The following is a 72,089-nucleotide window of genomic DNA, read 5'->3' as shown; positions in this document are numbered from 1 at the left end:
TTTGTTCTGTGTTCTCTACATTTAGATCATTTTTGTATTCTTAGAATTGCTCTTCCTGGTTTTCTTTTTTCTTAAACATTTTTTTGTATTATTTATTCCTTGGTTTAGTTTTAGGTATAGTTATTCTTTCTCTTATCTTTAGGTTAGATTTTCCATGGCTTCAGTTATCTCCAGTCCTTGCTATTAGTGGACTATACAGTACAGTAGACCGTAGTGTGGACAATTACAGAAAACTAATAGTTCTTCCATCAGTTGAGGATGATGTTAGATGTTTTATTACTAACTGGATCCATTGTAAGGAGCAAAATGTGACATGAGAAGTTCATAGTGGAAGGCATTCTGGCTGTTCAGTCTGAGGAATGGAGATGGTTGTTTTTTATTAGAAATACAAGAAAAAACAAGTTTAATTTCACATTTAATCTCTAGTTTTGCTCAACAGGTGTTACACCTCACATGATAGGAGTTTAAAGGAAAAGTCGCTCATATTCAGAATTCAAACTTCTGAAAGTAAATCTAATAATAAAATCTTTAAATCTAAAATTATTCCATCCTGTTCAGTAAATGATCAGTGTTTTTAATTCAGAGTAATTTTCATGTGAATGTGCTTTACTGGAGGCATCCATGTTTGTCAAAGAACGCTACTGCCACCTACTGGTTTGTGACGTCACGGTGCGGTATCGGCTGTTGATCAAGTCCCAGTGCTGTATCTGGTGTTTGTCACAACGCGCTATTATCCAAGTCATCTTCAACATTCTTCTTCCAAATGTTGGCTACAAATTACGTGTTTTTTCTCTGGCCAGAAGTTCGATGGCAAATCCTCTCTCTTCAAGTTGGCAATCCAACGACCAACCCGTCCGTGGAGGATCAGGAATCAGAAAGGTGGAATAACTCTTTTTTTCCACTTTTACCCGATGTATTCCAGCATCCAGCTGCCATGCACGTGGGCATTGTCAGTTTCACTATAGCTCTGGTGAATTTCAAAGGTGAAGTCCTCTGGAAATCTTCAATAATTGTTGTTGATTGCCAGACATTGGCAATGTGGAGTCAACAAGTCATCTACATGTCATGTATTTGTTCTACCCAGCCACTGAAGCAGGTGAGTCCAATCTTCACCGTAAATTAACCTGTGCAGATTGGACTCACCTGGTTAATTGGCTGGGTAGATTAAATACATGACATGGAGATGACTTGTTGACTCCACATTGCCCATGTCTGTTGATTGCAGATGTGTCTAGTAGTTCCCATTGATTTTGCTTGTAAAGCAGGGAAGAATGGCGCTAGGCTCTGTCATATATTCTAGTTTTATTCAACAGAAATCCATTTTTATAAAGAGAAAAAAACATTTTGTTACCAAATGATACATGCACCTGGAACTAAAACCATTGTGCTTCAGCTGATTCAGTCCATAAATTCTGCAGTCATAGTAAATACAGTCAAATAAGTACAGTAAAATCTTCCACATGTGGCGCTGTGCTGAACACACGTGTGTCGGAGCTCCCCTGAAAATACATAGAATAAATTAATCAAATAGCCAAATAGCCACCTGGCAATTGTTACATTTTTCTGTTTGTGTTTTGGGTTTTCAAAAGGATATTAGTTTTTTTTTTATGTTTATTTAGACAAACCTTTAAGGAAGGGTCAAAAACATTTTTTCATTTTAATTACTAATAAATTTAACACAATGGAAGATAAAAAAAATAAAAACCCTTCATGTCTTTTACACTGATGCCACATGTTTGCTTTCAACCAGGAAGTGTTTCTCTGTGGGCTCTACTGGCTAAATGACCGGTTTTAGCTATTATCAAGATTGACTAAAATATATATACAAGATATGCTTATCATATTGTTTATTCCAGTGGTTTCCATTTATTCCATCCTATTGATTACATCGGCTTATCTTCACTGGGAGGTGCTGCTGCTGGTGTACAGCAACCCTACAAAAACACAAATACATCACAGATTCAGGATACTAATGGTAACAATAATAATAACAACGATGATGTTTATATTCATAAGTGTCCCTAATAAGATAAAGAGCCACTAATATTGGAACACTTCTATATATAGTGTTGGTACGAACATGACCTGGGACAACCGACATCCCCAGAAAAGAAAAAACAAAAGTCCATTAAGCGTTTCCCATGCACCAGACAAACCATTTCCTGTTATCCCCCAAACGCTTGGTCTGTATCTCTGCCGTTCTCTCTTTCTCTGACACATGCATTCACTACTAACACACTTCCTGTTTTGACAAGGCTTAAATAAAAAAATCATGTTCGCAGCTAGAAGTGAGATTAGGGGCATTTTCTCACAGCCTTATGCAGATAAGCAAAGGCTGACTAAGACTTGGAGGATTTTTTTATGTTTGTGATTTCAATTTTGTGGTTAAAAAAGAAAAAAACGAAAGAAAGTTTAAGAAGAGATGATAATCTGCCTAATCTGATTTTCTGCTGGAAGTCCTTTTGAAAGATGTACCTACATCCACCAAGAAACATAATGCTCTATGGAATGGATCATAAGACATAAGACATCTCAGTAAGGCTTATCCTCGGTTATTGGAGAATGCATTCTGCATTCTGGCCCAGACATTCCTCTCCCCAGCCACTAGGGCCAACTCCTCTGGGGGAACCCCAAGGTGCTCCCGGGCCAGAAACATAGTCCCTCCAGCGTCTCCTGGGTCTCCCCCTGGGCCTCCTCCCGGTGGGACGTGCCTGGAACACCTTACTAGGGAGGCGTCCAGGAGGCATCCTAACCAGATGCCCGAGCCACCTCAACTGGCTCCTCTGGATGTGGACGAGCAGCGGCTCTTCTCTGAGTCCTCTCCGGATGGCTGAGCTCCTCACCCTATCTCTAATCGGTCTCCGCCAAGTGACGTCAATTGTTTACCTCGGGCGCGGTGCATCGTGGGAAAACCACCATATTAAGTGGAAAGTCGAGATAACCCACACGCGGCTGTTCTTTCGGCACAATTATTTACCAGAAATGACACGATCGTGTTGTGTGAGAGGCTGCCAGTCCCGGTGTCGTGCCAAGGTAGTTAATACTGCGAAAATTTGTATCCCCTCGTCGGGAGCGCGAACGGAGTAGGAAGAACAACCCAAGTTAACTCCGCTTCAATTCCAACGTGCAGAACTTGAAATTTGAAAGGTTTTACATGTATGAAAGTTGAGCTTCACTGTTTTATTCTTTACTTCACATGTTATAGCAAAATATCGCCAATGATATTGATTTAAAACTAATAAAAAAACACAAACGTTTGCTTGAAAGCTGGTCGCTGACAGCAGTGTCTACTCCTTCCTCTGAAAGCAAACAGATCCTTGTTCTTTTCTACACGTTCCTTAAAAAAATCTCTCATTGTTTCACAGTGTCCAAATGTTCTCATCCCCTTGAAAACTGTTGTAAACCATATACTTGTAATAAAAATGAAATAGAAAATGGAGTGCAATGTGTAATCATTAAAGACTATATGCAGAAGGAAATAATTTTTTCCTGGTTGAAATTTAGTACTTAAATCTATATCTGTGTTTATAGTAACGTACAATTTATCTATGTAGTACTATCCTTAATAAACAGTTTGTCTTCTAACATCAGCTGTTTTATTTCATCCCATATTGCCAGAACTGGCATAATCTGTTCCCCCTGTCTAAATCAGGCAAAAAAGGAGCCATTTGTGAACTGTCCGTGTGCTTCCTGTGACTTATATGCTTTGAATTTCTCGCAAGTGTAGGCACGTCGACGCCAAACACTAGGTAGTTTGTTATGTCCACTGATGAGGTCTGAGGAGTGAAGTGACGTCGGAGCTCCAGTCTTTGCTGCGGAGATCATAAGGATCTATGCCGTTAATATCCGACTGTTTCGACAAGTAACGGTCCCTGGCCTCGTTATTAAGTTTTTGCCGGTACGGTAATTTCGCATTCTGCTTACTTTTTTCCATATAGTCAGAGAAACAAACTCAATCCTTTAGTCCTTCTTTTAGCTATGCTGCGGTTGTTTACACTACGCCTTTTCCACCAAAAATGGCGTCTTAGCAACAAATGTCACGTGACTGGCGGAGACCGATGGAGAGCCCAGACACACTAAGGAAAAAGCTCATTTCAGCCGCTTGTGTCCGTGATCTCGTTCTTTCGCTCATGACCCAAAGCTCATGACCATAGATGATGGTAGGAACGTAGATTGACCGGTAAATCGAGAGCTTTGTGTTTTGGCTCAGCTCTCTCATCACCACAACAGACTGGTACAGCGCACGCTTCACAGCAGATGCCGCACCAATCCGCCTATCAATTTCCCACTCCATCTTCCAATCATTCATGAACAAGACCCCAAGATACTTAAGCTCCTTCACTAGTGGCAGTACATCCTCCCCAACCTGGAGAAGGCACTCTACCCTTTTCTGGTTCAAGACCATGGTCTCTGATTTGGAGGCACTGATCCTCATCCTGCCACTTCCCACTGGGCTGCTAACTGCTCCAGTGAGAGCTGTAGATCAGGCCCTGATGAAGCCAATAGAACCACATCATCTGTAAATAACAGATATGCAATCCTAAGGCCACCTAAACAGATCCCCTCAACATCTTGGCTGTGCCTAGAAATTCCGTCCATAAATGTTATGAACAGAATCGGTGGCAAAGGGCAACCTTGGTGGAGTCCAACCCTAACCGGAAAATGAGTCCGACTTACTGCCAGTAATGCAGACCAGGCTATGACACCGGTCATATAAAGACCTAACAGCCCCTATTAAAGGGCCGGGTACTCCTACTCCCGGAGTACCCCCCAAAGGACCCCCAGAGGGACAGAGTGGAATGCCTTCTCCAAATCCACAAGACACATGTAGGCTGGTTGAGCAAACTCCCATTCACCCTCCAGGATCCTGCTGAGGCTGTAGAGCTGATCCAGTGTTCCACGGCCAGGACGAAAACTCTCTTCCTGAATACGAGATTCGACTATCTGACGGACCCTCCTTTCCAGAACCTCAGAATCAAACTTACCAGGGAGGCTTAAGAGTGTGATTCCTCTATAGTTGGAACACACCCTCCGGTCCCCTTTTTTAAATAGAGGGACCAGCACCCCAGTCTGCCAATCCAGGTTAACTGCCCCTGATGTCCACGCAATGTTGCAGAGCCGCGTTAACCAACACAGCCCCACAACATCCAGAGCCTTAAGGTACTCAGGGTGAATCTCATCCGACCCTGGAGCTTTTAACCACCTTAGTGACTTCAGCACCACAGATGGGAGAACCCGAGCTGGAGCCCCCAGGCTCTGCTTCCTCAATGGAAGACGTGTTGGTGGGAGTAAGGAGGTCTTTGAAGTACTTCGCCCACCGACATACGACGTCCCGAGTCAAGGTCAGCAGCACACCACCCCCACTATAAATAGTATTGGTACTGAACTGCTTCCCGCTCCTGGGACGCCGGATCGTGGAACAGAATCGCTTCGAAGCCGTACGGAAGTCTTTCTCCATGGCCTCTTCGAACTCTTCCCACTCCCGAGTTTTTGCCTAAGCGACCAGCCGAGACACCTGCCACTTTGACTGCTGGTACACATCAGCTGCTTCTGGAGTCCCACAGGTCAAAAAAGCCCAATAGGACTGATTCTTCAGCTTGACAGCTTCCCTCACCGCTAGAGTCCACCAGCGTGTTTGAGGGTTGCTGCCGCGACATGCACAGACAACCTTGCAGCCACAGCTCAGACTAGCCGCCTCAACAATAGAGGCACGGAACATGGTCCACTCAGACTCAATGTCCCCCACCTCCCTCGGAACCTGTTCAAAGCTCTGCCGGAGATGGTAGTTAAAGTTTCTTCTCACGGGGGACTCTGCCAGACGTTCCCAGCAGATCCTCACAATACCTTTAGGCCTACCAGGTCTGACCGGCATTCTTCCCCACCATCGGAGCCAACTCACCACCAGGTAGTGGTCAGTGGAGAGCTCCGCCCCCTCTTCACCCAAGTGTCCAGAAAATGCAGCTGCAGGTCAGATGAAACAACAACAAAGGCGATCATTGAACTATGGCCTAGGGTGTCCTATGGACGCCCTTATGCTTGAACATGGTGTTCGTTATGGACTAGCACAGACTAGCACAGAAGTCCAACAACAGGGCACCACTCGAGTTCAGGTCAGGTGGGCCATTCCTTCCAACCACACCTCCCCAGGTCTCACTGTCATTGCCCACGGGAGCATTGAAGCCCCCCAGAAGAAGAAGGGAGTCCTCGGGAGGGGCACTCTCCAGCACCCCCTAAAGACTGCTGTTTGGTGCATAAGTACAAACAAAGGTCAGAACCCGTCCCCCCACCTGTATGCTGAGTGAGGCCATCCTCTCGTTCACCGGGATGAACCCCAATGTACAGGCACCAAGATGAGGGACAACAAGTATGCCCACTCCTGCTCGGAGCCTCTCACTAGGGACAACTCCAGAGTGTAAGAATGTCCAGCCCCTCTCAAGGAGACCGGTTCCAGAGCCATGGGTTGAGGTACGTCCAACTATACTGTACTGTACTATAGTCCAACTGTAGTCTGAACTTTTCAACCTCGTGTATTAACTCAGGCTCCTTCCCCACCAGAGAGGTGACATTCCATGTCCCAAGAGCCAGCTTCTTCAGCCGAGGATCAGAATGCCAAGGTCCCTGCTCTCGACTGCCACCCATTACACATTGTACCCGACCTCTTTGGCCCCCCCTACAGGTGATGAGCCCATTGGAAGTGGGACCCATGTTTCCTCTTCGGGCTGTGCCCAGCCGGGCTCCATGGGTAAAAGCCCAGCCACCAGGTGCACTGCAAAAAAGGAAAATCTATACAATAAACTCGAATTCAGCATTTTGGTCTTATTACACTTGTTTTTCAAAGTTTTTTCTTAGTAAGACTGAATATTGTTAAGATTATTTGACTTGTTTTAAGAAAATTCATTTTTTTAATCCTAACTAGATAATACAACTAATTCTGAGCAGCTTTTTTCTTAAAATAGCACACATTGCGGACTGAGTCGTGTTACATTTAGACTGTGAATAAATTTTTACTTGTTTCAACACAATAAGACAATCCATATAAACCTGTTTTAAGAACTGACCCCATCTCATTAAGATATTCCAGCTAATCAAATCTGATTGCATTCAAATTGATAAGGTCATTGAGATTGTCATTCATGATTTAGCTTTGAGATTCTGAACCTCACTAGTGGATCATTAAACTAAAATACATCATAACTACTGTACATCATACATATGCTTATTATAATAGAAGTTCTGCCTTAAAGGGGAACGCCGTTTTTTTTTTTTACATTTGGCCCTTGATTTTACGGTATTACATCATGTTCTATGAGTTTAGTGTCATTTGGAGCCGTTCTGAAGATATTCCGTTGAAGCACAAACTAAACTGTTCATCATTTATTCTTTATGGTACACCAGCATTCATAACGTAGGCGAATCACTGTCCCCCAGACATCCGCGGTTATATTTTTTATATTTTTATCTTTTGAAAATGAAGTGGCGCGTGTATGACGTCATCTGCGCTCGCCGGCTACCGTTCATTCAACCTGTCCGCTGAACTGCTGCTAGTTTTCCTCACACGCCTGGAAGATGTCTAGTGCTGCTACCACAGATGATCTCACTCTCCAAATGGTATTGAACGATTCAGATTAGCTAGAATGAATAGAAGGGGTAGAGCGTAGCAATACTGCTACATCACCATCTCTTAAAAGCTGTGCAGCCCTCAGCATTGGGGGGGGGGGGGTATTTCGCTTAATTCTGTGACATTTCTGCTACAATATTAATAAAATAAACAGTTTTGAAGTTTTTGTCAAGTGTATTTTTCCCATACATTCACTACACCTAAATAATGAAATTATTCTAGCTAAGAAAAACAGACTAGTTTTAAGCCTTTAAATCAACTGGTATCAAGTACATTTGCCTTGTTTCTAAGCTTGTTGTATGCTTGTTTTGAGCAATAATTGGTTAGAGGTAATTCAATTCTAAGCAATAATGAATAATAAATGAGAAAACATTGCTTAAAATAAGACAACAAATCAAAGAGTAAAAGAAAAAATAGATTTTTATACTTGATTTAATTTTTTTTGGATGCTTACTGCTTGGATAATATGTTCTTGTTTTAAGAAATCTTACCAAGTCTCATTTGCTTGCTGCACTGGCAGATTATTTTGCTAAAAATAAGCAATTAATTCACTTAAAACACTATATTTTTTTCTTATTCTTTAGAAGGCATTTTTTGTTGTGTGCTTTCCAGCATGCCCCATCTTTAGGCCTGGCTCCAGAGTGGGGCCCCAGTGTCCCACGCCTGGGAGAGGGAACACTACGTCCATTTATTTTGCTCATCATAAGGGGTCTTTGGGCTGCTCTTTGTCTCGTCCCTCACCTAGGACCTGTCGGCCTTGGGTAACCCTACTAGGGGGCATAAAGCCCCCAGACAGTATAGCTCCTAAGGTCATTGGGACACTCAAACCCCTCCGCCATGATAAGGTGGGAGCCCAGGGAGTCCTTTTTTCTTAAAATAAGTGCATTTGTTCTTAGATTAAGGAGGTACAAGAGACATTTCACCACATGAACAAGACAATTACACTTAAAATACAAAAAAAACAATTGCATTGTCTAATTTCAAATGCTTTTTATCTAACTATCTTAGTTTAAGAGTAAAAATATGAATTCCATTGACAAACTATGTCTAGCTACTTACTAAAATTAAAGATAAATACACTTAGTTTAAGAAATGTTTACTTATTTTTAGATTGTTTTTCCAGGGTAAACCTTCATAGTCTTAGAAAAGTAGTTGGGCAGGACCCCCCCCTTCTCTTCTGTGGAGGAGGGAGAGTCTGGGGACTAGAGGAGATCCTGTTCATTCCAAAGACACTGACAGCGTATTATATGCTAAGTAGTTTTCCTGGAATACACTGACCAATATGTATTGACTGACCCAAATGAAGTAGAAAAAAAAGAAATGTTAGATACACAGACAATTTTCCTCAAATAATATATTATATACAGGTGCTGGTCATAAAATTAGAATATCATGAAAAAGTAGATTGATTTCAGTAATTCCATTTAAAAAGTGAAACTTGTATATTATATTCATACATTACATACAAACTCATATATTTCAGATGTTTATTTTGTTTAATTTTGATGATTACAAATGACAACAAATGAAAATCTCAAATTCATCATATCAGAAAATTAGAATATTACTGAAGACCAATAAAAACAAAGGATTTATAGAAATGTTGGCCAACTGAAAAGTATGAACATGAAAAGTATGAGCATGTACAGCACTCAGTATTTAGTTGGGCCTCCTTTGGCCTGTATTACTGCAGCAATGCGGCGTGGCATGGAGTCGATCAGTCTGTGGCATTGCTCAGGTGTTATGATAGCCCAGGTTGCTCTAATAGTGGCTTTTAGCTCTTCTGAATTGTTGGGTCTGGTGTATTGCATCTTCTTCTTCACAATACCCCATAGATTTTCTATGGGGTTAAGGTCAGGAGAGTTTGCTGGCCAATTAAGAACAGGGATACCATGGTCCTTCAACCAGGTACTGGTAGCTTTGGCACTGTGTGCAGGTGCCAAGTCCTGTTGGAAAATGAAATCTGCATCTCCAAAAAGTTGGTCAGCTGCAGGAAGCATGAAGCGCTCTAAAACTTCCTGGTATGTGGCTGCGTTGACCCTGGACCTCAGAAAACACAATGGACCAACACCAGCAGATGACATGGCACCCCAAACCATCACTGACTGTGGAAACTTTACACTGGACTTCAAGCAACGTGGATGAAGTGCCTCTCTTCTTTTCCTCCAGACTCTGGGACCTTGATTTCCAAAGGAAATGCAAAATTTACTTTCATCAGAGAACATGACTTTGGACCACTCACCAGCAGTCCAGACCTGTTTCTCTTTAGACGCTTCTGACGCTGTCTGTGGTTCAAGAGTGGCTTGACACAAGGAATGCGACAGCAGAAACCCATGTCTTTCATACGTCTGTGTGTGGTGGTTCTTGAAGCACTCACTCCAGCTGCAGTCCACTCTTTGTGAATCTCCCCCACATTTTTGAAGGGGTTTTGTTTCACAATCCTCTCCAGGGTGCGGTTATCTCTCTTGCTTGTACACTTTTTTCGACCACATCTTTTCCTTCCCTTCGCCTCTCTATTAATGTGCTTGGACACTGAGCTCTGTGAACAGCCAGCCTCTTTAGCGATGACCTTTTGTGTCTTGCCCTCCTTGTGCAAGGTGTCGATGGTCGTCTTTTGGACAACTGTCAAGTCAGCAGTCTTCCCCATGATTGTGTAGCCTATAGAACTAGACTGAAAGACCATTTAAAGGCTTTTGCAGGTGGTTTGAGTTAATTAGCTGATTAGAGTGTGGCACCAGGGGCCATCAATTTTGAACCTTTTCACAATATTCTAATTTTCTGATATGATGAATTTGAGATTTTCATTTGTTGTCATTTGTAATCATCAAAATTAAACAAAATAAACATCTGAAATATATGAGTTTGTATGTAATGTATGAATATAATATACAAGTTTCACTTTTTAAATGGAATTACTGAAATCAATCTACTTTTTCATGATATTCTAATTTTGTGACCAGCACCTGTATATCTGCATATTAGAAGAGAATGAGAAATGAGAAAAAATAACAGTTTTTTTTTTTAATCCAGTTGCCAAACTCACCCAGAGCCATAGCTCTGTTGAACCGCCCATTCCACCTGCTCTTAGCAGTAATGATTTAATGGGATTCTTTACAAATAAGATTGATGCTATTAAAATACCCTACAGACAAATTTAAATCAAATAATATGTTTTTCTTTAAAAAAGTGCCTTTATTCTTGAATTGAAGAGGTAAGTGAAACACTTGGCCAATGGACCAAGACAATTTACATCTAAAATAAGAAAAAACAAACACACTTTTAAGTGTGTATTATGTATTTATCTTATTTCAAGAGGTAAGATATTCTCATTCCATTGGCAAATCATATTTACCTACTAAAAGTAAGAGTAAAAAAACTTAATGTAAGATATTTTTACTTATTTGTAGATTATGTTTGCAGAATAAGATCATTAGCACTCCTCTATCTATGATTGGTTTATCTCTGGTAGGTGAGGCAGCATCTGAGGTAGTCATGGAATGTGAACTGCTTTGATCTGTCATGATGGGATTAGATGTCTAACCCATATGCAGAAACACATGGAGGTTAGGAGAAAGTTCAAAAGGTTTATTGCTAAAAGGTGTAAATAAAATGTGAACAGGAACTTGGGTGGTCAGACTGGTCATGGCTGGATCTCCACTGAGGAGGACAGAGAGGTTAGAGGAGTTTCAGGTAAACTGATGTTTATCAGATGATGGGGGAATACCTGCTTAGAAGTGGAACTGATCAGCAGGGGGGGAAACTTGAGGGTCCAGAGGCTAGTAGGCAGGCAGAGGGCTGAGGGCTAGCAGAGACTGAACTGAGTGCAGGCAGGCGGAGAACTGAGAGCTTGGCAGAGGCAAACTGAGTGCAGGCAGGCAGATTCCAGGTTGAGGTCTCTCTCTTCAGTGTTTAAGGTTTCCAGGCAAGTCAGGTTCTGAGAGACAGGGAGAAAACCGACAGGTTAACAAGAATCAGGCAAGATCTGGTAGACTGGCTCAGGTTTTGCTGGTACCATTACTGGCAAACACTCTGGCGCTGGAGTGTCAGTCTCCTCCTCCTTAAGTAGGAGTCCTCTTGATGAGCAGATGGAAGACAGGTGTTGCAGGTGAGCACAAGCCCTCAGGAAGGGATCCTTGGCGCCCTCTGGTGGGCAAGCCTCTGGATCCCAACATTATCGAGTTGAACTTTCAGAGTTAGCAAAACTATTGCCTTCATCTAAGCCTTCAACTTGGATGTTAGATCTGCTGTATAAGAGGACCCTTTGTAAAGCAAGAGCAGCATACTTCTCCTCTTTAATAGAGGAGAATAAGAATAATCCTAGTTTCTTTTTAATACAGTTACCGAACTCACCCAGAGCCATAGCTCTGTTGAACCGTCCATTCCACCTGCTCTTAGCAGCAATGATTTATGGGATTCTTTATAAATAAGATTGATCTTATTAAACATAAGATCATTAGCACTCCTCTATCCGCGATTGTATCTGAGGTAGTCATGGAACCTGAACCGGGTTTAGACTGCTTTGATCCAGTTGAACTTTCAGAGTTACCAAAATTATTGTCTTCATCTAAGCCTTCAACTTGGATGTTAGATCCAGTTCCAACCAGGTTATTTAAGGAGGTATTCCCTTTGATCTCCTCCTCCATTTTAGATGTGATTAATCTATCTCTGTTACAGGGATATGTACCAAAGGCTTTTAAGGTTGCTGTAATTAAACCTCTGCTTAAGAAACCGTCTCTTGACCCAGATGACTTGGTCAATTATAGACCTATATCCAATCTTCCTTTCTGATCTAAAATTCTTGAGAAAGTAGTTGCCAAAAAAGTTTGCGATCACTTCCACCATAATGAACTTTTTGAAGAGTTTCAGTCTGGCTTTAGAACTCATCATAGCACTGAAACAGCTCTGGTGAAAGTCACTAAGGATATTCTCATGGCCTCAGATAATGGACTTGTATCTGTGCTCGTCCTGTTGGATCTCAGTGCTGCATTTGATCCAGTTGATCATAATATTCTTTTAGAAAGACTTGAATATTTTGTTGGAATCAAAGGAACAGCACTAGACTGGTTTAAATCTGATCTATCTGATCGATTTCAGTTTGTTCACATTAATGACAAATCTTCCTCATGCCTCAAAGGTTACCTGTGGAGTACCACAGGGATCAGTGCTAGGACCAATTCTCTTTACTTTATATATGCTCCCAATCGGTAGAGTTATAAGACAGCATGGGATTAATTTCCACTGTTATGCTGATGATACCCAGCTATATCTGTCTATAATCCAGATGAAGCTAACCCATTACATAGATTACAGGCATGTCTGAAGACATAAAAACCTGGATGACTCTTAACTTTCTCCTTCTGAATGCAGACAAAACAGAAGTTATAGTCTTTGGACCAGAGTCTTTGAAAAAGAAGCTGATTAGTCAGTCACTTCATTTGGATGGGATTAAACTGATTTCAGATAATAAAGTTAAAAATCTTGGTGTTGTTTTTGATCAGGACCTGTCATTTAAATCCCAGATCAAAGAAGTTTCTAGAATTTCCTTCTTTCATCTTAGGAATATTGCATGCAAATGAGAAATCTCCTGCCCAGGGGTGATGCTGAGAAACTAGTCCATGCATTTGTTACTTCAAGGCTGGACTATAGTAATTCTTTACTATCAGGAAGTCCACAAGCTGTAGTTAAAAGCCTTCAGCTGATCCAAAATGCTGCAGCCAGAGTTCTGATGAAAATGAAAAAGAGAGATCATATCTCCCCTATTCTGGCTTCTCTTCATTGGCTTCCTGTTAAATCCAGAATAGAATTTAAAATCCTCCATCTCACATATAAAGCCTTAAATGGCCAAGCTCCATCTGATATCAGAGATCTGATTGTTCCTTATGTTCCTAACGGAGCACTTCGCTCTCAATTTGCAGGTTTACTAGTGGTTCCTAGAATTTCTAAAAGTAGAATGGGAGGCAGATCTTTTAGTTATCAGGCTCCTCTCCTGTGGAACCAACTACCAGTTTTAGTCTGTGAGGCAGACACCCTGTCTACTTTTAAGGCTAGGCTTAAAACTTTCCTTTTTGATAAAGCTTATAGTTAGAGTGGCTCAGGTTATCCTGAGCTATCTCTATAGTTATGCTGCTATAGGCTTAGACTGCTGGAGGACATAGGGACCCCTTTTTCATCATTCTGCTTCATTCTACCTCTATTCTCCCACTCTGCAGAATCTGTTAGTTCAATCTAAGTTGTGCTGCTGCCATCAACACCTTTGTTTCTAGATGTTGGAGCTTGGCCTGTTTTCCAGTGTAGTCCTGTTTCTCTGACTGTGACTAACTGGATGTGCTCTCTTTATCCTCTGACATGGGAGCTGGCTTGGAGCTCGTCTGCCTGGCTGTGTGTTTCCTGGACGGGGCCGCCTGTGGAGCTGGTTGACAGTTGCCTTTTGTATCTCTGCTTCTTTTTCTATGTCTGCTTCTGTCTCCTTGAACCCCAGTGGGCCTCAGCAGATGGCCGCTCACACTGAGCCTGGTTCTGCTGGAGGTTTCTTCCTGTTCAAAGGGAGTTTTTCCTCTCCACTGTCGCTACAAGCCTGCTTAGTGTGAGGGATTGCTGAAGAGTCAATGAGTCGATGCAATCATCTGGTTTTACTTAGATAGAAAACTTTGAACAAATCAAACTGGATGATCTGGTTCAATTGTCTCCATAAAGCGCTTTGAGATTATATGTTTTGAATAGGCCCTATATAAATTAATTGAATTGAATCGATGGTAACTTAAAGCCATTTTCGGGTACTTCCTCGCTAAAGAAGTACTTGTTCCTATGTTTTCCGAGTTATTCCCTAATACCTGTCTCCTTGTTCCCCAGTGATTTGCTCCATACCTTCGTGTGGCATTCAATCCCCAGATCTCCTTCCTAGGCTCCCAGCTTCTGGACTGCTGTTTAACTCACATGTTCTCAACTCCATTTATGCTCTGGTCAAGTTCTCCAGGACTGTTAACCGCTCCTTCTGGCTTCTGCACTAATCTTCTGTTGTCACTCAGTATCTTCTGGGAGCAAACCAACTTCCTGGGAAACTGAGTACGCATACACAAGAGACAATTATTAGTACTATAATTATTAAAAGTACTTATTTAGAGGTAGTCTTGGAAGCTGGTTTGAAGTTGCCATTGATCAGGCTATGAGTGACTGGTGAGGCACTCCGTAAAAACAGGAGTTAATAAGTCGGATGTTCTGTCCGGCCACCCATATGTCCGTCCATCCATCCATCCCAGTCGACCATATAAGGCTCTTTGTAACACCGCCTGATGCCGTCAAAGTTTGATGAATTCTGTAGAGATCTCTAGGGAGAGATTATGGAAGAGCCGACTGGGTCTGGTTCCATATGTTTTTACAGGTCTGAGGATTGCCCTGAACAGAAAATGTTATCTGGGAATGCAGAAGGAAGGAGAGGTGAATAGGCTGCGGATCCTCCACTGGAAAATAATCAGTGGCCAAGAGGGTGTGTGGGTCCTCTCCTCAGGGTAAATGGAAACTCCAGAAAGCAGGGTTAAAGTTTAGGGAAATTGGCCATTACTTTGGGGAAGAAAAACTGTTGAGGCTTGGTGACCAGGGGTGTGTGTTACTAAGCAGGTTTACTGAAAACCCCAAGTTTTCTAAACTTGAAAAATGGGAAACTCTGAGTTTTCCGTTTCACAAAGAAAGTTTCATCACCCTCTGTTTCTATTGCCATAGTAACATCCTCCCAGAGCTAACCTGTTGGGCAGCAGGTTTTCTTCAGAACACTCAGTTTCCTCTGTCTCCTTACAGCCAATCAAGTTGTTTTGTGTCCTGATTTAGTCAGGTTTTTGTTGTAGTTTTGTGCATAAAAAAATCTTTCATCAGGTCCGTTAGAAACATTAGGTGTTAAAAACAAACAGGATCTTATTGAACAATGATCAGCACTGTTTCACATAGAATGAAATATTTATAGGGAGAGGATTTTACACCTCAGTAACAGGATAAGAGTTTACTTGTTTTTGGTTTGCTTAATATGTGCTACATGAGGTTTCTCTTATTTTTGTTGTTTTTTTGTTGTTTTTTTACAGTAAATGAAGAACTTATGTTCAGATTACACATATATAGATAAATTAATTCCCCGGGGGGAAAAGGAATTACTTTAGGGTTAGGATTAGGATTCACTCGATGATAATAACCTACTCAGTCTACTGGTGCAATCTGAAGCCATTCAATGGGACTGATAACTGCTATTAATGGCCCCATATTGGGATAAAGTTGATATTATAATTTTGTTTAGATTTTAATTTTCTGAAATTCAGTTTCTGCTGCAAATATGTAATATAGAAAATATTTTATCATAGTTCAGTCTAGAAGTGTGATTTTTATCAGCAAGAATCTTATTTCACTGATCTACAAATGGAATAACAGAGAGGAATGCTTTTAACAAATGTAAAAATGACCTGCCATAGCCTACTTCATATAAAGTTACATTAACTTGAGCAACAAGCTTCTCCTTCGCCACCTTCCTCTCCTTAGTAGCACCTTTCTCTGTCTTGTTAACACATTTTTATTTATTTCTGCATTAGAATCTCTAGTTCCAATTGGGTGAAATAGGCCCTTCCTGTTGCCTGTTGTCATGATAACTGGTCGAGTTGGTGCTCCGCTGATAATGGCTTTTCTTACTTGTTATGTGCATGCTTAACTCTGAGGGGTTCTACTTGAAGTTGCTTTAACTAATTTATAGCAGCCGATGTGAAACCGAAATCTCAGAGTTTATCAATCTGTATGTTATCTGTATGTTATTTCTGAATGCTAAACTTGCTTCGTAAAACGGACCCGAATTCTTTACAGACATCAGAGATGCATCGCAGGCCCTCATCAAACATGATATCAGAGGGGAAACATGGCAGAAACTGCTTTTGGCCGACGGGAAGCCTGGAGTGAGCTATAATGTCGCTGGCTTTGGAGAAACAATCAATGATGTTGAATATAACAATCCCGCTGTTGGAGGCAGGGAGGCCTGTAATGAAATCTTGTGCTGAGAAAGAGACAGAGATTGTAGGAGACTAGAAGGAGGGTGATGGAAGTTCTTATTGCGAGCACTTATGCCCCACTGGTGAAAAACCAGTTTAAACCCGGGAACAATGGGCTTTTAGTGGCAGTGGGAACAGCTCACTGACGCATGTCTACCCGGGTCAAACGAGTCGGAAAGCGACCCACGTATAAATCTACCCGGTTCTGATCGGCATGCTCTGGGAACACCAGAGATGGGTCAACCAGCTCAATTACATGATACCATTGAAAGCAATGTACGGATTTCAACACAGTCGTCTCTGATCTAACAAGCAGAATCAACTCTGTTTCCATTGGATAAACATGGAGCAGCTCTGGTAAGCGGGATTCAGACAGATAATACAGAGAGAAACAATAAAGAACACTGACTACGCCCTGAACTCCTTCCAAGTTGCTCTCCATAGTTTACTTTCCTAATTTTTGTCGCACTGGTGACCTCATCAATGCTAACCCAGCATGATGGCGTCACCAGACACGCAGCAGCGGTTGGTCAGAGGCAACGCAGCAGCCAGTGAGGGTTAGACCAGCTTTTTTTTGCCAATGAGAAGGGAACCAAATGCTGATTGTTTTTTAGGGTCGGCTTGTGTTTTAAAAACACCAGTTAAACCGCTATTTTCAGTGGGAAAGAGGTTATTCATGACAGGCCAAGAGGAAATCTGCCACATCTTTACTCATGGATGGCCACCAGAAATATCAAGGAGGGGGATTGATGGTACTGTAGGCGAAGTCCTGTGTGGGATCACATGAAACAGGGATGGGCGGCCCCATTGGATGGCCTCAGACTGGACAATAGATAGTACATACTGCGGCTCGGGGGGGTCCCCTGATCTTGTTCCATGGTGAGAGCTTGAATGGTTTCTTCAAGTAGCAATGTAGAAAAAACTAACTATTGAGGAAGGTAGAAGAATATCATTGGAAACATCTGGGGGTTCTTTTAAGAGTATTTTCTGGAAAATGCATCTGGTTTAATAATTTTGATGTTTGGATTATAAATTATGGTGTGGTTGAATCTTGAAAAGAAGAGTGACCAACAGAATTACCTGAAACAGAGATGTTTAGCTATTTGCAAGTGACAAGGTTTTACAATCTGTCCCGGTAATGAGGGGAAGGTATGTACCCTCAAACAAAGGTTTGCATTCTTCCATTGTTGTTTTAGTTTTTATGCCGTCGCCAACTCTGATATGCTGTTCAGTAGAGGTAAGCTTCTTCGAGAGAAAAAGGTAAACCAATGTTACTTTTTTTGAGTCTTGTACCTCTTTGCATGGCCACAGAAAGTGAGGATGCTCGGGTGCTGCAGCACCCCCTAGTGGCGAGATGGAGATTTTTACATTTTTTATTAAAAACACATGCAAAATGTATCGATTTCTTTAGAATATTTTGAGAAATGATTTTGACCATTTTGTGTATTTGGATTTTAATTCAATTATTTTAAGGCCTCATCCACACAAGTTCACGGAAGTTATGTTGTCATAGCAACGTCAAGCTAGCAAATTGTCGCCAAGTAAGGAAGTATCCCGCTCGCGGCAGAAGACTACTACATTGACATAGTCTAATGACAGAACAAAGAGGAAATATGGCACAGAAACGCATTCCGGATTTTTTCTGTAAAACCACCACCAGTGAAGAAGAACACTAGTACCATAACCATGACAAAGGAGTGAGGAGACCGCCCACCTCTGATGGCAGTTGCACCGGCAGGCTCAGCCCCAGTATCTAATCTATTTATTTATGATTTATTTATTTATTTATTTATTGTATTCTAAATAGGCCTATATGCTCATAGGTCTTTTCTACAAAAAAAAATAAAAACAATTTTCAGAGCACCTCTTGTTCAAAATTACTTCCAGCGGCCTTGCCTCTTAGAGAGAACAGCTCTTAGGAACAGAAAACAGCAGACCTAACATGTTTTTACTTGTAACACATCCATCCATCCATCCATCCATCCATCCATCCATCCATCCATCCATCCATCCATCCATCCATCCATCCATCCATCCATCCATCCATCCATCCATCCATCCATCCATCCTCTCCCGCTAAGTCCTGTCAGGCTCACGGTGAATCGGTGCCTATCTCCGGCACTCTACAGGCGAGGGGCATGGATCCACCCTGGACAGGTAAATACAAAAGATCAATTTTTGTAAGCCAAGTTGGAAACTGCAAAATCAGATCAAGATTTGATTCATGCCGTAAAGTGAAAGCATATGCAGACATAGTTAAAGATATTTTAGTTTATTTTCCAAGATTATCTGTTTTGGAGTAAACTATATGAAAGACCATTCACAACAGAAATGTTCAGCCATTGATGACTTGGAATCTAATATATTGATGCTGAATCCTTTTTAAAGGCGCGGGCTCTGATTTCAGCTAAAAGCACACACTGGAGACCCAGATGCTCTATATTAGTCTGAGGTCAGAACTCCTCTCAGCTGTTATTGAGGATTTCAAGAATTGGAAGAAATATGTCTTATATTACAAAACTTCCCTCCAAAATGCAATCCAGTTCCAGCTTCCATCTCTGGGCCTTGTTCCAGGAACAGGGTGGTAAAACAGTTGGCTGTTACTCTCTCCGCCTATCAAACTTATTATGTTGGAAACTAAATAGAAGAAGTTCCATTCTCTTCTACAGCAACCATGTTGGTGCTGTGCAGGTTACTGGGGATCATTTACACTTGCAGTAGCGGTTGGTGGAGTTTTCAGACATATAGACATATACAAAAAAACAATGAAAAGTATACAAAGTTATCACACCAGTATATTTATATGAATGCCAACAATAAAAAAACATTATAAAAACACTTTATAAAACTAAACATTTCATGTCCAGGTTTACTTTTTGTCCATAAATCTTTCCCTTCTGAGGCTTTATGAAGGTAAATCTGTGTTTTGCATGGTCCAATATTGAGTCACAGACCTAAAAAATTATATACCAGTTTAATAATAGAGAAGCTATTAGTCAGCTTTAAAAAATTTTAATATATAAAAACTATTTATTTTCTGAGAATGTGTTTGCATAGTTTAGCAACTATGCAAATGAGCCAACATCTAGAAAAAGTTGACTATATTCTGTTATTTTACATGCCAATCCCAGATTGTTCATTCTTCTTTGCCTTTTCTACAAAGTGCTTTAAATCAGTCCTAGCTGTTATTATCCATGCTGGCTCAGATCCTGACCTTTGAAAAAGGAGGCAAGGAAAGCAGGATAAAGCCTTAGCCTCGCTGCATGCAGTTAGCCTCGCTGCATGCAGTTAGCCTCGCATCATGCAGTTAGCCTAGCCTTGGAGCTAAACCAGGTCCTGGAAAAGGACCCAGTGAACCGGCTCCATCTGTCTTAGGACTGATGATTAATGTTGATGTTCAGATGATCAGGTCAAAACAGTTTCACCTTCAGCTTCTCTTGGAAAGATCTCTGCTCAGAAGGTGTTGCTTTAAGGGACTTCACTCAATTGATTTTCTTTTGTCATTTATCTCTCTCTCTCTTCCTCTGATGCTTCTCTTACTCCCGTGACTCGACCTGTCAATCACCCGCAAAACGTCTGCGCTGTGGTGGGAGGTGGTGAGCAAATACATTTCCTGTCACCTCAGGTCGCAGCTCAGCTGCTCCCTTGGCCGTCTTCTACGTTTGTATTGCAGAGGAGCTACCGTGCATGGACAGTTTTTAAAGAGAGTCAATGTGTAACCATTTTTGCACACAACGGCAGAAATACGTCACAAATCCGACGAAAAATGAAATGATGCTTTACTCGTCATTAAAGATTAAATATTTATCTTGCACATCTAAAAATATATATATTAGTGTATTTCAAAATGCTTTAAATTTTAAATTAAAAGTAAATTATAAAAAAATAATGAAATATTTTCTTTATGTCTTCATCAGGGTCATTTGGTGAGTGGGGCAGTACCATAGCGCCCTCTGTTGGTCAGCCACCACTGCTTGCATGGCTTATTTTATCTAGTTGTCTTTTACTACAAGTTAGCTAACACTTAACATAATAATCTTCATTCTTGCTAATAATACATAGAAACTGTTAACAAACATGTTGTAATCCCTGCCTTCCATGTCATGACTCAGAACAGAGGAACCAGTTTTCAGGTATGGCAGTCATATATCAGGCATGATATTTCAAAAAGTGTTTACTGAAATGACCGGCTGCAGATATGCAGTAGCAGCGGCTAAGGCTTCCGAGGCAGGAAACTCTGGAGAGAGGAAAACGCAGGTTAGTGACCATGTAAACATAACGGAGAAAGATTGTGAAAGTGAGTCATTAACCTGGTTTACAAGTTTAGTCCATAGCCATAGAACGCGGTAAGTTCCAGCCAGTAGGCTGCCAACAAGATGTGGCGGGGTCCACCCAGAGTGTCCCAGATACTGCAGCCCTGGAGAACATGCAGGAGTCCAAAGCCAGGTCAGGCAAACAGATCAGAACAGGAACAGGCAGGCTCAGTGGTTGAGAAGCAGAACAGGTCAGGATCAGGGAACCAGAAACAGCAGGACCTCTACAAGACCCTCAACACTGGCTAGAGAGAACAAGAAAATTCTGGACTGGATGAAAGCACATTAAATAGAGGCAGGAGCAGGTGTGTGGTGGATCCTTCTACCTCCACAACAAAGTGTTTAGTTTCTTAGTTCATATTTAGTTCCAGATTTAGTTTATTCCATTTAGACATATAATTTCTAATGGGTGCACACTTTAGTTGATATCTGAATGGTTTAACTCACAGTTGTTCTTTTCTTTGAGGTTCTGCAGATCAGCTGGAGATGAAAGCCCGGAACAAACCACTTTCCCAAAGAACTGGGGGGGAGTTTTGTTTAAGTTCACCTTAGTTAATTTGTCACCTTAATTTTCACTTATTATTTGTGCTAATTTAAAGAGTTCTTTCATTTTTTTTTATATGTTTTAGTTTTGTATGGACTTTATATTGCTATATTATTTATTGCTTCTCTGTTATATTGTGCCTCACTCTTGTGGCTTTTTAGGTTATTCCACCCCTATGAAGCAATCTCTGTTCTTTTTCAGTTGGTCAGTTTTTGTTTGAGTTACTGTTCGGTCGACCTCAGTTGAGTTGGGCCCAAATAGATGTTATTTATTATTTAAGCTATTTTGTATCGCCTTTTGGGCCTTTGTTAATTATATTTGACATTATTAAATTAAATTTTTTTTATCAGTTTTTGAACACCTTTTGTCCTTATTTAAGTTAGGTCCCTCACAAGGTGGATCAGATGAGCAGTGATGAGAAACCGGGCAGAGTTAGACAGGTGAACGGAGTTAGTAATCAAGTCACTCATCAACATCATGACTTTTAATGTTTTGGGTGAGAAAAGTCCATAAATTTTAAATTGACTGTTGTTTTATTCTTCACTAAAATTCTGTTTAGTTAATGTGATACATGACAATTTTTACTTTACTCGAGCTGTAGAATTTTTTTAATAGTGTTTTAAAGGATCTTGTCTTATATTCGGGGGTGATGTCTTATATAAATAAAACTTGATTGTGGATCCTAACAGAGTGTTAAAAAATGCATGTTATGATCTTATATTTTGTACATTTGGTTCCTGTTTAAGTTTTTATTTCTTTGGCTCTCAAGTTCTCTTTGTTAGATTATTAGATGGAAAGTTAGAAAAAATTTAAATATATTTGCTTTAAAAATGTTTTGCGGCCATCAAGATGCTCCTGTGTGATGTTTGTGGTGTAATAAGCAATAAGTACAATTTGGAACAATTTGGCATATTTTGGAGAGCTTTGGAGATGCTTTTAACTTCTTTCCTGAAGTTAATATCTCTAGAATTGTTATACCTAGAGGTCGGAAATTTCCTGCAGTTCTTGGTGACATAATGCAGAATAAATAATAAAATAATAAAGCAATGACACATGCATATTCTCAAGCAGGTCTTTGTTACTGCTATTCATGTAAGACCAATTATTTTTTAGAAGAAAAAAACAACTTTGAGTCATGTTTGAACTGATGCAGTTTAAGCTGTCTTTTAGTCACACTATTAACTTTCAAATGATGTATCACACATGTAATTTGGGCTTACAGTTCCTTAGTTATGTGCTTTTCCATTTAGGGGATGCAAAAATGCGAGGATTACTTAAAACTAGGTGGATGTGAAGATTAAAAGTCTGGAAACATGGAAACGTGACCTTAAATTGAAATTGGAATCAGGTAGAACCAAGTTATACCTAAATTAATGGAGATTGCCTCTACGGACATTTAGCACACAGAGAAGTACAGAAAACACACGAGTCCGTTTTGGTTACATTAGGTAATTGGACATGGAAACCGAGTAGTGTTTGAAAGAGCAACAACAGAAAGATCTCAACAATAAGTTCAGTCATTTGATACAAAGGTGAGATCCTGGAGGGAGGAGTCGGGGCAGGCTGCAAGATTTCAGTAAGCAAGCTGAAATAGCAAGAATAAAAGCTGTTAACCTCGGCTCATTTTTCCAAAATAAGGACAGAGATACAGGAATTATTGCTTTTATTCATAAAATAGACCACAAATCAATGTTGAGAGGTAAAATCTCATCACCACTGGGGTGCCTGTAACTTTGAAGCTTTTAAAACATGCCAATATATCTTTAAACTTATTGTCCTGCATAAGAAATGAAATGGGTTTTTGGTTAAATAATTCAAATGATGTGTTTCTCTTGTAAAGTAGTGCTATTTTGTTTAAGCAACACCTTTAAAGAGGCTGATGCATATCTCAGTGGATCAGGGAGCTGACGTCACTCCTGCAGACTCCGCTCCACCCCATCATTTTCTTCATGTAACATGCAACAGACAGCTGGCCTTGATATGACTATCTGCCAAGTGGAAAACTACTGGCATGTCAAAACAGGCTTGTTTTTTTTTATTTTTGTGGGAAGCGATTGCACAAGCAACCTGCCAAGCAGGTTTTCACTGAATGCTGCTGGAGCTCTGCCTTGTAAACACTGATGATAAAAACTGAACACCGCCATCATGTGGCGACTTACAGTATGGTTCCCACGTCCTATGAAAGTTCATGAATTGCTGAGTTCATATTTTTTCCTCTCCAGAGCATTTTTACAGTTCCTCACATGTTCAAACATGTTTCCATGGTGGAACTGCTGCTGGTCTCCATGTTGTTTTTTTTAGTAACTCCCTTTGCAAGTTTTCTAAAATGTGGGACTGAGATTATGAGGACCAGTGTTGTATCTGACAGCCATCTTAGATTTAAAATCAGATTTAGTCATCAGGATGAAAACTATTATTAGTCTTAGTCACATTTTAGTCATTACAATATATGATAGTTTTAGTTGGTTTTAGTTGCCTAAAACCTAAAAGAGTTTTGGTCTAGTTTTAGTCAGTTTTATGTTACAAAAAAAAGTAAACTTTTACAATTTGGCACACGAACCGGATTCTTTCGCTCACTGACAGCTCTATCCTAGATGCTACAATAACTGGGTATAGAATGCTGCCGTGCAGATCATCATTGCTGTTTGACAGAAAACTTTGATTTATAGAATTCAAATAAACTTTTTATGAATTAATTCAATTCAATTCAATTCAGTTTATTTATATAGCGCCAAATTCACAACACATGTCATCTCAAGGCACTTTACAGTTCAACCAGATCATACAGTCAAATTGATACAAAGTTTTCTATCTAAGGAAAACCAGTTGATTGCATTGACCATTGACTCAAATACAATCCCCCACACTAAGCATGCTTGTAGCGACAGTGGAGAGGAAAAACTCCCTTTTAACAGGAAGAAACCTCCAGCAGAACCAGGCTCAGTGTGAGCGGCCATCTGCCAAGGCCGACTGGGGTTCAAGGAGACAGAAGCAGAGATACAAGCAGCTGTAAAAGGCCCGTCCAGGAAACACACAGCCAGGCAGACGAGCTCCAAGGCAGCTCCCATGCCAGAGGATGAAGAGAGCACATCCACCCAGCCACGGCCAGAGAAACAGGACCACACCTGAAGACAGGCCGATCTCCAACAACTACAAACAAGGGTGTTGATGGAAGCAGCACAGCTGATGTTTCTTTCCTGGATGACGTCACAGCCAAACAGGAACAGACGAGGCAAAGCTACTCTGAGGAAAAGCAGAGAGAGCAGAAGGTTAGAGATTGAACTAACAGATTCTGCAGAATAGGAGAACAGAGAGAGAATGAAGCAGAATGATGAAATGGGGGTCCCTATGTCCTCCAAAAGTCTAAGCCTATAGCAGCATAAATATAGAGAGAGAGCTCAGGATAACCTGAGCCACCCTAACTATAAGCTTTATCAAAAAGGAAAGTTTTAAGCCTAGTCTTAAAAGTAGACAGAGTGTCTGCCTCACGGACTAAAACTGGTAGTTGGTTCCACAGGAGAGGAGCCTGATAACTAAAAGATCTGCCTCCCATTCTACTTTTAGAAATTCTAGGAACCACTAGTAAACCTGCAGATTGAGAGCGAAGTGCTCTGTTAGGAACATAAGGAACAATCAGATCTCTGATATAAGATGGAGCTTGGCCATTTAAGGCTTTATATGTGAGAAGGAGGATTTTAAATTCTATTCTTGATTTAACAGGAAGCCAATGAAGAGAAGCCAGGATAGGAGAGATATGATCTCTCTTTTTAATTTTCATCAGAACTCTGGCTGCAGCATTTTGGATCAGCTGAAGGCTTTTAACTACAGCTTGTGGACTTCCTGATAGTAAAGAATTACAATAGTCCAGCCTTGAAGTAACAAATGCATGGACTAGTTTCTCAGCATCACCCCTGGACAGGAGATTGCTCATTCTGCAATATTCCTCAGATGAAAGGAGGAAATTCTAGAAACCTCTTTGATCTGGGATTTAAATGACAGGTCCTGATCAAAAATAACACCAAGATTTTTTACTTTATTACCTGAAATCAGTTTAATCCCATCCAAATGAAGTGACTGGCTAATCAGCTTCTTTTTCAGAGACTCTGGTCCAAAGACTATAACTTCTGTTTTGTCTGCATTCAGAAGCAGAAAGTTAAGAGTCATCCAGGTTTTTATGTCTTCAAGACATGCTTGTAATCTATGTAATGGGTTAGCTTCATCTGGATTTATAGACAGATATAGCTGAGTATCATCAGCATAACAGTGGAAATTAATCCCATGCTGTCTAATAATTCTACCAATTGGGAGCATGTATAAAGTAAAGAGAATTGGTCCTAGCACTGATCCCCGTGGTACTCCACAGGTAACCTTTGAGTGTGTTGAATTAATGTCCTACTTTAATAAAAAGTGTCTCAGTAAAAAATAGCAGCTCTACACATTATATTGGTTAATACAGCAGACAGACAAGCTAACAAAATGTCCAATAAAGGAATAGTTTTAGACATACAAAGCTGGCATCCCAAAGCAAACACTTCCTGATCTGCTATGAATTCTGCATTAAACACAGATCTATAAAATCTGCATTACTCCAAAAACATTCTTCTTTCTACTTATTATTATTTCTGAGAATTAACCCTTCGGTTCCTGCTGCTCAGAGGTCAAAGTAGATTTAAATTCACAGAGTTTGATATAAAAAAAATAGAAAGAGAACCTCCATAATTGCCTTGTATTGCCATGGCAACCCAGACCTAAACTGAATGAATATGCTACTAAAATGTTGAAATATTTAAAGGAAACAGAAAAAGTTTTAATGACAATACAAGGAAACATTTCCATCATATTTAAATAGAAACAAGAACAATGAGGGAGAAATATTCAAAGATCTATGAACCTTTTCATCTGAATCTCTATACAAAAATGTAACAGAATGCATTGAAATATTTTATTTGGATATTATTTAGGGTTTTCTTTTGGTAGAAATTAAAGAATCTTTAGCATCACCTCTTGTAAGCTGGAAGAAATCAAATCTTGATATAGACAAAGGGATTTTTTAGGCTTGGCAGAGAATGATCAGCCACATATAGTTTATTTAGTAGCGAGAGCAGGAAGAGCCGTACTGCTGAGAGTGAACCATCAGAGTGGAGCGTGAAGCGCAGACTCTGAGCTAAGCTACGCAAAGATGCATTTCTGCACAATCACAGCTGGAAGAGCAGAGTTGATCTCACAGTATGGGACCATTCCGGGTTATTTTCTCCCCTGCTGCTGCGCTGCCATCATCCATCTGTGCTCCTGCGGCATGTGCAGGCAGGATCAAACAGGACGCAGCTGCTTAGCAGATTACAGCACAATGATGCATTTTAAATGTCTGACAGACCAACCGCTAAATTTTATTTAGTCTCGTCTCGTTGACGAAATCGTACACCTATGAGCCATCAAGATCAACGTTTAGCTCATCAGTATTCGTTATCGTCATGAAAAAAGGGAGCGTCAATGAAATGATTTCACCATTGTTGACGACAACGACACTGGTGAGGACAGCTATGGAGGGAATGCATTCTGTGTTTGTTTTCTGTGAAAACTTTACAGTTGTTTCTCTAGGTGACTGTTAGGATTGTTCTTATTTATGATGTGTGAGTCCATTAAACCCTAATAATACCTGCCTGTTAAGTGTCAGAACTAATATTTTACCAAGTAGTTTCTCTAATTGAGACAGTTTCTCTGTCAGGATAAAAAGTCATCTTCATTCTTGACGTGGCACAGATGTACAGGTGCTGGTCATAAAATTAGAATATCATGAAAAAGTAGATTGATTTCAGTAATTCCATTTAAAAAGTGAAACTTGTATATTATATTCATACATTACATACAAACTCATATATTTCAGATGTTTATTTTGTTTAATTTTGATGATTACAAATGACAACAAATGAAAATCTCAAATTCATCATATCAGAAAATTAGAATATTGTGAAAAGGTTCAAAATTGATGGCCCCTGGTGCCACACTCTAATCAGCTAATTAACTCAAACCACCTGCAAAAGCCTTTAAATGGTCTTTCAGTCTAGTTCTATAGGCTACACAATCATGGGGAAGACTGCTGACTTGACAGTTGTCCAAAAGACGACCATCGACACCTTGCACAAGGAGGGCAAGACACAAAAGGTCATCGCTAAAGAGGCTGGCTGTTCACAGAGCTCAGTGTCCAAGCACATTAATAGAGAGGCGAAGGGAAGGAAAAGATGTGGTCGAAAAAAGTGTACAAGCAAGAGAGATAACCGCACCCTGGAGAGGATTGTGAAACAAAACCCCTTCAAAAATGTGGGGGAGATTCACAAAGAGTGGACTGCAGCTGGAGTGAGTGCTTCAAGAACCACCACACACAGACGTATGAAAGACATGGGTTTCTGCTGTCGCATTCCTTGTGTCAAGCCACTCTTGAACCACAGACAGCGTCAGAAGCGTCTTGCCTGGGCTAAAGAGAAACAGGACTGGACTGCTGGTGAGTGGTCCAAAGTCATGTTCTCTGATGAAAGTAAATTTTGCATTTCCTTTGGAAATCAAGGTCCCAGAGTCTGGAGGAAAAGAAGAGAGGCACTTCATCCACGTTGCTTGAAGTCCAGTGTAAAGTTTCCACAGTCAGTGATGGTTTGGGGTGCCATGTCATCTGCTGGTGTTGGTCCATTGTGTTTTCTGAGGTCCAGGGTCAACGCAGCCACATACCAGGAAGTTTTAGAGCACTTCATGCTTCCTGCAGCTGACCAACTTTTTGGAGATGCAGATTTCATTTTCCAACAGGACTTGGCACCTGCACACAGTGCCAAAGCTACCAGTACCTGGTTGAAGGACCATGGTATCCCTGTTCTTAATTGGCCAGCAAACTCTCCTGACCTTAACCCCATAGAAAATCTATGGGGTATTGTGAAGAAGAAGATGCAATACACCAGACCCAACAATTCAGAAGAGCTAAAAGCCACTATTAGAGCAACCTGGGCTATCATAACACCTGAGCAGTGCCACAGACTGATCGACTCCATGCCACGCCGCATTGCTGCAGTAATACAGGCCAAAGGAGGCCCAACTAAATACTGAGTGCTGTACATGCTCATACTTTTCATGTTCATACTTTTCAGTTGGCCAACATTTCTATAAATCCTTTGTTTTTATTGGTCTTCAGTAATATTCTAATTTTCTGATATGATGAATTTGAGATTTTCATTTGTTGTCATTTGTAATCATCAAAATTAAACAAAATAAACATCTGAAATATATGAGTTTGTATGTAATGTATGAATTTAATATACAAGTTTCACTTTTTAAATGGAATTACTGAAATCAATCTACTTTTTCATGATATTCTAATTTTATGACCAGCACCTGTAATGCTGAGGAATTTATGGTCATAATCATGGTCCTGTGCCCTAAAGTGTGTGGTCTGAACCTAGTCCTAGTTAAAAATAAAAATGTGGTTCTTAAAGCTACAGTGTGTAATTTTCAGCGACATCTAGCGGTCAGAGTGCAGACCGCAGCAACATGAACATCTCCCCCCCACCGCTTCTCCCCCCCAACAGTACGGCGAGCGTTACAGGACAAAATGTCTTCCACGACGTCCGCATCACCTACCTTCTCAAGTGATGAGGTTTGTTTACATAGATAATTTTACTTACTTGTGGTAACTGCAGGGGACATGCCTACGAACCGGGAGAGGATATGCTGTGGCCAGGATCCAGCTCACTGTGCGTAATGGGCGAGCGTAATGGGCGATCTCGCAATCGCTAGTTTGTTGGCTCTGCGCTGCCGTAGCGCAAAGATGTCTGCCTCCATGGCTGCGAGACCCGCTCCTATGTAATTATAAATAACGAATTCTAAGGCAACGCAAATATTAAGGTTAAGAGGCTGAGCTCGTAGATGATGATAAATAACATAGTTATGTATAATATATTACATTTCTGACTGTATATCCCTGTAATTATTACACAATGTAGCTTTAAGATGAAACTGTTGTTCAAATAAATGGTAACTAGAGAAATCTGCCAAACTTTTGGTGTCCAAAGAGAATTCCATCAGTTTTTTCTGAATCTAAGATCAATAAAAATATGTTTTCAGACTTTAATGTTTTTAATACATGCCTTCCTTAAACCATTGCATGTGCTCTACAACTTTATGTATGGATATTATTTTGTCTCGTCAAAATTACATTGGGAACCTGCGATGTACTGTAACATATTTATTGATAATTTATTTTCAATTTATTGAAAATTAATTGGTGACTGAAACGCATTCCATGCTTTATGTAATTGATTGATTAATCACATTATTTACTTGTTTTAGATATTTAAAATGGTACATTTTCAGTCAAAAGACAACATTCTTTTTTATATTCACATTTCTACAGTTTGCCTCTGAAAGGCTCTGCTTTAGTGTGTTTTTGTCTCTCAGATTTTATACCAAGGTAACAATCATTCTGTTCACTGTTTGGAAAGTGTTGCACAGCTCTGACTATTCCTGAAGGCAAGGAAATCATTCTGTGCCTGCTGTTGTCAGAGTATTTGAGTAATTATTTACACAGAGAGTCTTGGCATGTGCAGAAGGGCCAAAGGAAGGGTAATAAAATGACTTACAGACCAAAGAAGGAGGAGAGTGGTGAAACAATCAAGTATGCAAGAGTGCTACTATTGAGACTAATTTCCAAGCAGAGATCATACTCAGGAGAAACAGGCAATGGTGGAGCCAAGGAACCTTGGAAGGTACCTGGTTGCAAATTAGAGGAGAGTCAACAAGGATGCTAAGCTCAAAACTCTTCTTTTTTATAGTTAGAGTGGTTCAGGTTATCCTGAGCTTTCTCTGTAGTCTGCTGAGTTTGAATGAGGCCGATTACGTCACAGCACGGCGCCAAGGTCTGTTTGGATTACAAGGATCCTTGTAAAATGCATCCCTCTTTTTGCCCATAGTGACAGACGGGTCCTGTGTATCCTCCGTAGCCTTGGATATCTCATGATTCATTGCGAGTCCAAGCAAGCTGGATGCTCAGAAAAAAACGGGAAATGGCGCTGAGCAGTGGTGAATATTCTAAGTGCAGTTTAATATAATCTAAGTCAGATTATATTAAGTCGGTGGAGAAGTTTCACCAACCTCGAAGGATCCAGTTCAGGTAGGCCAGGTCTTTGAAGGATGCAGCATTTATAATCGAACATGCAGTGGTAATCTCTCTTCATTTTCCAATAATACCACTTAGAGCTCTAGACAGTAATTTCTACATGACAAGTTCTTAAAGTTTTGATGTCTTTACTTAGAAATAAAAGGGTTACAAAATCAGAAGGCGCACGGTAAGAAAACTTTATGCTCCCTTGGGCAGCTCTGACAAAACAGGCCCTGCATTCTCAGATACATCACTTTAAGGGGCAGTCATCAAATATTTTTTATATCAATAACCGTTTTCTTAAAACTATGAAATACACAATGACATGAACTAAGAATGAAACAAAATATAAACTGTACCTATTTCTTGCATATTCTTTTCTTTTCAGCTTTATGGCTCTTACAGAACACACCCAACATGCTGCTATATTCTTAGGCTGCCTGAGGACATAATGACAACTACTCAGCCTTTTTTCCCCCAAAAGTTAAAGCTTAGTGAGTTATTTAAACATTGTTCTGTAAATGTTTATTTTCAAGTTGATCCTTCCCACTATCATCACAACCCCAAACCCTTACAGGGGAACAGAAAACAAAATTCAGTGGATTGTTTTTTAGCTTTAACTTTTTGGCAAATATGGTTGTGTTGAAACGTTCACTCCACCAGGAGGTGCAAATAGGCACTACACAGAATAGTTAATTAGGGGCAGAAAATCCTTTCCATCTAGTAACTGCTGGTGTAGTTGTAATTACACACCTCAGTCACCAGATGGAGCCAAAGAGCAATTAAAGGTGAGCAATAGTTCCTGCCAAGTGTTGTGGTTCCAGTTTGTGGGGTTAGTTTGTTTTCTTTTTCTGTTCCACCGTTCGTCCACCAGATGGTGCCATCTGGTTACTCCTGTCTTGGAGGGCTTGCCTACATGTCTCAACTACCCACACCTGCAACAAATCTTTAATTACCTCAGAGGAGTACATGAGCAGCTGACTGTCATAACCTCTTTGCCAGAGTGTATGGATGGATGGATGGGTACTCTAGCCCCTCTGAGATTTTGCGGAGTCATGCTCCGATCTTTTCTTTTTGAATTCATGCTCTTACCTTTTTTTTATTGTGAATCTTCGGCAGGAAACCTACAGATCTTCTGGGATTTTTCACATCCTTCCGGAAGAAAACCTCTCGAGACGCTAAGAGTTCCAGTACTAAACTCTCTGCGCTCCAACCACATCAAGATTTTCTGTTGACAGTTTGCTCATGTGCCCCCATAAACTTACCTGTCCGCCCTCATACGACTTGTCCACCTTCAACCAGCCAAGGCCTCCACAAACTGCAACCTGTAACCAGCCTCCAGCAGCTGGTTCAAGTAAGAGCATCAGTCTTCTGCATTTTTTCCCCGCCAAGTGTGTGAACTCACCTTTTCACTCTCTCCTTTTGTGCAGTCCCACCTGGATTCCTGGCCGCTGGACCAACCAAGCTGATCCGGTTTCTGTCTTTTATTTAAAGGGGAAAAACTTTGACTATCTCTCTGAGTGTTTCTGCAGGTGGGCAAGAAGCATTAGACCCATCATGACATCTAGAAGATTTCTGTAGCAGTAGAATACACTGGACACCAGGTAGGGGACTGTGTATTCCCCTTAAGAAACCTGTGTGACACTCGGTTCACAAAGTCTCAACATAACAACTTTATTCTCGTAATGTTACAACTTTATTCTTGTAATTTTACGACTTCTCGTAATGTTACGACTTAATTCTGGTAATGTAACAACTTTGATCTCGTAATGTTACAACTTTTTTCTTGTAAATTTACAACTTTATTCTTATAATTTTATGACTTTATTGTAGTATTTTATGACTTCATCTTGTACCACGTAATTCTACGGCTGTATTCCCGTAATGTGACGACTTTTTTCTCGTAATTTTTTGACTTCATCTCGTGATTTTACGACTTTATTCTCGTAATATTACAACTTTATTCTTGTAGTGTTACGATTTTATTCTCTTAATTTTACAACTTTGTTCTCATAATTTTATGACTTCATCTTGTAATTTTACGACTATATTCTCATAATGTTACGACTTTATTCTTGTAATGTTCCGACTTTATTCTTGTAATTTTACAACTTTATTCTCATAATTTTACGACTTTATTTTCGTATTTTATGACTTAATCTTGTAATTTTACGACTATATTCTCATAATGTTACGACTTTATTCTTGTAATGTTCCGACTTTATTCTTGTAATTTTACGACTTTATTCTCATAATTTTACGAATTTATTCTTGTAATGTTCCGACTTTATTCTTGTAATTTTACGACTTTATTCTCATAATTTTACGAATTTATTTTCGTATTTTATGACTTAATCTTGTAATTTTACGACTTTATTCTGGAAATTTCACAACTTCATCTTGTAATTTTACGACTTTACTCTCGTAATGTTACGACTTTTTTCTTGTAAATTTACAACTTTATTCTTGTAATGTTACGACTTTGTTCTTGTAATTTTACGAATTTTTTCTTGTGATTTTATGACTTCATCTGGTAATTTTATGACTTTATTCTCGCAATTTTGTGACTTCATTTCGTGATTTTACGACTTTATTCTCATAATATTACAACTTTATTATCACAATTTTATGACTTTATTTTCGTAATTTTATGACTTAATCTTGTAATTTTACGACTTTACTCTTGTAATTTTACGACTTTACTCTCGTAATGTTAGGCTACAACTTTTATTCTTGTAATGATATTGTTAGCAGAAGTGGCTACACAGCAGCTAGACCCGGTATCCCAAAGGATATATTTCGGCAGCAAAACAAGGACTCCACACTCTGGTTGCGTTTGTGCTCTGAGAGAGGAGGGGCGGGGGCACACCCGACCCACCTGAACTCGGCTTTTTATTAACCATACCACGTGACAAAACCAGTTCATACATCACTTCTATTTACAAATCTGTGAAATAAAAACATAAATCAGATCATAAACCTCAACACCCCCACTTGCTTTGACGTTAATCCTATTTACAATCAATAATATTTTAAATTACATTCCAAAGATAAAACTGTCAAACTTGACTAACTTGAATGTCGTTACTGGTTTGGTTAATACATCTGCTACCATCAGTTCTGTTGGACACTAATACAGACTGACCTTGCCATCCCTTACAGTTGATCTCACAAAGTAGTATTTTATGTCAACGTGTTTACAGCGCTGTCTCTTTACAGGGTTTTGGGCTATTGCTATGGTCCCTTGGTTGTCTTCATAAATTTTAGCTGGTACATATTCATAACAGTCAATGTTCTTAGGTAACTGTATCAAATATAGACATTCCTGAATTCCCCATTTAGACAAACTTATACAATAACCAGTTGTATAATGGCGATATTTTACATCAGCTGCCCAGTCAGCATCACTGTAGGCATGCAATCCTAAATTTTCATCCTCACATTTTTTGTAACACAACACAGTTCCTTTTCAGAAGAGCCTTTAAGGTATCTTAACACATGTTTCACAGTAGTCCATTGTTGTTCTGTTGGTTCTGCAAAGTACTGTGACAGCTTACTCACTATAAAGCTTAAATCAGGTCTTGTACAAGACGTCAAATAAATGAGGCTGCCTACAGCTTCTCTGTATTTTGCAGCCTTGTCTATCCTTTTCCCATCATCATTATAGTCCTGTTTCTGTTCACAAGGAGTAGCTCTAGGTTTGCAGTCCTGCATGTCAAACCTCTGCAGTATTCTCTTTACATAATTTTTCTGAGACATTTTTACAGTTTCCCCCCTGTTCAAAAATTAATCCCAAGAAAATATTTCAGCCTTCCCAAATCCTTCATTTTAAATCTTACCATGAGAACCTCTTTAACACTTTTCAGTACTTTCTCATCAGTAGCAGCGATGATCAGATCATCCACCCATACTATAAGTATGTATGACTTTATCTTTTTCCGTCTGCCTGGTGTAAACACAATAATCTGCTGGATTTTGCACAAACTTGTTTTCACAAAGATAATCATGCAGGTTATTGTTCCAGTTTCTCCTTGCCTGTTTAAGACAATATAATGATTTATTTAATTTGCACACAACCCGTTCATTTCCGTTTGGTTCTTCTTCATAACCTTCTGGTTGTTCCATGTATATCTCACGATCTATCAATGCATGGAGATAAGCGGTTTTAACGTCCATTTGGTGCAAGATAAGGTTTTCTTGTGCTGCTTTCTGCATCAAAACTCTAATACTGGTCAGACTTGCAGTAGGAGAGAAAGTCTCTTCATAATCAATACCCCTCTTCTGACTAAATCCTTTTGCCACGTATCTAGCTTTGAACTTGTCAGTTCCATCTGCAGGAAGTGTTGTTAAAGTGAATGTATCGTTTTCTCTAAGAGATAACATTTCTTCATCCATTGCTTTTTTCCATTCTTTTGAGTATGGAGAATGTACAGCTTGTTCAAATGTTAAAGGTACGTCACACAGAAGCCTGTAGCAATAATCAATATTTGTTAACACTAGGTCGTCGAGTTCTTTTTCTGTTACATATTCATTCGGGTAATTTGGCCTTTTTCTTAGCCTAGAAGGGTAACGCTTTGTATCTTGATCTGCATCACAAATGGCATCATCTTTATTTTCCGCCTCTAAAAGAGTAGCTGGACTCTTTTCAAGTATTTCTTCCTCCTCTGTGTATTCCTCCTGTTTTGGCTCTTTAAACTCATCTGTTTGTTTTGTGATCCTATTAGGTATGTCAAACTCATCTTCTAATATGTCAGTTTGTGTCTTTTGCTCCATCACATTTTTAGTTAAAAACTTCACTAGTCTATGTTTTAAGACTTTACCTTTGTGAGGTAAATAAATTAGGTAGGCTGGGCTGTTTTTGTCATATCCTACAAAAATTCCTTCCTCACATCTTGAGTCCAGTTTTCCTTTTTCTTGTTTGTAGGCAAAACAGGCTAAACCAAACTTCTGCATCCTGGATAAATTTGGTCTTTTCCCACGAATCATCTGATAAGGGGTTTGCCCTGTACGTCTATTAAAACACCTGTTTCTTATTTGGGCCGCTGTCTGAACTGCGTATACCCACATTGTTTTAGACAAGTTGGTCTCTATCAGCATACATCTCGCAATGTCAAAAAGTGTACGCCAGTTTCGCTCTGCAGTGCCATTTTGCTGTGGCGAATACGGGGCTGATGTCTCGTGTCTAATGCCATGTTTACTCAGTAATATTTGGAAAAGCTTCCCAGTAAATTCTGTACCATTATCGGACCGTATACATTTTATCTTGCCGTAGGGCGCTGTGTGTGCAAAGAATTTTTCTGTTGCCTGCACAGTATCATTTTTATATTTTAGGAAATAGACAAAAACTGCACTTGAAAAGTCATCGGTAAATGACAACACATATCTGTAGACCTCTCTGGACTGTGGATCTATTGGCCCGGCTAAATCTGTGTAAACCAGCTCTAATGCAGCTCTAGCTCTTTTATATGGTTCCCTGTTCTTCCATTGGGCAAATTTACCTTGAATACACACTTCACATTGCTTTAATTGGTTTTTCATTATTACCTTTTATGTTCATTCCATCAACAACACCCTGTAAGTTTTGTATATCATTATAATTACAATGCCACAAAATTTCATGCCAGGTTTGCATGTCATAAGAACCTTTACACTGGTCATCGCATTCATTACTCACAGTTTGTAGATAGTACAGTCTGTTGTGCTCTTTGATGGGGAACTTTGTTCCATCTCAGTGTACCAAAGCATCTTGTCCTTGCTTGAAGATCACTGTTGCCCCATTTTTTGTGGCTGCTTTTACAGAAAAAATGTCTTGTGGATAAGAGGGGATGTACAGTGCCTGCTTAAGAATTGTCTTGTGGTGTCGCCCCCTGCTGTCCATCAGAGACACCTCTGCATCTCCTCGTCTTTTCGCCACTCCATTGCATCTGGTGCCATCAGCCAATTCGATGCAATGTGTCTCGGGTTTGAAGTTGTCATCAAAATCTTTAAATCTGCCAAGATCTGCTATGATATGCGAGGTTGCTCCGGTATCCACCATCAGACCTTTGGGTTTGGTTCCATCACTCCTCCCAATCTCCTGGTCAGCATCACTCAGCCAGAAAACATATTCTTTACCGTCCTCTTCTTCAGCAGCTGTCCACGCCACATCCTGTCTTTGCCTTCTCCTGCATTCATCCTCTCGGTGTGTGGAGTTTTCACAAAAATTGCACCATTTCCTGCGGTGGCACATTTTAGCTCTGTGTCCCCGTTGTCCGCATCTGAAGCACACCTGGTTGACGCTGTCTGTTCTCCTGTCATTCATCCGCACCTGTGCATGCTTTAGGCTTGATTGGACCCGTGCTTTCATGACGTTGACCGCCGCGGCAGCCGTGCGTATTCTCTCTGTGTCTTCATAACTCCTTAATTTGCATTTAAAGTCAGAAAAAGTCATTTTATCTTCACTTTGTGTGACATAAATGATGAATGGTTTGAATGACTCTGGCAGTCCTTTCAGAATCATAGTGATAAGCAGGCCATCACTCATAGTTTCACCTGCATTTCTTAATGCTGTTATAGCGGCCTCAGCTCTAAGAACATAATTTGTCACATCTTTGCTGCCAACTTTTTGCAGTAAGGTAAGTTCTGTATATAGACTGATAATGCGAGGTTTATCCTTGCCCGCATAAAAGTCTCTCAAAATCCTCAGAGCCTTCCGTCCATCATCAGCAGCTTCACGCATTATTAGCGATAAACTTGTATCATCCAGGAATTGGATAAGCTCCGCATACGCCTCTGCGTTTTTCGTGTCTTCATCTTCTTCTTGTCCGTCTTCCTCTTCTTTCTTTACAACTACGTCCTTTAATCCTTGTAACCGAAGGTGGCCAAGAAACTTTGCCTCTCCACAGCTCGTACTTCTCCGCATCTCCGTCGAAAGCCAAATGTGACCACCGGTTACTCCCTTCTGTAGTTCTTCTGTTCATGGTGCTGTGTGTTACGTCTTTCCTTAGCGGTGGTTCACCTGCGCTTCTGGTACTCTTCACTTGGGTCTCTGTGTGTACCTGGGCCCATAACCTGTTAGCAGAAGTGGCTACACAGCAGCTAGACCCGGTATCCCAAAGGATATATTTCGGCAGCAAAACAAGGACTCCACACTCTGGTTGCGTTCGTGCTCTGAGAGAGGAGGGGCGGGGCACATCCGACCCACCTGAACTCATACCACGTGACAAAACCAGTTCAAACATCACTTCTATTTACAAATCTGTGAAATAAAAACATAAATCAGAGCATAAACCTCAACAGTTACAACTCTATACTCATAATTTTACGATTTTATTTTCTTAATTTTATGACTTCATCTGGTAATTTTACGACTTTATTCTCGCAATTTTGACTTCATCTCTTAATTTTACGACTTTACACTCGTAATTTTACGACTTTATTCTCGCAATTGTGTGACTTCATCTCGTGATTTTAAGACTTTATTCTCCAAATAAAAGAAAAAAAAAATCTCTAGAAAAAAGAAAAAAAGATGTTCACAGCCCCTCCTGTTAAAAATAACTTATTGTTGTCATGAAACACAAAGAGCTTTAATCAGGGATTTTATTATTCTCTTTAAATGCATTTAGATAAATAGTTTTTATTGCTGATATTATTTCGCTCTTCCTGGTTCTGCTGGATTCACCAAACTTGGTCCGTTCCTGGAAGGAGGCGGGGGCGCCGCTACTTCCGCCTTACTTCCTGCCCATGAAGAAAACTAAAACATTAAACCAGACGCCGGCGGTCCCTCCGAGTTAACCCGGTCTCTTTGCTCCGTGTGGGTTCTGCTCGGCTGCCGGTGGTTCTGGGAGCCAGCTGGGGCCCTGAGGAGAGTTTGGAGCCATGGCTGAGCGAGGAGAGGAGGGAATGGAGGCCGCTGAGGGCGGAGAAGGTATGTGGGTTCATTAGGGATTCATTCAGGAGAACCAAGGGCCCGAACCTCCAGGATCTCCTCAGATCTGAACATGGAGAGCACAGAGGGGCCCCGGCCCTCCGCTCCGGTTCTGGTTTCATAAACTTCCCGGTGAAGTTTTCAGAGGCCCCATAGGAGCGCCTCTCTGCTGCTTTTCTACAGGAAAACAAACCAAAGAAGCTCAGATTCCAGAGGTCAGAAACAGGAAGATGTTTGCTGCTGCAGGCTGGGAATAGAACCTACAACCTCTGCTTTCCATGATTCCTGGATTATATCTGCAAGGTTTATTGATGCAGGCCAGAGCAGAACAAGAACAGCTGATTTAAGGTGATTGAAAAAAGAACAGATATAACTGAAACAAAATGCTTTCAACTAATCAGTAGAGATCAAAGAAAAACTCCCTTAATGGTTATAGCTGTTTATAAAAATACAACGTGGAGGTAACTTTCTTTAAAAGACAGTTCACTCCATATTTTGAAAGATGTGGTTTCTGTGGAAGAAGATAATGGCAATAAAAAAAACGTTTTCTTTTTCATTTTGAGTTAAAAATGTAAAAAAAAAAGAGTCACAATTCTGACTTTTTTCCTTTATTTAAAAAAAAAAAAATCAGATAACAGTTTTTTATTTTTTCCAGTGACCCTAATAATAACTCTTCTTTGGACAGGGACGGATTTAGAAAATGTGGGGCCCTAGGCAAAGACAGGCAGGGGCCCCTCTGAATGGAGAAGACAACACATAGAACAAACCCAATATATAGATAGAGAAATGTTAATAGACTAGACATCCATTATCTGTTCTAGGTTTTGTCCCTCTCTTCTTGTCCCTTTTCTTCTTGTTTTCCTCTCTATGTTTTGTACTCAGCTGACTTTTCATGCTGTCTCTAAAGGAATGAAAGATTTTTTCCAAGCACTAAGCTCACTTAGCTGATTGCTCCTTCCTGTGTTTCCAAAAAGGCCAAAGTAAATAACCCAGTCCTTCTTTTCACTGTAGACAAGCCATGATCTGCTTATCTGTTCTCCATTTTTCATTTGGATGAAATAATAGCTACATGAATCATGACAGCAGACAAGATAGAGGAGAGCAGGAGGCGGGGTTACCAATCTACTTGCTCTGGAGAGCAGAGTTCGCTGCTTTTAGATGTTGTCTCCAAAGTCTCCAGTAGCAGAAAAAAGTCTCTAGATTTGGCGCTAGGAGCTTTTTAGAAATCAAAGTGCTAGAGGGGTCTGAAAAGTGGCTAAATATAGCGACTAAAGCGCTAAGTTGGCAACACTGCTCTTTGCAGTGTTTGTTTTCAAATGGTTTGCGGCTGTCTGTTTGGACCTTTCTGAACATGTGCAGCAAATGGACTGATCCAATATGGTGGACACTGAAGGGGGGGGGGGCTGAGACACACTTAATATTAGCAGCGTTCTGATGGCATTTTAGCCAAAGGATTTTTATCAAAAACTTAATTGGCTGTAATCAACGTCTGCAGAGTATTTCAATGTTTTCTCCGCAGCCGTCCCCGTTGATGTGACCCACAGATTTACGCTGTCAGTGATTAAACTGTGACGAGGTGTGAAGCATTCACAGCAGTGGCAGATCTATAGTGCTCTATAAATGATGCACAGGTAACACTTTCTTTCACATTACAATAATAACCATGTAATAACACGGTAATGACAAAGCAAATCACACTATAGTACTTTGAAACAAGAAGATTTTTTGAGGGGTAATTACCTCAAGATGAAGGTACATCATTTCAAAATGATAACCTGCATGTAATTATTATAATTGTTTGTAACAATGTTAATTACCACTAGATAACAACATAATAGTTTCTATTATCGGCCACCAGCTACCAACGGCTTACAGAGTAAATTGGAACCTATGATCAGGCAAGTAAAGCATTATAAAACTGAACTCAGGTTACATATAAATAGAAGTTTAGTAGATTGGCTTGCTGTCTTCTAGGTTTATTTTTCTGTTATGTAACAAGCAATAAACAGCATTTTACCAGGTTATAACTCATTCATTTATTGCTGTCTGCTCAATGAATATGAGTTACTGTTAATAAGGGTTACAAATCTATCAGGTCAGACTTCGTCTTTCTGCCTAAAATTTGAAGCACAGCGCATACCAAAATTATTAGTTTTTCTTGTTCCCTAGTAATAAAGTGTAACTTGCTTTGTTATTACAATGTTATTATATAGTTATTAATGTACTCTAACAGAAAGCATTACTGACACTGCTGGAGGACATCAGTAACAGGAGAATTAACAAGTCCTCAGGGTGCACCCAGGTTTGCCACTTCTACTCTTAGAGCGGAGCTCTTCAACAGGGGGTCTGTGACCCCTAGAGGGTCCCAGAGGTACTGCATTGGGGTCGAGAAAGTATTGGATGATTAGACTTTTTTTTTATATTCCCTGCTGCAATTTTTCCACTGATTGAAATGTCTTTAAATCCACAATAACATGAATTGAACAGACTGTAGTAAACAGATAAATGGAGGCAGAAGATCTCTTTCAGTCATCAATGAACACATTCAGCGACACACAGGAGCTCATTCAATCTGGGCACAGTTTCATTCACAACACCTGTCCCATCAACCAGGAATCAGAAATACTTTAATAATCCCAGGGAGGGATTACTTTAGTTACATTACTCCATCTGGAATAGAGTGACTATAGGACCAGTTTTATTGTATTCAGACCCTTTGCTGTGACTCATATTCTATTCAGTTTATTTCCATAGCGCCAATTCCGATCATGTCATCTCAGGTCACTTTCCAGTTCACCAGATTATCCAGTCAGATTGATTCAAAGTTTTCTATCTAAGGAAAACCAGCTGATTGCATCGACTCATTGACTCTTCAGCAATCCCTCACACTAAGCATGCTTGTAGCGACAGTGGAGAGGAAAAACTCCCTTTGAACAGGAAGAAACCTCCAGCAGAACCAGGCTCAGTGTGAGCGGCCATCTGCTGAGGCCGACTGGGGTTCAAGGAGACAGAAGCTGACATAGAAAAAGAAGCATAGATACAAAAGGCAACTGTCAACCAGCTCCACAGGCGGCCCTGTCCAGGAAACACACAGCCAGGCAGACGAGCTCCGAGCCAGCTCCATGTCAGAGGATGAAGGATGTTTAAGGCTACGTTCACCCTGCAGGCCTTGATGCTCAATTCCGATTTTTTGTGAAATCTGATTTTTGTTAACTTTATGTTGCCGTTTATATTTCCAAATATATGCGACTTGTATGTGATCTCCTGCGTGAACTGCAGTCATATAACTCAAGTGTCCTGCATGCGCAGTGGAGGACGTAATGACATCACAGGGCAGCGTGCTCTGTGTTTACGGAAGTAAACATGGATGGTAGTGCTGGAGTTCATCTAGCGATCTAGCGATTCGCAATATTAAAAACTGAATATTTTCAAGACGGTTAAACATAAATGCTGCTCTCTGCATCATCATCCTCCATGATTGTTGTTTTGCTTCCTGCTTCTGTGTAGCACGATGCAGAATAGTGACCTTTGTCGGGTATTAATGGCGTTCAGGTCCGATGAATCTGAACCTGGCCGTTCAAACACAGGTTCCTGTTTGAAAAGGTCAGATTCGTATCGAATTCAGGACCACAGAGCCAAGCAGCCTGGGTCGCACTGGAAAAAATCTGACTGTGTTGTTCAGACTGCCATGGATCACTGCAGGCTGCAGTGAATACATGTAACACATGTAACATGTAAATAGAGTTCTATGGGCCCCCCAGGAACTTTGGGCCTTAGGCAACTGCCTAGTATTTCTTAATGGTAAATCCCCCCCCTGGATCCTAGCTGCTGCTAACTTTTAGTTTGTTCTGTTTTCGTGGTTTGCTGAGACACGGGATCCATTTGGAAGCAGTTTTAAACGAAGTGTCTGGTTATTGTGAAAAGCTGCTGCAGCTTCATCCTTCCTGTAAATCCTGCAGCTCCAGGTTCTATCTGCATATTCAAACACTACAGCCGATGCATGCCTGCATCTGACGGCTGCAGTGCAGCTGCACCAGCTGACGGGGTTAGGATGAGGAATGGTTTCTATTTATATGAAAGGTGGTGCTAAATAGGACAGCAGTAGGTCCAGTTTTCAGGGTCTGTTCTTCTCCAGCCGTACAACAGCCAGCAAGCAGCCTGAGGTCAAGCTAAGCTGTTAATGTGCTTCTTTCAGACGTCATCGATGATCCCATCTTGGAGCAAGGAGTGGTGGTGCTCAGGGGGTGAGTTTCTTTCCTCAACATCTTTCTGTTCTCTTTGTTATGAATCTAAAAGGTCTGAGAACAAGCAGCCAGACAAAGCGCCATGTTTGCGGCGCATCAGGGAGGTCCGACCGGACTGGATCCTTTCCCTGCTGCTGTTCTCTCCACTGAGTTCATCAAACCGACATAAGTCAGGGTTCTCAGGGCATCCTGGCTTATTTACGCCTCAGCTGGGTTTCACCAAGGCAGTAGGACATTAGTTGCCATGGTGATTGGCTGGTGCAGATAGCTTGCTCCACTCCAGGCTAACAGCCAGGCTCAGTTTATAGGTTCAGTCAGCGTCACACTAATGACAAACCAATGGGTCATTAATTCATGTTTTTTTTTTTATCAATAAACACAGCTAATCTATTAATTTCCTAATATATTCAATTTTATTCAGTTCATTTCTATAGCACCAATTTACAACACAAGTCATCTCAGGTCACTTTATAGAGACAGTTCAACCAGATCATCCACTAAGACTGGTTAAAAGTTTTCTATCTAAGGAAAACCAGCTGATTGCATCGACTCATTGACTCTTCAGCAATCCCTCACACTAAGCATGCTTGCAGCGACAGTGGAGAGGAAAAACTCCCTTTGAACAGGAAGAAACCTCCAGCAGAACCAGGTTCAGTGTGAGCGGCCATCTGCTGAGGCCGACTGGGGTTCAAGGAGACAGAAGCAGACATAGAAAAAGAAGCATAGATACAAAAAGCCCGGTCCAGGAAACACACATCCAGGCAGACGAGCTCCGAGCCAGCTTCCATGTCAGAGGATGAAGAGAGCACATCCAGTTAGTCAGTCAGAGAAACAGGACTACACTGGAAAACAGGCCAAGCTCCAGCATCTAGAAACAAAGGTGTTGATGGCAGCAGCACAGCTGATATTTCTCTCCAGGATGGAGTCACAGCCAAACAGGAACAGACCAGATGAAGCTACTATGAGAAAAAGCAGAGAGAGCAGAACGTTAGAGATTGAACTAACAGATTCTGCAGGGTGGGAGAATAGAGATAGAATGATGAAATGGGGGTCCCTATGTCCTCCAGCAGTCTAAGCCTATAGCAGCAGAACTATAGAGATAGCTCAGGATAACCTGAGCCACTCTAACTAGAAGCTTTATCAAAAAGGAAAGTTTTAAGCCTAGCCTTAGTATATATGTTACACAGTCGTGTCGTTTTTGTTATCCAGGAGTAGTTCTTCAATATAACATGGATTAGGCCACACATCACAGATGCCCCCTTGAACAACTGATTATCTTTATTTAGATTAGTGTTTGTTTTTTAACAGCAGCAACAGGATAGAGCCTGTCTAATCAATGGGCGGAGCCCAAAACCTGAAGTTCTGGTTGATTAATGATTGAAAACCGTTTTTCATTTTGCTTTCTGTATAGTTCCTTGACTCTGGGGAGATCAAAGCCAAGCCTTTTCCTGTATCTGTGTCCTCCACCTGATCTAACCTGATGGATCTCTTTGTTTGGGGGCGGGTGGATATTTTCTAGGTACGTGGTAGAGCGTATAAACACGGAGGACCCCGACCGCCATGTGGTCTCTGAGGACCTGGGAGGAAGGCCGCATGAACTGGATGACCCGGAAGTGAAGGAAGTGGTGGATCAGCTGTTGAAAATAGCAGATGACCTGAATAGAAACGCAGAGTTCCAGCGGTAAGCGGTTAGCTCCCATTAGCGGTCAACCCCACCTCAATTCAATCAATTCAATTCAGTTATTTATATAGCGCCAAATTCACAACACATGTCATCTCAAGGCACTTTACAGTTCAACCAGATCATACAGTCAAATTGATACAAAGTTTTCTATCTAAGGAAAACCAGTTGATTGCATTGACTCATTGACTCTCCAGTAATCCCTCACACTAAGCATGCTTGTAGCGACAGTGGAGAGGAAAAACTCCCTTTGAACAGGAAGAAACCTCCAGCAGAACCAGGCTCACCTGTTTATAGAGCACTGATCCACAGCAGATGTTGTCTCAAGGATCGTCACTGCATCAACCAATCTCATGTTAGCAAGAAACATAGAATTAATTCCTATTAAGTGTTTGGGAAAAATAAAACTCAGTGAAATAGATGCAGGCGGCTTAATGTCGTCATGCATTTGTACTCGATGGCTCGAGTCAGTTTAACTATCTTACTAACTTATCATACCTGGGAAAACTTGAGATACATCGAGTATATTCGATATATTGCCCCCTCCTACAAAAGATTATGAAAAGTTATTAAAATGAAAATCATTCTATAAAGCAAAGCTCTACTTAACGAGTCTGTGCAGCATCTAGAACCAGAACAGATGGAGCATGTTCATCTAACAGGCCATCGTTAGCCCTGGCTGCCGCGGACGGGGCCAACGTTAGCCCTGGCTGCCGCGGATGCGGATGGGGCCAACGTTAGCCCTGGCTGCCGCGGACGGGGCCGACGTTAGCCCTGGCTGCCGCGGACGGGGCCGACGTTAGCCCTGGCTGCCGCGGACGGGGCCGACGTTAGCCCTGGCTGCCGCGGACGAGGCCGACGTTAGCCCTGGCTGCCGCGGATGCGGAAGGGGCCGACGTTAGCCCTGGCTGCCGCGGACGGGGCCGATGTTAGACCTGGCTGACGTTAGCCCTGGCTGCCGCGGACGGGGCAGACGTTAGCCCTGGCTGCTGCGGACAAGGCCGACGTTAGCCCTGGCTGCCGCGGATGCGGACGGGGCCGACGTTAGCCCTGGCCGGCGTTAGCTCTGGCTGCCGCGGATTTGCACAGGGCCGACGTTAGCCCTGGCTGCTGCGGATGCGGAAGGGGCCGACGTTAGCCCTGGCTGCCGCGGACGGGGCTGCCGCGGACGGGGCAGACGTTAGCCCTGGCTGCCGCGGATGCGGACGGGGCCGACGTTAGCCCTGGCTGCCGCGGACGGGGCTGACGTTAGACCTAGCTGACGTTAGCCCTGGCTGCCGCGGACGGGGCAGACGTTAGCCCTGGCTGACTTTAGCCCTGGCTGCTGCGGACGGGGCCGACGTTGGCCCTGGCTGCCGCGGACGGGGCCGACATTAGCCCTGGCGGACATTAGCCCTGGCTGCCGCGGACGGGGCCAACGTTAGCCCTGGCCCACGTTAGCTCTGGCTGCCACGGATGTGGACGGCGCCGACGTTAGCCCTGGCTGCTGCGGAAGCGGACGGGGCCGACGTTAGCCCTGGCTGCCGCGGACGGGGCCGACATTAGCCCTGGCTGCCGCGGACGGGGCAGACGTTAGCCCTGGCTGCCGCGGACGGGGCCGACATTAGCCCTGGCTGACTTTAGCCCTGGCTGCTGCGGACGGGGCCGACGTTAGCCCTGGCTGCCGCGGACGGGGCCGACATTAGCCCTGGCTGCCGCGGACGGGGCCGTCATTAGCCCTGGCGGACCTTAGCCCTGGCTGCCACGGACGGGGCATATATATATATATATATATATTTACTACTGTTTAAAAGTTTTGGGTCACCCAAACACTTTTGTGTTTTCCTGAAAAGTCACACTTATTCACCACCATGACCCCACAAATGTGATGCTCCAGAAACTCAATCTGCTCAAAGGAAGGTCAGTTTTGTAGCTTCTGTAACGAGCTTAACTGTTTTCAGATGTGTGAACATGATCGCATAAGGGTTTTCTAATCATCAATTAGCCTTCTGAGCTAATGAGCAAACACATTGTACCATTAGAACACTGGAGTGATAGTTGCAACTCCAGCAACTATCACACTGGAGTCATAGTTGCTGGAAATGGGCCTCTATACACCTATGTAGATATTGTACAAAAACCAGACATTGGCAGCTAGAATAATTCAATTCAATTCAGTTTATTTATATAGCGCCAAATTCACAACACATGTCATCTCAAGGCACTTTACAGTTCAACCAGATCATACAGTCAAATTGATACAAAGTTTTCTATCTAAGGAAAACCAGTTGATTGCATTGACTCATTGACTCAAATACAATCCCCCACACTAAGCATGCTTGTAGCGACAGTGGAGAGGAAAAACTCCCTTTTAACAGGAAGAAACCTCCAGCAGAACCAGGCTCAGTGTGAGCGGCCATCTGCCGAGGCCGACTGGGGTTCAAGGAGACAGAAGCAGAGATACAAAAAGCAGCTGTAAAAGGCGGCCCCGTCCAGGAAACACACAGCCAGGCAGACGAGCTCCAAGGCAGCTCCCATGCCAGAGGACGAAGAGAGCACATCCACTCAGTCACGGTCAGAGAAACAGGACCACACTGGAAAACAGGCCGATCTCCAACATCTATAAACAAGGGTGTTGATAGAAGCAGCACAGCTGATGTTTCTTTCCAGGATGACGTCACAGCCAAACAGGAACAGACGAGGCAAAGCTACTCTGAGGAAAAGCAGAGAGAGCAGAAGGTTAGAGATTGAACTAACAGATTCTGCAGAATAGGAGAACAGAGAGAGAATGAAGCAGAATGATGAAATGGGGGTCCCTATGTCCTCCAAAAGTCTAAGCCTATAGCAGCATAACTATAGAGATAGCTCAGGATAACCTGAGCCACCCTAACTATAAGCTTTATCAAAAAGGAAAGTTTTAAGCCTAGCCTTAAAAGTAGACAGGGTGTCTGCCTCACGGACTAAAACTGGTAGTTGGTTCCACAGGAATAGAATAGACTATTCTGTTCCACAGAATAGTCATTTACCACATTAGCAATGTATGGAGTTTGTTTATTTAAAGTTAAGACTAGTTTAAAGTTATCTTCATTGAAAAGTACAGTGCTTTTCCTTCAAAAATAAGGACATTTTAATGTGACCCCAAACTTTTAAACGGTAGTGTGTGTGTGTGTATATATATATATATATATATATACGTTACCCCGCCTGTCGCCCATTGACAGCTGTAGACCCCTCACGACCCCACTTAGGATTGATCGTGTTAGAGGATGGATGGATGGATATATCTATATTTAATTACTCTAATATTAAATATTTTTCTCACAAATATTTTCTAAAAAATTTCTGCTTGTATATGTAATGGTCAGAGTGTCAATTTTGGGCCTCCCTGCTGGCCATCAGGTTTAGCCCAGCTTCAGTTTCATGGTTCTGAGTAGGTGGACCTCAGTGTCACTTCTGTCACATTTCTGGTTCTTAACGACCCATTTTCCTTCTGCCAGGCTCATCAACCAGGTTCAGCTAAACTGCGCCAAGGAAGTCTTCATGATCGTGGCCAGAAGCATCTTTATGGACGGCATCAACTGGGGGAGAGTGGTGTCTCTCTTCCATCTGGCCTACAGACTCATTTACAGGGTAACTTCCTCTTTCCTCCGTCTGTCAGATCAACAATCCGGATGGACAACAGTCCTACTGAAAGAGCTGTGTTTCCATTTTGGTGATAAAGTCTTAATATTATGATAGGGAAGTCATAATATCATGAGTAAAATGTCAGTTCCAGATTGAAGTGGCTTAGATTGGTCTCATTGCTCAGGCTGCAGGTTGCTTCAGAGGATCGGCTCTCTGGTCTTGGTTTCAGCATCTCCACTAGGTGGCAGCAGTTTGTATCAGAAGATTTTAAATCCATTCATTTTTCTTTATGATGAAACCCTGATTTCCAGTTATGAAGGATGAGAATGTTACTTTAATATTCATGTTTGTAGCCTTTAACCAGGGGCGGATTTAGCAAATGTGGGGCCCTAGGCAAAGACAGGCAGGGGGCCCTCTGAATGGAGAATACAACTCATAAAACAGATTGATTCTCCAGATAGAGAAATGTCAATAGAAAAGACATCCATTATCTGTTCTAGGTTTTGTCCCTATCTCCTTGTCCCTTTTCTTGTTGTTTTCCTCTCTATTTTTTGTACTCAGCTGACTTTTCATGCTGTCTCTAAAGGAATGAAAGATTTTTTTCAAGCACTAAGCTCACTTAGCTGATTGATCCTTCCTGTGTTTCCAAAAAGGCCAAAGTAAATAACCCAGTCCTTCTTTTCACTGTAGACAAGCCATGATCTGCTTATCTGTTCTCCATTTTTCATTTGGATGAAATAATAGCTGCATGAATCATGACAGCAGACAAGATAGAGGAGAGCAGGAGGCGGGGTTACCAATCTACTTGCTCTGGAGAGCAGAGTTCGCTGCTTTTAGATGTTGTCTCCAAAGTCTCCAGTAGCAGAAAAAAGTCTCTAGATTTGGCGCTAGGAGCTTTTTAGAAATCAAAGTGCTAGAGGGGTCTGAAAAGTGGCTAAATATAGCGACTAAAGCGCTAAGTTGGCAACACTGCTCTTTGCATCGTTTGTTTTCAAATGGTTTGCTGCTGTCTGTTTGGACCTTTCTGAACATGTGCAGCAAATGGACTGATCCAATATGGTGGACACTGAAGGGGGGGGCTGAGACACACTTAATATTATCAGCGTTCTGATGGTATTTTAGTTAAAGGATTTGTATCAAAAATATAATTAATGTGCAGAAATAAGGAATATTTGTATTAACCATACATGGAAACTGTTTTATGGGGCCCCCAGGAACTTAGGGGCCTAGAACGCTGCCTAGAATTGCCTAATGGTAAATCCCCCCCCCTGCTTTTAACCACTGATGAAGATTCTCATCAAATTAAGCTATTCCAGCCTTTGGTTGAGGGAACATTCCAGAAACATGAAGCTCACGTCTAGCTGATGTCTAACCCTGCTTTGTTTCCAGGCTCTGACCACCAACCACCTGGAGAACATCCGGATGGTGACCAGCTGGGTCCTTCAGGTGATCAGAGAGCTGCTTTACCCCTGGCTGGTGCAGCAGGGAGGATGGGTGAGTGATTGGACCTCCCCCGCTTGGCGTCTAGCTCCATCTGCTGATCAAAGCTGCTAACCTGCTCCCTCTTGGTGCTCTAGGTTGGCGTGATCCAAAGCTTCTCCCGATGGAGGACTGCCATCATTGCTGCGTCGGTTGTTGTCATAGCAACATTTGTTTACTACAGATCGAAACGCTGAGAGCCGCAGCCTTTCCTGGAGACATGCAGGATGCTGACAAGGACAGTTCCTCCAACTTCAACAATCATTCCTCAACCTGAAATAGTTCTGAAATCGATATATAAATGTGTTTAGATGGATAGATAGATGCAATAAGTGACCTGGTGCAACACTGAGGTCTGTCCTGCTTCAGTGCTCATCACATCAAATGTTAGCATCTAACTTCTGTTTTCCTGATTGGAGATCCTGCAACCATCAGCTGTGTGGGAGCTTGCTGCACAAGTTGGAGGTTCTCCTGGGTTTCAGTAAAATACAGACTTTATGGTAGCTAGAATTAAGCCTGCCGGCTTTGCCGTTTAATCTGACGGACCTTTATGGGCATGGCTGCAGCAGCGGCTGAAAGCGCTGATCGTTTCTTTCCCCGTTGAGAACTGGGCACCAGAGTTCACCTTTTCACTCCATCCTTGCAATGAAAATCTCAGGGAGACATTTTCTAATGAATCCTTATTAAGGTGTTTCTTTTAATAAACAGAGATGCTTTAAGGTGCAAGTATTTAACAAAGCGGTTCCAGTCCTCCTTAGGTGGGTCTTCTGCTGCTCAGGGATCACTCGGTTAAAAAGTATTTTAAAAGATAAATTTCATAGAGGATAAATTTGTTGCAAGTTTTTAATTTGAAAATAAATGAGACTTGAACTGCTGCAGATCATTTCATTGTGGCAGAACTACATGGTGTGAACTTTTTTCTGCTCACTGATTGGAGGAGTCTTATTTAAACCCCTAGTTTTGATTTAATCAGGCCTGATCACAGACCTCTGAAACTGCCCAGAGGCCTGAACCACGAAGCAGGATTACTGTGTTTCAGGGATTACTTTTATTTAATTTTATGTCTGCTTCTGTCCCCTGACTGGGGTTCAAGGAGACAGAAGCAGACATAGAAAAAGAAGCATAGATACAAAAGGCAACTGTCAACCAGCTCCACAGGCGGCCTCGTCGATAAAACACAAAGCCAGGCAGACGAGCTCTGAGCCAGCTCCCATGTCAGCGGATGAAGAGAGCACATCCAGTTAGTCACAGTCAGAGAAACAGGACTACACTGGAAAACAGGCCAAGCTCCAACATCTAGAAACATCTCTATCTTCACTCCTGAGGGGCATGCAGTGACATTAAAAACACTTGGAGCAGCTTGAGGCTGCAGCTGACTGTTGGATGGAACGCTAGCTCACCAGACTAGCATAAGCGATGGGACTTCAGCTTCTGTATCCATCAAAGCAAATTTCTTAAAGAGTTTTACGGTTTTGATGTATCCCCGCTATCATCAGTGTATTAACTGCTAAATCAATTCAGTTTATTTCTATAGCACCAATTCACATCATGTCATCTCAGGTCACTTTCCAGTTCAACCAGATCATCCAGTCAGATTGATTCAAAGTTTTCTATCTAAGGAAAACCAGCTGATTGCATCGACTCATTGACTGGAAGGCAGCTGCGCTGAAGCTCCAACCAACCCTGTGATGTCACCGCTCAGACTACTGCAACATGACGGTGCCCCGCCAGAAGAGAGAAATCTATGCAGATAAACCCTCAGCCAGTATTCAGGACTAAAACCTGAAAGAGGAGAACATGAAGTCAGTGACAGTAAAATCCCAGCCAATAGCTGTCTAGAGGAGAGAAAGTGTTAACCACTGAAAGACAGAACCAGGAGGATCATCTATACATGAAGACAGCAGCTCAGCCAATATCCTCCATCTGGACAGAACAGCAGGTGAGATGCACCTGCTATAAGAGAGCGAAACATTTCTGCTCCCGTAAGGTTGGGCTAAACCAGGTGAGGAAAAGGAAAACTAAAAGAATGCTTAACTTTAAGGTTTACTGTAGTAAAGTACCAACTTAAAATTTAAAGTATTAAAAGCATATATGGGTTTGTTAACATTTAAAAATAAAAAAAGGCTGGTAGGATGCCATAATGAAAATATTTTCAGGGATTCACATGCCTGTAATGTTAGGTAAGCCTATGGCAGCATAACAACAGAGATGGAATGAAACAGAGTGATGAAAACATTGAAATAAAATTTGGTGTTTATGCATCCATGATATACATTGAAATTTTAAATAAATTTTTTTTTCTCCCAGTTTTAAATCTAAAGTGTTTTTTTTTTTTTTTTTTATAGAGAACAACAATTGTTCAGTTTGGTTTATAGACAATTTCCTGATTCCCATATTTTCTCAAACACCTGAACTGATCTTTTGTTCTTTTCTTTCTTTTTTCTGTCTTAATGTTGGCAGTGGGCTTTATGCTGCCCTGCAAGGCTTTAAACCTGGGTTTAACCAGAGACTAAGTCATTCTCAAGCACATATCAAGGTGCTAATTTTGAGCCGGCATCCAGATTTATTGTTGATTCTGTTCATGGTGGAGAATCCTGCTTCACAGCAGCAGGTTGAGCCAAACATCCTCTAAATGTGCAGGGTCATCTTTGAGCACGCCATTTCACTTTTCTTTCACCAGTTCACCGCAGTTCTTCCAGCAGTCCACACTTTCTCTGCTCTCTTTTTCTCCTTGTCTTCTCCTTCTTTCCCATCGCCCGGCTTGCCACAGGTTTGCCTGCTGTGTCTAAAAGTAGCAGCAGCAGCAACCCAGACTGGCAGCTCATTGGCTCATTTGGATCACGTGCAGCCTGGAGCCGGACGCTCCGGAGGCCTTTACCATATTAACAGGAGAAGCGGTGCAAGTGAAATTAGACACTGTCTTCGGACAACATGCAGTGAGTGCAGGTGAGTCCGGATTAGCCAGCAGGTGGGTCAGGGTCCGCCAGCAAGTGAGTCCGGATTAGCCAGCAGGTGGGTCAGGGTTAGCCAGTAAGTGAGTATGGATTAGCCAGCAGGTGGGTCAGGGTTAGTCAGCTGGTGGATCTGGATTAGCCAGCAGGTGGGTCAGGGTTAGCCAGCAAGTGAGTCCGGTTTAGCCAGCAGGTGGGTTCGGGTTAGCCAGCAGGTGGGTCCGGGTTAGCCAGCAGGTGAGTATGGATTAGCCAGCAGGTGGGTCTGGATTAGCCAGCAGGTGGATCTAGGGTGGCCATTTCTATAGCACCAAAAAGGAGGACATTGTGCAGCATATCAATAAATTACTACGGTGTACATAAGAATCGGGTAAAGTCACATTTATAGTACAATTCTTAGTAGTTTAAAGATGATGCTTGTGTAGTTGAATAGAACAAAATATTAAAGAGATGTAAAAAAAAGAATTGGTTCCCAGCATTTGTATTTATTTAATACATTGTGGTGTTTAAAAAGTGACTATTTTTTGACACGATTAATTTGAGCAGAACTGCTGCAATTGATCATAAAGCAGTTGTTTGGAAAATAAGCTTGAGGCGGAGAGAGAGCTAGAGAATAGGACAATACATATGTCAAAAAGTGGCTGGAAAAGAGGAATTTGTGACATGGCTGCAGCCTGTCGAGAGTAAAGATGATTTCACCATGTTATCTATCTATCTATATATATATATATCTATATATATATATATAGATATATATATATATAGGTATATATATACAAACTTGAGTCATGGAACAGTGCTTACAGCTCCTTATTTCATGTATACTAATAACTTGTGTACATGATACTTGTTGATGAAATTAAAATTATTTCTAATAGCATTAAAAGAGCATTAAATTAGAGTTCCTCATTCCGGTATAAACCCTGTGAACGTTTAATTTAATATGACATATTAAAAAAAATCCCCATCATCATCCAGCAGATGTTCAGTTTATGCCCAAATATTTTCTTTCTGTTGTGGATTTTTGTAACAGGAATAAACAGGATCATCCATAGTTTGTATGAACTATGTTTGTTCTCCGCTTCCAAACTCATCATCTCTTCATCCATTCCTGCAATAAGAATTTTTTGGTCTGTTGAAGCACCAATAGTCTGCATCCAGTTATTTAATTAATTGCTCTTAATTTTGGGAATATATACGAACTATGCTCTAATTTCTAGTAACCGACCTGTTTTTACTATAATTTAATTTGACAAACCGGGTCTTCTCTACATTCTTTATCCTGTTTGGTGCGATTGCAATTGCGGGTCTTGATCTGGACTGACGGGAGCGGAGCCAAAAAGAGCTCAGTTCCGTATTTTGACGGTGAAGGACAGAGAAGACGTACGTGGACAGAGACGTGCGGAGGAGTAGTGGAGGATGTGGAACAGCTCTCATTGATTTACATGACAGACAAGTACTCCGCACGACATACTTGAGCGGAGCGGAGCACTGACGGAGTATGTGGAATCTGGGGGTAAAGGAGGGCAAATACACGTCCGGCTGGATGCGGCGCCGGACGCCGGACAGTGCAATGAAAATCCGGACTGTCCGCCCTAAAGCCGGACATCTGGCCACCCTAGGTGGATCCCGGTTAGCCAGCAGGTGGGTCAGGGTTAGCCAGCAGGTGGATCCCGGTTAGCCAGCAGGTGGGTCCGGGTTAGCCACCAGGTGAGTATGGATTAGCCAGCAGGTGGGTCCGGGTTAGCCACCAGGTGAGTATGGATTAGCCAGCAGGTGGGTCTGGATTAGCCAGCAGGTGGATCCCGGTTAGCCAGCAGGTGGGTCAGGGTTAGCCAACAGGTGGGTCCGGGTTAGCCTGCAGGTGAGTATGGATTAGCTAGCAGGTAGGTCCGGATTAGCCAGCAGGTGGGTCTGGATTAGCCAGCAGGTGGGTCAGGGTTAGCCAGCAGGAGGGTCCGGGTTAGCCACCGGGTGAGTATGGATTAGCCAGCAGGTGGGTCAGGGTTAGCCAACAGGTGGGTCCGGGTTAGCCTGCAGGTGAGTATGGATTAGCTAGCAGGTAGGTCCGGATTAGCCAGCAGGTGGGTCTGGATTAGCCAGCAGGTGGGTCAGGGTTAGCCAGCAGGAGGGTCCGGGTTAGCCACCAGGTGAGTATGGATTAGCCAGCAGGTGGGTCTGGATTAGCCAGCAGGTGGATCCCGGTTAGCCAGCAGGTGGGTCCGGGTTAGCCACAAGGTGAGTATGGATTAGCCAGCAGGTGGGTCCGGGTTAGCCACCAGGTGAGTATGGATTAGCCAGCAGGTGGGTCTGGATTAGCCAGCAGGTGGATCCCGGTTAGCCAGCAGGTGGGTCAGGGTTAGCCAACAGGTGGGTCCGGGTTAGCCTGCAGGTGAGTATGGATTAGCTAGCAGGTAGGTCCGGATTAGCCAGCAGGTGGGTCTGGATTAGCCAGCAGGTGGGTCAAGGTTAGCCAGCAGGTGGATCCCGGTTAGCCAGCAGGAGGGTCCGGGTTAGCCACCAGGTGAGTATGGATTAGCCAGCAGGTGGGTCTGGATTAGCCAGCAGGTGGATCCCGGTTAGCCAGCAGGTTGGTCCGGGTTAGCCACAAGGTGAGTATGGATTAGCCAGCAGGTGGGTCCGGGTTAGCCACCAGGTGAGTATGGATTAGCCAGCAGGTGGGTCTGGATTAGCCAGCAGGTGGATCCCGGTTAGCCAGCAGGTGGGTCAGGGTTAGCCAACAGGTGGGTCCGGGTTAGCCTGCAGGTGAGTATGGATTAGCTAGCAGGTAGGTCCGGATTAGCCAGCAGGTGGGTCTGGATTAGCCAGCAGGTGGGTCAGGGTTAGCCAGCAGGAGGGTCCGGGTTAGCCACCAGGTGAGTATGGATTAGCCAGCAGGTGGGTCTGGATTAGCCAGCAGGTGGGTCTGGATTAGCCAGCAGGTGGGTCTGGATTAGCCAGCAGGTGGGTCTGGATTAGCCAGCAGGTGGGTCTGGATTAGCCAGCAGGTGGATCCCGGTTAACCAGCAGGTGAGTACGGATTAGCCAGCAGGTGGGTCTGGATTAGCCAGCAGGTGGGTCAGGGTTAGCCAGCAGGAGGGTCCGGGTTAGCCAGCAGGTGAGTATGGATTAGCCAGCAGGTGGGTCCGGATCCGGACTCTGGTCCGCTAATCCGTGACGTCTGGAAAATACAAATTGTCTTTAACTTTCAGCACTTTGTCACACTTTCAACAGTGGAGTGTTGTGTGAGTGTTTACCTTGAGGCTTTTGCAGTTAGGTACACTTCATATTGTTTTCATTGGAAAACACATACCTGCTGTTTCCAGATCTTTCTGAAGCTCTCTGTCAGCGTTTGGATGCCTTTTCTTTTTATTTTTTTACTCCTCTGACAGGAAACTTACCTGGAACACCTGGGAGTGGAAGGTTTATGATAAAACACTTACCGTAACTTCTAGATTCTGGGATGAAAGGCCAACCATGGGAAATTTAAAAAGTCTTAAATGAAGATTTAAGAGTTGATTGTTCAGGAAGTTATCTTTGCTTTACCATTTGTACCACTTTTTGCAACACTTTGGTACTTAGAGTTTTTTCATTACTCATCAGTTTTCATTATCTGCCTGGCTGTGTGTTTCCTGGACGGGGCCGCCTGTGGAGCTGGTTGACAGTTGCCTTTTGTATCTATGCTTCTTTTTCTATGTCTGCTTCTGTCTTCTTGAACCCCAGTCGGCCTCAGCAGATGGCCGCTCACACTGAGCCTGGTTCTGCTGGAGGTTTCTTCCTGTTCAAAGGGAGTTTTTCCTCTCCACTGTCGCTACAAGCATGCTTAGTGTGAGGGATTGCTGAAGAGTCAATGAGTCGATGCAATCAGCTGGTTTTCCTTAGATAGAAAACTTTGAATCAATCTGACTGGATAATCTGGTGAACTGGAAAGTGCCTTGAGATGACATGTGTTGTGAATTGGTGCTATAGAAATAAACTGAATAGAACTGAACACACGGTCAAAGGAATGCTTTATTTTCTGGGCTATTTTTTGCTTTGATGTGTCCAACATTTGTGAATTATAAAGACATCTTAAATTGTATGTCTGATGTATTTTCAACTGCTGACAAAGTGGACTAAAGATCATTTCTGGAAATTCACCGTACGTTTTTTAAATCTCACATAGTTTTGTCATTTTAACTTAAAATGCTCATATTCAGTATTAATGATATTTTTTCTTTATTTATCCAAAAACATATTTAACCACTTACATTATTGGAAATGTTTACAAAACCAGTAAAAATGGAGGTAAACATTGAAGTGTAAAACTGACAATATTTAAATAACTAAATAAATATAAACGTATCTAAACAACACCACTTTAACCTGGGTGGCCTGGTTGCCTACTATCTCACAGTCTCTGTAGGGGCTTTAAAAGGAGCGAACATCCTAAAGAAGGATTTTCCTCCTCTGTAGTTCATCAGACGTGTCATTGTCCTCCCATGTCAGTGGCTTTGCTTTTCACGCCTGGCTCTGAATCCATGATAATCAGATGGATGCATGTTGGGCAGTTCATTGCCTTTCCCAGCCATCCATCCATAGTGTTTACTCCAGAGGCAAACATTCCTCTCCATGCAGGTTTCCCTCCGTTGGTTCAGCTGGTGGAGGGCTGCACTTCTCTCTGGTGTCAGACTTCTCTGGATGGAAAGTCTGATCCAGTGTCTTTGTGCTGAAAGGCTGGACCTCCTGTCTGTCCACAAGGTAGCGCTTGGACATCCCTGGACACGTCGCCTGACAGCTGCCTCAGACCTGCTGCCTCATCGCTTGTGGAAGCTGGGGCTGTGAATGATCTGAGAGGGCTTTCCAAATAAGCCTGCTGTGTCCACAGTCTCCTCTGTTTGCTCTGAAATGAGCTGATCGGGGACATGAAGCCCCGTGGGGACAGTCTGCTGCAGGGTGTTTACCCTGGGAAGGAAGCGAGCCAGAGCTGGAACGCCGCGGTCTAAGCCATGGAGTCTTTGCTGACTGTTTCCTAAGCTGAGGAGGGCTCCGTGTCCATCAGAGGTGTAGATGTTGTATCCGTCGGCCAAGATCTGCTCTCTGAAGGTGCAATCAGCTTTGGCATAAGTTTCCTTAAAAAAAAACAAAAACAAACATGATCTGCTTAAATAAACTGCAAAAGTATTCTTTATATCTTTCATTTCCAGCCTGTTCTTATCTCTTATCTGTCTTCTTATCTTTATGTTCGTTTTTTGGGTTTCATTCACAAAGTCCGCTGATATAGACTGAGCGGTGAGGTGCTTTCTAAACAGATACACAACTTATCACAGGATTTAAGATATTAAGTGAAGTTGTTAATCCCAAAGGGACAGAAAAGGACTGGATTAATTTTTTTGTGTGTTGCTTTATAGGAAAAACCCAACAGCAGCAAACTAAAAGAAAACACAAACAGCCAGAGAAAAGCGTTACGGTTCTCTAAGTTCTTGGATGGTTGTTGACTTTGGCAGAAGACAGCAGGCCAGAGGCCAAGGTTGTTGTTGCTGCTGTTGCGCCTTTTCATTAAGCTTTTTACTCTGCAAACACATCCTACCCTGCACCACACTGGACAAAGGTTGACGAACCTGTGGACTGTTTGAATGTAGCCTGTAGTGTTTTCCGAATGGGGAAGCGGACTGACAACATGACGGAGGACAGCTCGGGTCAGCAGATGTCTTTTTGAAAGTTTTTTGTGATGTTTTTTTTCCTGCAAACTAAGATTTTTATTCAAAGTTGGAATATATTAATATATATTAATATATATATATATATACTTTGTGTCCCCAGTTTGTGTTCCCAGTTATCCAGGTCATAGTCATTCCAAAAAGTTAAAGTTAAAATCAATCCACTGGACTTTGTTTCTAAGTTTGAAGACATTTCTCTTCCCATCCAGGAAGCCTTTTCAATTCAAAATGTCTGGATTAGCGTTGAGTTCCAGGCTTTATACAGTAGCCCAACAAAGCCTTGTGATGGCTTAAAAACATACACATTGAAACTGGAAAACCAGCTCCACCCCGTTGAGGTCTTATTGGCCAGTATCAGGTATTGCAGGCCAATATTTCGGTTGCCAAGAACGGCTCCTCGACAATTTCGATAATTTTACAAAATATGTCGCTTAATACGATACAAACTAGACATCAAATCCACATCTATGATCACATATGATTTACAGTCATATGTTTATATTCCTGTTTTTATGTTTTTAAAAATATATATATTTTCAAGGCTGCACTTTAAAAAAAGGAAATTTTCCAGTGAGCTGTTCTAAACGAAATTTCTTTTTGTTTTACACTTGTGAAAACAAAATGCCAAATAAATATATCTAAATCTAATTCATTATCTGCCTATAAGTCTAAGTCAATAACGACCTCAATGATTCCCATTATTAAGGGGTGGAGCTGGTTTTCCTGTTTCAATTTGCATGCTTTCTAAGTCATTACATAGCTTTGTTGGGCTGCTGGATAAAACCTGGAACTCAACGCTATTTCTGACATTTTGAATTGAAAAAGCTTCCTGGATGGAAGAGAAACGTCTTCAAACTTAGAAACACGGTCCCGTGGATTTTCTTTTTGAAATCTAACTTTTGGGAATATGCTTTGTGTCATGATCCTGGCCGTTCTCAAACTTTTTTGAGTTTTCATTTTGATTTTTGTAATTCTGTGTTTTCATTGGTTCATTTTCCATTTTGATTTATTCTAGTTGCTCTCTAGTTATATTTACGTAGCGTTGTATTTTTGGTTAATCTCTGTTGTCACCTTGTGCCAGTCTCCTTTCCCCTAGCTCCCTTCTAGTTACTTCTATCCATATTTGCTCTCACTCAGCTGATTAGCCCATTCTTTTCTTTGTCAATAAATACACCTTTGACGTTCCTCATTGCTGGATTCTCTTCATTACTACATTCCTTAAGTTATTTTCCCTGAGCATCTCCTTGCTTTTGATTACTTTCCTGTTGTTTTTTGATTAATTGCTTCTTACTATGAACATCTTCATTAAATCTGCAAGAAATCATCTCTGCTTCTCTGCCTCTGGTTCCTCAACAAACATTCACCAAACCTGATATTTTGAGTCAATTCCCCCCTTTTCCACTAAACATCCTCATTTAAACATTCCTTAATTCCAGTGATGGGACTAACGGCGTTACCTTTTTTAGTAACGAGTAATCTAACTAATTACTTTGACTGTAACTATAACACAGTTACCATTGCAGACACCCCGTTACTGCGCGTTACTCAGGTCGCACAAAGAACCTTTTTTTTATGATAGGACTCATGCGCGCCTTGTCATTAGAGAGGGGAGGATGAGAATGGCTGATGTATAGTGAGATTACTGTCAGTTGTTTTGTGCAGCCTGCTCTCAAAAGTGTTATTTGGGATTTGGCCTTCCACTTAAAAAAACTCCCCTGGATGTTATCGGAAAGGGCCCAGCTTCCCTCAACCTCCTCTACCTGCGAACACCTGTGGATGCGTCCATAGCGCTGGTTGACAAACTTCTAGTTTATCAAGAACAATGTACTGTGGTCAGCGTTCATGGACAAATTGAACGCACTCATCGTCCACACACAACTGATGCTCAAATGTCCGATTGACTTTCATATGGCTCCAACCCCAATGTTTTCCTTCTGCTGAAAAGTTAGTCTCGTGTTACATGTACTTTTCTTGTGCTGAGTTTTTTTTGGTATCTCAAACTGTATCCTGTAAGATTAAGTGTGAAATATGCTTTTTTTTCACCCTCTCCCTTCCCAATGTGGCTCCTTTCCTACCACAGAGAAAAAGGCAGCGCTGTAGGGAACCGCCTCATGGTGAGGTCCTTGGCAGCCACAAGAGGCGCCATCGGTAGCCTTCTGTGTCACGCATGGCGTCAGTAAAACACACCCACTGCCAGCCCCACCCAACCCCACTTAAGGAGTTCTGGATAGGGCATATTGACAGACAAAAAAGTTTTTTTTTTTTATCTTAAATGCAAAATATTGGTTCATATTTTTATACTTTTCATATAATTCTTGCTCTAAGTGGGTCGCTCTCTCAGCTAAAGGCACGTTTTAGAGTCTATATTCCAGTTAACAGTTAATCGATTACTAAATTTGTTTACAATTATTTCAATATTCAATAAAAACGATTAATTGTTGCAGTCCTACACGAAATCTTAAAGTATACGATGATCTATATTTCAAATATTTCTGCCTGTCAGTGATGGTGAGATGAAGCCTTATTAAACCTTTTGGGCTAATTGCTTCATGAAGCTTCATGTGAAAATGTCGCCACCTTCTGGTGGAAAGCAGAACTACAGTTAGTAATATAATCTATGATTTTTTGCTAATTTCGTTCTTGTTTTTTCCTCATTTGAGTTCCTTTGAAACTGTTAATGATTGGTGTGTATAATAAAATCTTTTGTAAGTTTTTTTTGTTTGTAAAATATCTTAGAAGAGAAAAATCATTTAAGATTTACAGTTTTTCTACCTAAAATTAGCAGACATTTAAAGAGTTTGTGTAAATTAGGCAATGATGAGCAGAATGAAAGGTGTTAGTTATTTTTATTCAAACATATTAGTTTTTCCACAGTTTTTGGTTTTAATCGGTTTGGAAGTTATGTGATCAACCAATCTTTGGTTAAACCAACCAATGTAATTTGGCAGAGTTTTTACCCAATCTATATTTGTACTAGAGCAACACTAATGAGTCACATTAGCCAAAATACTTGTTAAGTTTTATCTCAATTTTCAAAAGTCCAAGCTGGGCCTCAACCAGCAACCTCAGGAGTGGCAGTCAATGTCTTACAGCTGATGCCACTAGCAATGGTCACTGCTCATTAGAAAGCAATACGACTTAAAACTAATGTTACATCTGTAACCAGTGGCTTGCTCAGGTCCTGATCATTGCATTGTTTAATCTAACCAAAGTTGTTTTAACTAGCTTGTTTTTTAGAATCTATCCAAACTCCGTCCAACTGACAGAATCTCTCCTCCAAACTTCCACATCTGGACTGAAAACTGAGGCTGTTTAAATGCCTGTCGAAGTTCTCGGGCGGTCTGGACCGCGTCCCGAAGTGGACATGTGGTACGGCGACAATGAGGCTTCAGACGTTTATTTTGGCTCCTCCCCCAAATGAAGCGGACCTCGACACACACTTCACGAAAATGCCTCTTCCACTACTGGACACAGGCCTCAAAGCCTCGGCTCATCTCATACCATCACTACCGCCTGTCATTGTGGGATCAAATATCTCCCTTGAGACAAAATTAAACATCAACAAAACCACAAGAGTGGAAAATTAGGAACTCCTACAAAAAATGTAGATTTTTAAAAGACTCAAACCAATTAAATTATCCACTAAAAATTATTAAGTTATCATTAGTTATTCCAAAAAAGTTAAAAAAGCACCCCATTCCAAAGGGGGGGACCCGTTCATCTGTTTCTATTTGCATGTTTTCTAAACTAAAACCAGGCTTTGTTGGGTTGCTGGATAAAACCTGGAACTCAACGCTATTTCTGACATTTTGAATTGAAAAATCTTCCTGGATGGAAGAGAAACGTCTTCAAACGTGGAAACAAAGTCCAGTGGATTGATTTGAACTTTTTTGGAATGACTCTGACCTGGATGACTGAGAATCTTCACCAGCAATTCATCATTAGTCTGTCTTAGGCTTATTTAGTTTAGACAGTTTAAGTCGTATTTTTAAAAATAAATACAGATTATAAGAAGCTGTGGTATCTTTAGTCTACAAAGCGGTGCAGATAGAAAAGTTTTCATCTAATTAAGGCCATGAGCCAGAAAGACATCACACACATCTTTACAATGCACAGCAAAAAAAAAAAAAAAAAAAAACAACAACTTTTTGTTCACTAAATGCTTTTGATTTTGAGCAGGAAGTTAGAATATTTCAGTTTAAAACATGGATGTTAAATATTTCTGCATCATGAGTATGGAAGTAAATCTGTGTCGCTTGGATTTGAATAAAAAATGCCACTGAAATTTAAATGTTGTACGTTTGTACTTACTGTTTCAGTGTTAAAATATATTCAGAACACATTTTTGACCTAAAAAAAATTCATTGTCATTATTTCTACGCAGTTGAAATTTCATTTGTTATTTTCTTGTCAAGCTAAAAATTCATATTACTATTTCAAAGTGATTACATTTTGAATACTTATCTTTCAGTTTAATTTTTGAGTGTTAAAAAAATCTGCATATAAAAAAATTCAACCTTTCAAAATTCAAACCTAATATCTACAGTATCAACTACAGAAAAATGAAAGTAATAAACTCACCGATGTGTTAGCGTTAGCTTGCATAACCGGCTCCGTCATGCTGGTTTCCCTTCAGATTAGCGCCACAAACGTCACGTCATGTGACTAAGAAAACGTAACGGGATTGGCTGGGTGTTGGACGCCACAATCCATTGCTAATGTCTGTGACCTGAAGTAACCCTTCCCCCTTTTACACTGAATTTAGACGCCGAATTTAAGACAGTGAAATTGAGCCAGTTGAATCTCAGGAGGCTGAAAATATTGAGTTTGAATTTTGTAAGGTTGAATTTTTTTATATGCAGATTTTTTTTAACACTCAAAAATTAAACTGAAAAATAAGTATTGAAAATATAATCACTTTGAAATAGTAATGTGAATTTTTAGCTTGAAGAGAAAATAAATGAAATTTCAACTTTGTAGAAATAATGACAATGAATTTTTTTTAGTGTTGCACCGATGCCATTTTTTGGCCCCAATACCGATACCCGATACCTGGCTGTGCAGTATCGGCCGATACCGATTCCATAATAATGTAAAATAATTGCCATCATGGCTTTGTCAAGCCTTTGGGAAGCAGGAAATCTAATACAAAGTGAATCCAGTAGAACTTGTTATTGCCTACCAGGAGTGGGTGACAATAGTTGAATAAACTTATGGCTCTCAAAATGGTATCGGTGCCCTATTTGTTGGTACTCGCCGATACCGATACCACCATTTTAGGGCAATATCGGGGCCCCGTCCGATACTGGTATCGGTATCGGTGCAACACTAAATTTTTTTAGGTCAAAAATGTGTTCTGAATATATTTTAACACTGAAACAGTAAGTACAAACATACAACATTTAAATTTCAGTGGCATTTTTAACTCAAATCCAAGCGACACAGATTTATTTCCATACCATGAGACCCTTGCAAAGGCCGGGGAGTCACCGACCTTAAGCTGGCACCATGCTGGACAGCTGATATGAAATCCAGAGCAAAAGCCTCAAAGATAAAAAAGAAAAAAAAAATTCAAACAGACCGTATATGGGAGGGGGGGAGCTAGGCAATTTCTAAGGGCCCTTGACTGAGGGTGGGGGGGGGGGTGGGGGGGGTTGGGGGGGGGGCAAAAGAAGAAGAAAAGATTTGAAATATAAAAAGAAAATTCAGCAGTGAAATAAATTATCTTTGTGTTCTCCCTCGTTTTTCAGCAGTAAAGAGTGAAACAAAGGATAAATATATTCAATATATTTTTCGATTTTTAGACCATTAAAATATTGTATATTATATTACATTATATTATATTTATTATATTATATTACTTTATATTAGATTATATTATATTAGATTAGATTATATTATATGTTATACCATCTTATACTGTTAAAAGACATGTATAAATCTTGACCGTTCTTATGAGCAGCCTGAAGCAGCCACACCACAAATACATGTTTTGTCGTTAAACATATCGATGAATGAAAAATTACTTTTCAGAGCCAGCATAAAAATAACCTTTGATTTAAAAGTTACACAGCAAAAATTGCTAATCTAAGTAAGTACATTTTTCTTAAAAACAAGTGAATTTCTCCCTGACTTGAGCAGGGAAGTGAGAAACTTTGCCAATGGAATAAGACAATTTACATTTAAAATAAAAAAAAGGACTGCAAAATATCTAATTATCTTATTTTAAGGGTAAAAAAGCTGATCCCATTGGTAGATCATCTGATTTTCCTACTCAAAAGGTAAATACACTTATTTTAAGAAATCTTTACTTGTTTTTGCAGTGTATAGTGAAACATAATAGGATTTTTTTTTCACAATCCCAATATCCTATTCATGTGTACATAGATTCAGCCGTGTTTTTTGTTTTAAATAAGCTGTTATTACTTTGTTAGGATGTAAATGTAAAGTTTAAAGTTAATACATATTTTGCATTTTAGATTTTAGGTAATTTTCCTTTAGAGAAATTTTACAATAAAAGTTACATTAACAATGTAAATGATTCCCTTTAGTGCGTCTTTATGGCAGTTTTAAAGTTTGCATAGATAGTTGTGAACTTTCTGAATTAATGGCAGAGGAAGCGTGTAAATAAGAGCCATGGATAAGTCCAGGAAACTTTGCTACACTGCGAAACATAAAATCTAAATAAATTTTTTTTTCTAAATAAATTTATTTTTATTGAATTGAGAATTAAGTGAGGCCGTGGAACAAGATGATTTACATTTAAAATAAGAAAAAACAATGTAATTGTATTATTTCACATGCATATCATCTATGTCTTGAGAGCTGTACGGAACGTAATTTAGTTTTTGTATACACTCTGTGTGCCCAAAATGATAGTAAAGTTTGTCTGAATCTAAAAAAGTCTAAGTCTAAAGTCTGAGTCTAATTATCTTATTTTATGAGTAAAAACCTCGTTCCGTTAGCAGACCATATTACACTGGAAAAAAATCCACATCTAGATAAGTCAATTTTTCGTAAATTAGGTGCATTTGTTCTTGGATTCAGGAGCTAAGTGAGACACTTTGCCAATGGAACAAAACAATTTACATTTAAAATAAGAAAAAAATTGCATTGTCTTATTTCAAGTGCATTTTATCTAATTATCTTATTTTAAGGGTAAAAAAGCTGATCCCATTGGTAGATCATCTGATTTTCCTACTCAAAAGGTAAATACACTTATTTTAAGAAATCTTTACTTGTTTTTGCAGTGTATAGTGAAACATAATAGGATTTTTTTTTCACAATCCCAATATCCTATTCATGTGTACATAGATTCAGCCGTGTTTTTTGTTTTAAATAAGCTGTTATTACTTTGTTAGGATGTAAATGTAAAGTTTAAAGTTAATACATATTTTGCATTTTAGATTTTAGGTAATTTTCCTTTAGAGAAATTTTACAATAAAAGTTACATTAACAATGTAAATGATTCCCTTTAGTGCGTCTTTATGGCAGTTTTAAAGTTTGCATAGATAGTTGTGAACTTTCTGAATTAATGGCAGAGGAAGCGTGTAAATAAGAGCCATGGATAAGTCCAGGAAACTTTGCTACACTGCGAAACATAAAATCTAAATAAATTTTTTTTTCTAAATAAATTTATTTTTATTGAATTGAGAATTAAGTGAGGCCGTGGAACAAGATGATTTACATTTAAAATAAGAAAAAACAATGTAATTGTATTATTTCACATGCATATCATCTATGTCTTGAGAGCTGTACGGAACGTAATTTAGTTTTTGTATACACTCTGTGTGCCCAAAATGATAGTAAAGTTTGTCTGAATCTAAAAAAGTCTAAGTCTAAAGTCTGAGTCTAATTATCTTATTTTATGAGTAAAAACCTCGTTCCGTTAGCAGACCATATTACACTGGAAAAAAATCCACATCTAGATAAGTCAATTTTTCGTAAATTAGGTGCATTTGTTCTTGGATTCAGGAGCTAAGTGAGACACTTTGCCAATGGAACAAAACAATTTACATTTAAAATAAGAAAAAAATTGCATTGTCTTATTTCAAGTGCATTTTATCTAATTATCTTATTTAAGAGTAAAATACTCAGATCATCTTATTTGCCTTATCTTATTTGTTTAAGACATTTTTACATATTTCTAGATTGTTTTTTGCAGTGTACTTACCTAATCAAATTAAAGTTACATACACCTAATTTTAGAATTGCTTTGGCTCTTTCTGATCAAGAAGAACCAAAGTTCAAACACTGTGTTTTTATGCTTTTGTACGGTGACCTTGAGTGTCCAGAAAGGCGCCTTTTTAAATAAAATGTATTATAATTATTATTATTAGTAAATAATTACAACTAAAAGTCATCATTTTAAACATTTCTAACTTGAGTTTTATTTCTGCTGTTCTGTTTGCTTTACTTTGCTAATAACACTTTGATTGTTTTCCTCACGGCCGTGTTTCGAGTTAATTGATAATGATTCCTTTGGTGTATAATAAACAGGCAGAGGGACGGACAATGTGCCAGAAAGACAGAAGAAAATTTACTGCTTTTACTGAATTGCTTACCGATGAGTACAGTCTGCCGTCGCTCTCTATGCAGAGAAACCGTGTGGTTGCCACTCCTCTGATCACAACACGTCCCGGACCGACGGGTCGGATCTCCAGTAGGCCTGCAGTTCAAAACATTTCAATCCAATAACTCAATTTTTCTTATAAAAGGATAATTTTTTTGTTCAGTTTAGGAGGTAAGTGAGGCACTTTGCCAATGGAACAAGGCCATTTACATTTAAAATACGTATTGTCTCTTATTTCAAGTAAATAATACCTTATTATCTTTTTCTAAGTGTGAAAATGCTCATTCCATTGGCAGATCATCTTATTTGCCTACTCAAATTAAGGTTAAATGCACTTATTTTAGTTTTTTTTTTAATTCATTTTCAGAATGTTTATGCAGTGTGTGCTTTGAGCTTTTGCATTTTTAAAAGCCTAGACTTACTGTGAAGAGTTTGATCTGCTGAACCATGAATCTGTCCATCATCCCTGATAAGTAGATGCAGCCCAGATTTTGCAGCATACAGATGGCGTTGCCGAACCACCTGGCCCCAGCCGTGGGTAATGTGAGGCCCCTGGTCCATCACTGGCATGCAAGATACTCTCAGAGTAAAAAGTTGAGTGGCAGTGCATAGAATGAACACAAAGAGTAGCATGGTTTGTCTGAGTACCACACAGTCCTGCGTCTCTGCTTTCCTCTGCTGGTTTATCAGTTCCATCCTAACGCAACCCTTTTAAATGGGGCCCTTATCAGCTCCTGATAACCCGCTTTCCCAAAGGCAGTTCTCAGAAGCGGTCCACAACACACCCCCACGCGTCATCCAACTGAACCTGAGCTCTCATTTGGCCCCCGACCAGCCCCAAAGTAAACCCGTCTCCACACACATCTCATTCAGAAATTGTCATGGAAAGGTAAACACTTTATAAAATACGGTTCATGGGGCAGATATAGGAGTTTTAGTTTCAATTAAAACTCTTCCAGGTTTTTTAAAAGTTCTCTTTTTAACTAAATGGCTTTCCTTAAATGGCTTACACCATGGATTCCCAACAGCAGGGTCCTTCATCAACCAGTAAGGGCTTCGGAAATCCACTGAAGAAATGAAACAAAACAATATTTAATATTTATGTTGAAATGATGAAATGTATAGAAGAAGCAATTCAAAAAAAAAAAAAAAACAGCAACTGTGCTTTGTGATATTATTGTAGCCATGGTTCAACTATGCCATTTAGTGGGTCAGAAGCTAAAGTGTTTGGGAACCTTTGATATTACTGATTTCATAGCTTTACAGTAATGTTAAGCTTTTGTTTTTTAAATGTTCTGCTTTTACTGCACCTTAACCCGCTTTTATAAATGAATCATTAGTGAGTTTTTGTCATTAAAGGCTAATTAAACTTGAAACATGTTATTTGTTTTCCTGCACAGCAGCACAGAACAAAGGAAGAGGCAACACGGTCCCTGCACTGGAAAAAACGATTGAGAAATAAGTAAAAATGTCTCAAATTAAGACTATTTATCCTGAATTTGAGTAGATAAATGAGATAGTTTGCGAATTGAATTAGTATTTTTACTCTTAAAATAAAATTATTACATAATATGCACTGGAAATAAGATTATTTTAAGAGCGTTAAAAAAAAAAAAGACTTATCTAGATTTAGATTTTTTCCAGTGTGCTGCTCCAGGGGGCTCCAGAGGACAATGAATACTCTCAGGCATACATGTTTTCTATTATTTATTGTGCTTTTCAGTTCTAGTATATTAATCGGACATTACTTTAATAAAAGTTACTCTCATGTGACTCTCAAAGCTTTTGGAAAATCATTTATCTTGGACAGAAAAATAGAAAATATGTCAAAATTGGGCCAAATTGGCTATCTAGGTCAAAGTAATAATTTCACATTAATTTTGAGTGTTTTATTTTGCTTATCAAGAGTGTTTGGTTTGGATACTTACTCTCCACCATATTGGAGCATGAAGACAGAACTGCTACAGCTAGAACTGTCCTGTCTTTGTGAAGATAGAGGAGAGAAATCCTCCACCTCATATGGCCCATGTGTCCCTGAAATGGGGACCAGGAGTCCCATTACCCCATGAAATGGGATTATTGATTTTGTGTTATGTAACATTAATTTGGAACAAAAAATTGGGTTGTTTGAGTTATCATTGTGGTTTTGTTTGTACATTTTTGGCATGCGTTCTTGTGAAGCAGAAGGATATTCCATTAGGTTATATCCAAGTAACGTCTTCCTATGGGCAACAACTTGAAGGCACAAACTAAACTGTTCATCATTTTTTCTTTATGGTACGCCAGCATTCAGAACATGGAGGCCAATCACTGTCCCCCAGACATCCACCGTTAGATTTCTTCTATTTATATCTTTTAAAAACAAAGCGGAGTGTGTATGACGTCATCCGCGTGCGCCGGCTACGGTTCAATTATCCTGTCCTCTGAACTGCTGCTAGTTTTCCTCACATGCCTGGAAGATATCCTGTGCTGCTACCACAGATGATCTCGCTCTCCAGATGGAATTAAACGATTCAGATTAGCTAGAATGAATAAAAGCCGCCTGTGACCCGGGCTGCCTGTTATGACTCCAGTCTGGCACGCGGATGATGTCAAACACACTCCGCTTTGTTTTTAAAAGATATAAATATAAAGTCCTCCAAAACCCTGACCACCCAGGGTGCAGACCAGGAAGCAGAGTTGTAGTTTAACACACATCTCTGCAGCTTCTCTACTGTTACCCACTCTTTACTCCATCCAGACAGTGTCTTGCCCACGACCAAAATCTAATAAATTAGCAAAGATTCCCAAAGGAGTAAATCATGATAATCTAATTAAAATCAAAATAACTCCAATTGGGGAAAAAGTTAAAACAATTAAATGTGGTATGTTTAATATAAGATCTCTTTCCTCTAAAAGTCTGCTAGTTAATGACTTAATTTGTGATAATCACATTGATTTATGTTGCCTTACAGAAACCTCTTCTTTTTGTAACTTTGTATCGTCCACCAGGTCCTTACTCTGAATTTTTAGATGAGTTTTCAGAGTTCCTTTCTGATTTGGTATTAAATACTGACAGGGTCATCATAGTGGGAGATTTTAACATCCATGCTGACATTGAAAGTGATAGCTTAAGAGCAGCCTTTAATGCTATCTTAGACACTATTGGCTTTGTTCAAAATGTGAATAGTCCCACGCATTCTCATCTTCATACTTTGGATCTTGTGCTGATATATGGCATAGAAAGTGAAGAAATAACAGTATTTCCTCACAACCCTGTCCTCTCTGACCACTTTCTAATAACCTTCAGGATTACTTTAACAGAGTTCTCCTCCCCCGGAAGAAGGTTCAATTTTAGTAGATCTTAATCAGATAGAGCAGTTATACATTTTAAAGAATCTGCTTCACTTTCTCTCTCCTCTTTGTCGCTGAGCAGTGCTGCAGAGTGCAAAAGCATAGTTTATTCCCCTTCGCAGGATGATGATTTTGTTGATGGGGTTGATAGTTCTCTGCCTACTGCCTTAGACAACGCAACTCCTTTAAAAAATAAAAACGATTAAAAATAGAAAGCTTGCTCCTTGGTTTAATGCAGAGCTGCATACTTTGAAGCAAAATGCTAGGAAACTGGAGAGAAAATATCGCTCCACAGGCCTATGGGAATCCTACCTAGTCTGGAAAAATAGTTTACTGCTGTATAAGAGGACCCTTTGTAAAGCAAGAGCAGCATAGTTCTCCTCTTTTATAGAGGAGAATAAGAATAATCCTAGATTTCTTTTTAATACAGTTGCCAAACTCACCCAGAGCCATAGCTCTGTTGAACCGTCTATTTCACCTGCTCTTAGCAGCAATAATTATATGGGATTCTTTATAAATAAGATTGATCTTATTAAACATAAGATCATTAGCACTCCTCTTTCCGTGATTGTATCTGAGGTAGTCATGGAACCTGAACCGGGTTTAGACTGCTTTGATCCAGTTGAACTTTCAGAGTTACCAAAATTATTGTCTTCATCTAAGCCTTCAACTTGTATGTTAGATCCAGTTCCAACCAGGTTATTTAAGGAGGTATTCCCTTTGATCTCCTCCTCCATTTTAGATGTGATTAATCTATCTCTGTTACAAGGATATGTACCAAAGGCTTTTAAGGTTGCTGGAATTAAACCTCCGCTTAAGAAACCGTCTCTTGACCCAGATGACTTGGTCAATTATAGACCTATATCCAATCTTCCTTTCTTATGTAAAATTCTTGAGAAAGTAGTTGCCAAACAAGTGTGCGATCACTTCTAATGAACTTTTTGAAGAGTTTCAGTCTGACTTTAGAGCTAATCATAGCACTGAAACAGCTCTGGCGAAAGTCACTAATGATATTCTCACGGCCTCAGATAATAGAGTTGTATCTGTGCTCGTCCTGTTGGATCTCAGTGCTGCATTTGATACAGTTGACCATATTATTCTTTTAGAAAGACTTGAATATTTTGTTGGAATTAAAGGAACAGCACTAGACTGGTTTAAGTCTGATCTATCTGATTGAATTCAGTTTGTTCACATTAATGACAGATCTTCAACATGCTCAAATGTTACCTGTGGAGTACCACAGGGATCAGTGCTAGGACCAATTCTCTTTACTTTATACATGCTCCCAATCGGTAGAGTTATTAGACAGCTTGGGATTAATTTTCACTGTTATGCTGATGATACCCAGCTATATCTGTCTATAATCCAGATGAAGCTAACCCATTACATAGATTACAGGCATGTCTGAAGACATAAAACCCTGGATGACTCTTAACTTCCTGCTTCTGAATGCAGACAAAACAGAAGTTATAGTCTTTGGACAAGAGTCTTTGAAAAAGAAGCTGATTAGTCAGTCATTTCATTTGGTTGGGATTAAACTGATTTCAGATAATAAAGAAAAAAAATCTTGGTGTTGTTTTTGATCAGGACCTGTCATTTAAATCCCACATCAAAGAGGTTTCTAGAATTTCCTTCTTTCATCTGAGGAATATTGCAAAAATGAGAAATATCCTGTCCAGGGGTGATGCTGAGAAACTAGTCCATGCATTTGTTACTTCAAGGCTGGACTATTGTAATTCTTTACTATCAGGAAGTCCACAAACTGTAGTTAAAAGCCTTCAGCTGACCCAAAATGCTGCAGCCAGAGTTCTGATGAAAAGAGAGATCATATCTCTCCTATCCTGGCTTCTCTTCATTGGCTCCCTGTTGAATCCAGAATAGAATTTAAAATCCTCCTTCTCACATATAAAGCCTTAAATGGCCAAGCTCCATCTGATATCAGAAATCTGATTGTTCCTTATGTTCCTAACAGAGCACTTCGCTCTCAATCTGCAGG

At 40.8% G+C, this 72,089-nt stretch overlaps 2 protein-coding genes across 2 annotated transcripts; one reads left to right on the top strand and one right to left on the bottom strand.

Moving 5' to 3' along the window:
• The first annotated feature begins 38,320 nt into the window (after positions 1-38,320).
• Positions 38,321-50,272, top strand: zgc:153993 (uncharacterized protein LOC767645 homolog). Its single transcript, XM_038276846.1, has 6 exons — positions 38,321-38,531; positions 42,727-42,775; positions 44,295-44,456; positions 47,933-48,065; positions 49,449-49,553; positions 49,637-50,272. Exons 1-6 carry the CDS (start codon positions 38,483-38,485, stop codon positions 49,733-49,735), a joined length of 597 nt encoding a protein of 198 aa, XP_038132774.1. The 5' UTR covers positions 38,321-38,482; the 3' UTR covers positions 49,736-50,272.
• A 6,210-nt stretch (positions 50,273-56,482) lies between these two features.
• Positions 56,483-67,495, bottom strand: LOC119777840 (fibroblast growth factor 19-like). Its single transcript, XM_038276845.1, has 3 exons — positions 67,183-67,495; positions 66,753-66,856; positions 56,483-57,600 (listed from the first exon to the last, which is right to left on the bottom strand). The coding sequence occupies exons 1-3, from the start codon at positions 67,454-67,456 to the stop codon at positions 57,286-57,288; spliced, it is 693 nt and encodes a 230-aa protein (XP_038132773.1). The 5' UTR covers positions 67,457-67,495; the 3' UTR covers positions 56,483-57,285.
• Between the last annotated feature and the right edge of the window lie 4,594 nt (positions 67,496-72,089).

The sequence above is a fragment of the Cyprinodon tularosa genome, unplaced genomic scaffold, assembly GCF_016077235.1.
Source record: "Cyprinodon tularosa strain WSP-4 unplaced genomic scaffold, ASM1607723v1 ctg1280, whole genome shotgun sequence".
Taxonomy (NCBI): domain Eukaryota; kingdom Metazoa; phylum Chordata; class Actinopteri; order Cyprinodontiformes; family Cyprinodontidae; genus Cyprinodon; species Cyprinodon tularosa.
The sequence above is the reverse complement of the archived record's forward strand: the minus strand, read 5'-3'. Positions and strand labels throughout refer to the sequence as shown.

Excerpts from the sequence above, each read along its gene's own strand:
- LOC119777840 (XM_038276845.1), bottom strand. The coding sequence starts at position 67,456 with ATGGAACTGATAAACCAGCAGAGGAAAGCAGAGACGCAGGACTGTGTG. Across the intron at positions 66,857-67,182 it reads AGCAGATCAAACTCTTCACA|GCCTACTGGAGATCCGACCC; the intron begins GTAAGTCTAGGC and ends TTTGAACTGCAG. Across the intron at positions 57,601-66,752 it reads ACGGCAGACTGTACTCATCG|GAAACTTATGCCAAAGCTGA; the intron begins GTAAGCAATTCA and ends TTTTTTTTTAAG.
- zgc:153993 (XM_038276846.1), top strand. The coding sequence starts at position 38,483 with ATGGCTGAGCGAGGAGAGGAGGGAATGGAGGCCGCTGAGGGCGGAGAA. Across the intron at positions 38,532-42,726 it reads GGCCGCTGAGGGCGGAGAAG|ACGTCATCGATGATCCCATC; the intron begins GTATGTGGGTTC and ends TGCTTCTTTCAG. Across the intron at positions 44,457-47,932 it reads AGAAACGCAGAGTTCCAGCG|GCTCATCAACCAGGTTCAGC; the intron begins GTAAGCGGTTAG and ends TCCTTCTGCCAG.